Source organism: Seriola aureovittata, chromosome 15, assembly GCF_021018895.1.
Source record: "Seriola aureovittata isolate HTS-2021-v1 ecotype China chromosome 15, ASM2101889v1, whole genome shotgun sequence".
NCBI classification, from domain to species: domain Eukaryota; kingdom Metazoa; phylum Chordata; class Actinopteri; order Carangiformes; family Carangidae; genus Seriola; species Seriola aureovittata.
Window position 1 is genome coordinate 22,275,079 of NC_079378.1, and position 72,089 is coordinate 22,347,167.

Here is a 72,089-nt window from a genome sequence, read left to right on the forward strand (position 1 = left end):
TTGTACACATCTCCTTAAAAACAACAGCTGTTTCTTTCATATGTTAAATGCTTGTCTGTAGCAATCTGTAAATACTAAAAGGTGTCATGAATATGTAGCGATCTGTTGGAGTTTTGTGGGAGTGAGATGCACTTGCAATGTGTGGAAATGTTCAACCACTTAATTCCTGGTGCTTAAATTTGACAGCCACAATCCGGCTGGATAATAGGGGTGGTAATTAATTAAATTAGATCTTCAGACTGTAATCACAGATTTTTCGGCCACATTGCTTTGAGAATTGCGTTTTCACTCAATGTTTATCTAGCACTGTGCAATCATGATACAGGTAATCAGTGAGATAAAAGCTGTAAAGAGGGTTCAGTGCGCTCTAATGTGCATTGACTCAATGGTAAATACTTCTATTTGACTTATTATCATTAACAATAAAAAAACCTCCATCAAACAGGCCTATCTGACAATTATGACATATATGGCACATATGAATGCAGTTGGGGTGGGTGGCTGCTCATCTGAACAACATGATAGCCTTCTGCTTGGAGAATGGAGCCACTGCCACCAGTGAACCTTGAGTTTTAGAAACCATCTATTACATTATGCAGTTGGAAAAGATTAATTTTCCATTAAAGGCTCAACCCTGAAATTCCATGCAACCTGGCAACCATTTTTAACCTTTTCTTTTTTTTAAATATGGAAACAGATTAATTGAATTTGTAATGTTTTCATTTGCCAATGTATTGTTTTTTCTGTTTTGTCTTATTTATTACTTATCCTGTAGCTTTTTATATATTTTTTAAAAATATTTTATGTATTTAATTATACCAATGTTGCATGACAAGCTCATTTATCCTTATAGAAAATACTTAATCAGTCTAAAATACTATTTTGACTTTCTACAGGCCCTTTTTGCAATGAGGACACCAAAATTAAGAAATAGTCCTTAAGAACAGACTGCACATCGTAATGAGATTACAGAAAGTAGCTTCTTGTTTCATAATTCATCAACATGTTTAAGAAGTACTTTGAATGCAGCCTAGCTTAAGGGAACTTGGGAATTCAATGAGCCACAGGGGAGTTTGAGGCCCTGTATGTGCACAGCTTTAACTGGCCTTAGAGGCAAGATCTAAAGGTTGTTTCACATGAGCAATATCCCACATCACCCCCCCAACTCTTCAGGGATCAGCAGTTTTATTCATAACCATTTGTTTGTTTCAGCCCACAGAAACGGCGCAGCGATCGGCCTGTTGTCAGTTTTAATACAGTGAACATAACGTTTGTACAGAAGCTGTACGTGAAGGTTCAGAGATGAAATGACTGTAAAAACAAACAACTTCAGATGAGAGGATTGAAACAATAGTTAACTGAGAGCTTCACTGACATTCAGTGACATCAGTGTTATGTACATAGTGCAGCACATATCGTACATATAGTATTATTAAAACTGAGGAGCCCTCTGTTCATTTCCTGTTTCTGTACAATAACATGTAAAGATTCAGAAAAGCATGTGCCAAAGGATTCAGAACTGCAGTCAGCAGGAACAAAGCAGAAGTCAATGTACACTGCCTCAAGGAACAGAACACTATTATAACAACAGTCATTTCAACATGCAACTCCAGGACATTTCAGAAGCTATTGTATGGATGAAAGCAGTGCAGTTTTTTATATGAAAGCTTTTTTTGGACAAAAGCTGGAAGGAAGACACACAATTAGGTCGAAAATTAATATGTGATGAGTCTCCTAATGATGAACATACCCCATGCCTATTAAACTGAAAAGACTTAATTAGGTTTCATAAATTCTTCACAATCCACAGATGCTGGATATTTATATATTAGCCTAATCTTGTTCAGTGTGTGTGTTCAGCAACCAGTAGCTATCACAAAGAGGAAGGTTTGCTGGATCTAACAAATCCAAGAGCAAGAGCTTTCTAATGAAAGGCTTTTTGTTTTTCCTTCATTAGTTTTTATCTTTACATTCAAGAGAAAAGTCTTTCCTGGATGAGGTGATAGGGAGGAACTTCTGTTTCTCCACCTGCTGTCAAAATGTATCTATGATGACAGGAACCTGGCATCCAATGTATATCCACCTAAGTGATTTTGACAAGTGAATCAGGCAGATACCCAATAAAGATGACCCCAGCATTGAACCCATTCAAACGAGTACTGCAGCCTTGCAAAGCTCTGACACGTGCAGATTTCCATCTTGCAAAAAAGGACTAGCTTGCTCCCCTGAACCTTTTAACTTACTGCTGGCACATTGAGACTTCTGGTAATGTCAACTATTTGGCTTTGACCAACATTTTTGTTGCATTTGATTCTGAAGTGGCCTCACACACAAAGACAGAAGAATAAAGACAGAAAAAGAATGTATAAAAAAATTAGATGGAAGGTTTGACTCTGTTTAAATGTGACTTTTCCCATTCAGACAAAATCAATATGCCAATCTTGCCTACATAAGCTTTCAGCTTAAAGCAATATAAACTGTCACATAACCACTTAGCAGTCTTCCATTTGAGATGCATATCCTTCTGTCTGAGCCACCTGATTTGCACATCCACACCACACAGAACAAACAGCCTGGCTCTCATCCCATTTCCTGCATAGAGGCTATAATGAATCTTTTATGATTTTATAATACATCCAATTATTCCATCCCTGTTAAAATCACAGTGCACCACCTGGAACCACTTTGGCTTCCCTTTCTTCTAATTTCCCTGCCTCATTTGCTTGCATATTCTCGCCATATATGTAAATGAAAATAACCAATTTTACAGAGCCAATAGAGAAGAAAAGAATATTTAAAGCTACTTCTTCAGAAGACCGGGCTGATCGTGCCCAAACACTTGTAACACTCGGAATTCTCTATTTTATAATAATGGTCACGAATTCAGACCACCAGCATTGCCACATTAAATCAGATAGTCACCAGTCTGTGTTGTTTTTTGTGAATGACAGAGCAATGCACCCTGAAATGAGAAATCTTCACAGAGCAAAGCTTAAGAAACTGCAGAAAGAGGAGAGTCCAAGATGCTGCAGCAGACTCACATTTGGTAATGACAAATGAACCAATGGATTAAACCTGTCTGTCTGGGCAGCTGCTTTACATAACACATATAACAGCAGCTGGAGAAGGAAGCATGACAATAGACACTGTGAAAGTGTTATTCTTCCTGCTGCACAACAGCTCTGTAATATGTTGAAGTCTGATTTATTCTGAAGCATAGAAATAGCTTTTCAAGTTTCATTTCTCAGTGAGGTTTCTGCCTGTGTAACAGTTTCTCACCAAACACATCAACTGTCGAAAAATTATGTTATCAGAACATTATGGCTGTTTTCTGAACTTTTCCAATTGGTCCCATTCAAATGATGTCTTACTGTAAATTATGTATGCAATGACCCCACCACCAAAAACATACACGAGGGAATGGTTTACAGAATATATTGACCACCCAAAAAGACACTTTTATAGACTGATGAAACAAAAATCAACCTCTATCAAAATGATGGACAGTGTGGAGGAAAAAAAAGCAACAGTTTTGTCAAATATGGCGCTGATTCTGCTGTGGCTGCCAATGGAAATGGCACACCGGGGGTAGCTGTGGCTCAGGTGGTAGAGTGGGTCGTCCACTAACAGGAAAATTGGTGGTTTGATCCCTGGCTCCTCCACTCCACATGTTAAAGAGTCTTTGGGCAAGATATCGAACCCCAAATTGCGCCTTAGTGTAAAGCACTTTGAGTGATTGTAAAGACTAGAAAAGTGCTATATAACTGCTGTCCATTTACTGGCATTTATTGATGGTTTCACTGCTGATAGAAGCAACGGGATGAATGCAGAGATCTACAGGAGCATTCTGTGCTCAGATTCAGTCAAATGCATCAAAAAACAACATTTCATCATTCAGCAACATTTTGATCATAAACATATGGCCAAAGTAACCAAGGAGCTTTTCAGGGAGAAGGTGGAGTATTTCTGACTGGCTGAGTCAGTCACCTGATCTCAGTCTGAGCTGCGATCCACCTGTTGAAGACCAGTCTAAAGACAGAGAGATTCCACAAAAGCCAAGAGCTGAAGGAGGCTGCAGTGAAGGTCTGGGAGGGAATCACCAGGGACAAGGACAATACAAAGTGTCTGCTGATGTCTGTGGGTCAAAAGCTTCAGGCAGTATTCTTGAGGCTTCAGGTGTATCTGTCCAGTTACTTTTGAAACCCTAAACTTTGGTCACTATGTGTTAAACTGACAATATCTTCCGCACAGTTTTTTCTATGTAAACCTACGCAAATTAAAGCTGAGACTTGGCACTTTGATATAGTATCTAATGTTCTATGTCAAATTGAGTGTGCTGAAGTACAGAGCTGAGGCACAATAGGTATGTAACTGTATAAATACTTATGGTCTGGACTGTATATAAACACAATGCAAACACACTCTGACCAGTCAACATGACCACTACATATGTAACACAACCAGCTGACCAGAGTGCTGTCCCGGAGAACTGATGTAATTACTGGCAGCAAGGAGGTATGGGTGAATGTTTGTCAGACTGCCGTTAAACAAAGTGTGTACTCTTTCTACAGGTTTGGCAGACCATCCGTCCTGTACATTATGTTAAAAAAGTGGTCATACATGTGCTAAAATGCAAGCATAGGGTGAATACAATGGTGTCCGATGACTTGCTGAAACACATAGGGCCAATAGGCTGAATGCTTCTTTTCCAGGTGCTTTTATTGACTTGGTTGGTTTATATAAGAGAGTGTTATTGTACTGAGTAAATTGGGAGGATTTGGAAAATGAATTTAACTGTCTTTACTTCACATTTCAAAGAACTAAAATAACCAGATACATGAGGAACTGCAACCCTAACCCTAATCTAACTCAAGTCTATAGCTGCCTCTTGTTAGCATCAAACAGTGGCCATTCCATAAGGGTGAATGCGTGTTTATTATTGTTACCATGACAACAAAGGTCCAGTACATCGTCACCAGTGCACTCCCATTATTTATTAGGATAACCATGACGACAAAGGTCCAGTACGCCTTCTGTTGTAGGGTTGCTATTTCAGGAGTGTGGGTCCCAGAGACAGGTTGAATCACGGGGTAGGGACAAACTACCTGTTCTTCAGGTTGGAGGACTTAATATTCCTGACTGCTGAAAATGTGCATGAACTATGAATATGGTGAGTCCCTGGTTATTTATACTTTTGTGGAGGAGGAACGTAATACTCACAGTGTTAATCACGTCCACAACAGGTCATTTGTGCTTCAAGTCCATGCCCATTTTTATTTTAACAGTCTGCTTGGCATTGAAGCAATCACACATGAACTTCCACTAAAGTATCTATCTATCTATCTATCTATCTATCTATCTATCTATCTATCTATCTATCTATCTATCTATCTATCTATCTATCTATCTATCTATCACTCTACTTTTCAGTCCTGCAGCTTACACTTTCCTGCTCATACTTTTTGTGTTTTTCAACTGCAAAACGTTCACTGGATAATGTGTTCTGACTCGTGTATTTAACACAGTGAGACTGTGGACAAGCATACAGACTTTGGTTTGTATCAGTGTACGACAAACACTGACAAAAATAAGACTTTCCAGCTGTTCAGGTTTGTTGCTGGATTAGAAAACAACACCAGTGGTCTGCATATTAGAAAATAGTCTAACAACCAATCTAGATATTATTTGTTAATCAAAGTCTTGGCAAACCCTGGGGGTTGCAGGACAACCATGATATTTAGCAGTTTCTAAAGCCACCTCCAGCAATTTTTAACTAAAAATTGGAGGAGGTTTTTGTTGGTGAGCCACTTTATAATTGAGAGAATGACCTTGTGGTAGTGCCTGCCCCTTGGGTAATTTACTTTTGCAGAGTCAATTTAGAAATGTTGTTCCCTTGTTCAATTTGCTTTACATGAGATAGCTTCCCTTCCCCCCAAGGATTCCCACTGAGGCGATTCACAAGTACTCAGTCATACACTGTAAGGATATGTTGTTTGTTCTCTTAAGGTCTCAGCCATCAGTCACACAGCTAAGGTAGATCATTGCTTCGCAATAAACTATGAAAGGCAAAAGTAAAGCCTGTGAATCTAGCTGAAGTGACGGCATTAAAATGTACTCAAGGATAACACTGAGATAAACTCCAAAGTGTAACAGGCTCCTGTTGAGCTGCTCAGTTGATATGACAACTCTATTGCCTGTAAATATCCAATCAGAGATAACATCAAATGTCCCACAAGAATATTTTCCTTCCTTCTGTTTTCTCCCTCTCTCATAAAGACCAGAGCAATATAATCAAACATACATAATCATATTGGATCTACCTGCTTCTATTAATAAAGCTATTATCAGGAGGGGTATTTATCTACACAGTAAACAGGCCTTCAGAGGCTGTACAGTGCACATGTGCTGCCTAGTTACAACATCAAGTGTCTATTAGTTTTTTGTGCACCTGAAGGCTGATCTAGCCGTGTGACTGATTTAGTCTTGGCCTGAGAGCAGAGGAGGAGGGGTGGGGGTGTCACTGGGAGTCATTTGTCACTGTGTCTACCGGGCAGATTACCTGTCAGATTAGAAAACGCCCCTGTCAGCTGCTCAGACAGGTGGCCGGCCCAGATACATCATGATGGCACTCCAAATGGGTCTGCGGGATAAACTGTCTGCTGTTGTTACATGTACACTTGGCCACAACACGAGGTATGAACACAACCATACATAGGGTCTTTGTTATGGTAATTGCGCTGTACTACCTTGTGGAAAGAAGAGATCAATACAGAACGGTACCTCTTTAGCTAGTTTTCTTTTTGGGTACTCGTTATTCTGTTTGAAATAGCAGAACCCAAGCTGAGATAATATACAAGCAATCAATATCTCTTTCTCCATTTCTCTTACACTCTGTCAACATCCTGTTCACTACCAAAGCTTTATGAAAGACCATTCAGCCAATATCCTTCATTCATTGTTCTGTTATGAATTAAAAATGGCTCCCTCAGATATCAGTGGGTGGCAGTAAAATAGAAGTGAATGTCTTGGCTGGATCACTGAAAACAATGCTTTGAGTTTATCTCTGAAGATTCCTCTCAGTCTCACACCTTGTCATTCTCCTAGAGATTAAAACGTGTCTACTGATTTCAGAAGCTTTATTTTCTCTGTCAGTGGGACTCTGTGATAGCCACTTACTGTCTACAGATCTTTTTCTGCAATTGATTTTTATTAAGAGTTAAATTAGCCCCTCCACTTCTCTCCCATTTCTATGAAAACTCACCACTTAGATAACGGACAAAAAACACGCATTTATATCTAAACAACCCTCACAAGATCCCCACTGTCTACAGACATTTCAGCACCTCACATCTAAAGTCAACACACATACAAACACACACACACACACACACACACACTAGAACTCACTTTGGATGAGTACAAAGAACTGTTAAGGAGTTAGATGACCTTCAAAAGGGTTGGCTGCGTTGTGTGAAATCCTCTTAATATTTAATAGCCAAGCTGACAAAATAGTGCAGCCTGTGTTACAATATCTGCAGGGGATTCTTTCTTGTATTATATTTAAGGGGTAGAGACTATTTCCCTTTAAGCTAGGGCATTTTGATCTACAAAAGATAATCAATGTGGCTTATCTGAGACGATCTAAAACTTTTTCTCACTGTAATGTACGTTATTGTCCTACAGCAGGAGTTCTGCTTTAACCTCTGAGTCATTTCTGTACATATACGACACTTTGCTCTGCGGACACCTGTGACAGAGATCGCCCCTTGGTGCCGTGAACAGGCTGTTTCACCTTGTCCTGTTGAAATCAACACCTGGGAGAGCTGTGTGGAGGATTAATGAAGTCCTTCTTGCTCTGACTCAATCAGACAAAAAGAGGCTGGTCTGATGGAGCTTCAAAGAGAAACTGCATCCACGGGAGAGAATGATCAAACAGGTCTGCAACTCAGTCATCACAGACAGGACGGCTGCAGATTACAGGCCATCTGCAGTAGTAGTGGCTACTGGTATAGGCACAGACACAAAGACGTGATCCTTATTAACACACTGGAGTTCACCAGTGAGCGCGTAGCACTAAGGCTTAGTCCTAAACGCAGCAGCCCGGGTCCGATTCCGACCCGCGGCCCTTTGCTGCATGTCATCCCTTGTCTCCGTCCCTGACTTTCCATCTCTCTCACTGCAAATATCAAATTAGCAAAAAATGCCCAAAACATAACTTAAACACTGGGGTTAAGAGCCAATACTGTTTTCACAATATTGCACATGACGTACAGCATCTATTGTAACAATGATGCATTTGTTATATGAATGTGCAAATGCAAATTATGTTCCGTCATCTGTTCATTTCCTCATTTCTGCTGTACAAACAAGTTTTTCTGGTAATGTTAATATTATCTCTACCTCCACACAGCAAACAGCTAAACTACAACATGTTCAAACACGACTGAAAATGTAGCCACTCTGCCCTCGGGAGCAGAGGCAGGTGCAGCAGGTAGATCAAAATATTGTGTTTATCTGTCTGCAGAACAGATAAAGGGACACAACAAATGAAGAAGGACAACCAATAAGTAAATATATATGTGACCTATTTATTCTCTCTGAGCACGTTCAGAAAGTGCTTTTAGTCTGACAGCAGGTGGGTGGCTGCTCACCTCGATTTGGACAAAAGATCAATAAATTTGTTTGCATGTGCTACATCTCACTTAATCACATTTCAATTTAAAGTGTGCACACAACTTCAAAATTCTAATTTACTGCACTGCTCAGACCTTATGTCTAGATTGGATTTGTTGGACTCGATCTTGACTTGTTGTCAAGTCCAGTGGTGCTTTGGAGGACTCGGTGCTGATTCCAACTCAATGGTACTTGGACATGTTATTTCAGACTTGTTTTCAGAAAGCACTGATTTTGCACTGATCAGGGAGAAATTTTTAGTTTTCACACATGGTTATGGTGTAAGACAAACTAATTAGCCTGATGGGAGCAATATAATTCATCCTTTAGGTTTACACTGTCAGGCCTATCTGTTGCTAACCCCACAAGTGACACCTTAGACAACAACACTGCATTTTTAATAGACATTAGTATTTTGTTGTAATAAATGAAAACCCAATTTTTAATGAAAGCGGGACGAAAGAAACCATTTCCAATTTAAGGTTGCTCACTTGTGGATGACAACATATTTTATCCTTGAGCTTGAGCCATTGAACCAAACTCAAACTTTTGGATTCATTGCCATGAAATTTGGCACAGACCATTTATGGTCAACAGCATTGTAAAGATGCCAACATACTAAACTAAGATGGTAAACATGTTGAACCACTATATCTTATAGGCACCAGCATGTTAACATGGTCCTTGTGACTATATGAGCAGGATGACATGAGCCTTTAGTTTAAACCATCACTGTGCAGCCTCACGGAGCAGCTAGAATGGCCTAGACACTGAGTTGTATTAAGTCATGACTGAAGCATTCAGCTGATGGAAAATAAAAGCTCAATAGTCTACAATACTTTTGTATTTCATTTGCATAGACTAGCTCTGTGTCTGGGAACTATTACCTCTACATTCATCTAATATGATATACAGTAGTAATTTTACCAGCAGATATAGATACCCAACAGTATGTCATATATTTTTATATATTTGTTCTATAGCAAACTCACTGAACTCACAGAAACCACTCCTTGGCATTTTTAATGCTTGCTGTGTCTCATTACCACAGATCTGGTTGAGGTTAAGGTGGGACAAGTCTGGGTTCCTGTTGAAAAAGACACAGCTGTTTGAGATGCTTCTCTGTCTCTGCTGTTGGGAGCCAGCACTGTACTAGTCTATAATCTCACACATAAACACAGGATATATTTTATAACCCACAACAAAAGACAACAATGGTAGGATCTAATTATGTTGTGCCACAGACATTTCTCCGTGATAAATCTAAATGTTACTGCAAACTTCCACAGCATCATTTCCACTGTCGCTCTGCCAAGGAATGACTAAAGAGCTTTCTTTGCTTTTTTCCAACCTTAATACAAATCCAGTCTCATTTCCTTTGGGATTGTATATGTCTCACTGCACAGTTTTTTTTCTTTCTCTCTCTCTCTTTCCCACCATCTTCTTTTCTTGAGTTTCAGCTCATGCTTACATTATTTTTCCGTGAGGCTCATTCCAGTCCAGCATGGATCACTTTCCCTATAGGAGGTTTGGACAGAAGCACTAAGAGGTAGAAAACCAGTGGCAGGGAATGGAGTGGATACCAGCTTACAAGCAGTCTAATTGCCATTGAACTAACAGTCAGTAATTAATTGGTCGCTTCCTCCCTCTGGGGGCAGTGAGATGTGATGGGTGGTCTGATGCGTTGTTGTGGCTACCTTCGCCTCTGTCATCAATATTACCACCACATCTAGGCAGCAAATCATCTCCCTTGATGAATGGTTCATTAGCTCCTATTACAGTGTCATTGCACCGCACTTGTCTGCATGCCAAGAACTATGGCAGGGAAAGAAGTGTTTTCCCTGCCTTCAGCCTGCCACTGACACCAAGAAACTTTCTTTTTACTCCTTCAGTGACTCTGAGGATTATTCCTGTTATTATTTTGTTTTTGCACTGAGTCATCAGAGAGAGGTTTGTTTGGCACTGTTAGGGCAATCATTTATCAGAATTTGAAAAAAGAATTTTGAAAAGACAGGCCTGCAAATAGTAGGGAATCGAGAGCGAGCCTGATGGCAGCTCTACAGCATGAATAAGTTAATAGATGGAAGAAGTTCATCTGAATGCAGATGAATTTCTATGTTGAATTTAAGTGCTCAGGAGATGTTTGAGCCACTTCTTAACTTTAATTTCCTGTCTCGCTCTATGTTATTCTCTCTCCCTCCAACATTAATAAATTTAGCACATACAGTAGGTTGGCCAGCCGGACATTGTGCATGTGATGTTCCTCTCGCTTTTCGTGTTTGTATACAGTGGAGGATGTAACAGCTTTTATTGCCAAGCATGTAATATAGCTTCTTATCAGCCGAGGAGCCCCAGGCACACGCACACACACACACACACACACACACACACACACACACACACACACACTCTCACACACAAACACACACACACACACACACACACAACACACACACAAGCACACAAGCACACACACTAAGTGGCATACAAGGCCTGTGAAAGCCACTTATCTCAGTAATTCATTGGGGGGTTGTGGGGGTGTGAGACGGTCCACTGACTGTGGCAGACGGAGGAATTCATTGCAGGCTCTGCCATTCATACTTGACTGCACTCTCTGGCAGTCTGAGCAGCATCACTGTGACATCTGTATGACACGCTAAGTACATGATGTCGGCTACAGCTCAAGAGATCTGTCTTCTCAATGAGGACGGGCAGAGTCTTTGTGTGTGTGTATGCGTGTGTGTATGTGTGTGTGTGTGTGTGTGTGTGTGTGTGTGTGTGTGTGTATGGGTGTGTGTCCATGTGCGGTATGTTTCGGTGGTTGTTTTGAAGCAGGCTGTCAAAATGGCATGCATGAGAGTGCGTCACTGTGAAAGCGTGAAGCTGTGTAAGGATGTGTGAATACGTGTTTGTGCATGTGAACGAATGTGTGTGTGTGTGTTGGCTCCATTCCTCACTCTATATAGATTGTTGTCCTGAAGAAATAAATTGAGTGTGACACACTTTTAACTCCATCCTGGGATACAGATAGGTGCTCTATTAATTAGCTGTTATTGGAAAGCTGAAGTGCTGTTGTAGTGGGGGGGCTAAAGCAGCAGACTCCATAAATATTGACATGGTGATTAAAGGATTCCAACATTCACATCTCTTCCATTACACCCATAGACACACTCTCACATCGAGGTTGTTTCATCTAAGCAATAAAATCCATCATATTTGTATTAAAATTGATGCTGCTTTTTATCCTCTTTATCACAATCTGCAGCCAGTTAAAAAGTCTTTTATATTTACTCTTCTAAACACGCAATGTTTTTCCTGTGGACAACCTGTGGAAGTGATGCATCATACATTTGTTAGAGCAGCTACAGCAGCCCCTTTGCAAAGAACAGACACAAGAAAAACTGTGTTCTGGTTGCGTAGTGGTTCATATGCATACCATATAGTGTGATACTTTTCAGTTCTGGCTGAGGATATTAATATAATAAATAAAGCATACAGTAATATGGCTGCTCTATAAATCATAATCAATGTTGTAGGTAGGTAATCTACAGCAAGATTCATTAACCCATTGTGTCAAGCATAAATCCAGCTTTGGGTGCAGTAGAGCTTTGAGATATTTAGAGAGGCGCTAAGATTTTTTTTTTTTTTTTGGTGGTGGTGGTGGTGGTGGGGGGGCTTCCTTCAACAGCTGTCAGAGAGAGAGAGACACGAAAGAGGAAGAAAGAAAAGAAAAACTATTTTTGACTGCCTGAATGCCTGCCTGGATTTCAACTGACTGACTGCCAGAGAGGAAAGCAAATGGTAAATAGACTGCACTTATCTAGCACTTTTCTAGTCTTACTGACCACTCAAAGCGCCTTACAATACTTGCCACATTCACCCATTCAGTCACACATTCATACATCAAACCCATAAACACACTCATGCACTGATGGATCAGTATCTTGCCCAAGGACACTTCAACACAGGGCCTGGAGGAGCCAGAGTTCGAACCACTGATCTTCTGATGAATGGACGACCTCCTGAGCCACAGCCGCCCAGCAGCACTTAATCTAATCCAGTCCAAATACCAGTACAAAGTGGCTATCTTACTTATCATTTTCATTTACATGGACTGAAAAAATAAGGTATTTCTCAATGTCTTTTGCAATAAAAAGGAGGATCGATGATGTCATGGCTCACTGTAATATCCAATCAACCAGCAGGAGGAGAACCAGGGTGATGGATGAATGTGGGGCAGAGGAAAGGCTGACTTGATGCGCCGGTAGTCCTTGTCATCCCTATGAGATGAGGTCAGGGGTAAGGATGTGGAGACTGAACAGATGAGCTCTGAACAGGGATTAATGATAGTGAACTAATGTCCTGAGGAAATGTCATCACACCAGGAGGTTGAAATAGGATCAGTATGTGCATGGCCAAAAATGGCTTGCCTGTATGTGGGAGAGACTGGAAATTCAGAGAGATGTGGAGAAAATGTGTCATGGCAAAGAAATAATGAGGGAACAACTATAAAACAATCCAAAATTACTGTGACATCCTTATTTATAACCTGTATGTATCCTGACATTCACACTAATTGTAGCCGCGTCTCAGTCAGCTCTTCCACATTACAACATCCAAGCTGTCCAAAATGATTTATTACCTGCAAATTCTACACATTTGGGTTTCCTTCCTTCCCTCTCTGTCAGAATATCTGAAACATTACACATTTTTTAACCCCCCCCCCCCCAAAAAAAAAGACACAAGCACGCACACACACACAGGACGTTTCCCTCAAATCATCTTCCAACCATTTCAAATACAACCATATTGAAATGCAGCATTGTGTCATTCACAGACACCCACTTGGCGGATTAGTGGTAAAGAGTGGAAGCCATGTTTAAACAGTGGCTAATCCGTTAATTGAATGCAGATTTATTCAAGCCCTGCGCTTGGACTGGATTTAACACACTCTGCTGGGAGCAGGAAGGGGGAGGGGTGTTGCCTACCAGCGTGGGTCAGGCCAGGTTGCTGCATAGTGAAAATTGATTCTCTCCCCTTTTTAGGAAACCACTGTCATTTACATGTCACATTAATTCCTGCCCTACTGTCCCGGTGAGTGACGCTGGGATTAACCTTGCATGGTTCTGCTGTCAGTGCGCTAACACATCCACCTGACTGAACTGTGAAAATGACCTTCCATATCACTTTGGCTGTGTAAATGAATGTCACATTCAAGCAATCAAATGATCCTTCAGTCAATTATATAAGGTTTCTATCATGTTATAGTCAGAGATCACACTGATCTTTACAGCCTGAGGCAGAGTGAAGGATGTTGAGTATGTCGTTACAGTACGAGCCTTCATTAACATTCTGCTACTGCTCAGATATGTTTATGATGATGGCAGACATGCCTGAGGTGACACCACCTCAGTGGTGAGTGTGTTTTATGTGCTGGAACCTGACAGGAGAGCTATTTTTCCAGCGGATGTACAACCAGTGAGCAGTTATTTCTTGTTCAAGTGTGTAAAACACAGTGTGTCAGGTTTCATTGCATTTATGAATTGTATCCAGAGTGAAACAAAACACAAAGTGAGTTGTACCTTCAGCTGGATATCAGCTCTTAGATGTTGCAGCCTGAGTCACAAGAAGTGACAGGAAACATATGTAATTAATAATAATAATAAAAAGTAAATAAAATCTACAACATAATAACAAAACAAGAAAAAATAACAGTTCCATCAGCCATAGAATAAAAATGTATTTTAAGACGAAGATACTTTGCCTGCAGGCTGGGAGGGGCCAAGACAGCAAAGGCCCAGTAACCCTTAGTGACAGTGCAGATTCTGGAGCCAATAGCACGGCCCTGCCAGAAGATCTCAGCAGGAAGTTGGGAAATCACAGATCCAGGCAGGAGCCTGATCATTCAAACTAAAACTGACAGATAACCAGTGAAGAGTAAAAAGAATTGGTGTGATATGGTAGTTTCTCTCACAATGTATTAAAAGCATGGCAGCAGTGTCTGCTGATACTAGAATGAAATGCATTGCAAAGAAGTCTGGATGAGATCATCAGATCAACCTTCTCTAGATCTGTAAATGAAAGGAGTTACCTAATCTTAGTTATATGTTGGACAAAAGAAGACTGCACTACTTTAGTAACAGACAACTCAACATTAAAACTTACATCTAGGTTGTTTGTCTCCTTTTAAACAGTATTGTTGAATAATAAAAGACACAAGTGGTACCAGGTTTTATCGGTACACATAGTTGCATATGATCCGAAGAGAAATGAAAGTCCATATTATGGCTACGCACACTACTGGCCCCATTGTGTGGGTGGGGGAATTAATGGGGACCCAGAGTAGACCCCTGGGGGACCCCACAACAGAGAGAAGTAGGGGGTTGTGCGATCTTAACCCGCTGATGACCTATCACTAGGAATCACACTAGGATTAGCATAATGTTAGATTCCCACTGAGACCAGCCAGAGCTGATGGAGTGAAACATTCTGGATGTAAGTGAGCAAAATGGAGATTTTAAGTTTGCATACATCGCCTTCAATTGACAGTAATGCAGTAATAACAGTGATATATTACTCTAAGTATTGCAGTCAATGTGATTCTAATATATCAATATGTATAATCGTCATCAAGGCCTTCCTTTTTAAACTGGCGTTTAATTGAATCTTATTTGTTTTTATTTATTTATTTTCTATTTATTTATATATTTTAAGCTGTTTTACCAGTTTTTCCATTTATTCTATGATTATTTTCCTTTTAATATCCCACTTTTATTTCAGGTTATCATTTTATTTCAAATTTTATTTCTGGTTTCATTCACTTCCAAACATTCACTTTCTTTTAGCATTTTATTATTTTAACTTTACTATTTTGTCTTCAATTTTATTTGATTTTTAATATTTTACCTTTTATTTCTGGTTTTACTCAATTTAGTTTTACTATTTCATTATTTTATATTTTATCTTTATCACTCTATCGTTATCTTTGCTTTCCAGTCTTCAGTGTTTCCTCACTGCAAATGTATGAGATTCATGATCCCATTTCCACAGTTCCTGTTATTAATGTCTTATTGCTATTGGTTTTATTTATTACTTGGTCATTTATTGTTCTGTTTAAATGTGTGTGTATGGTTCTTTTTTTAACTTTTATTCTGTAAGGCACTTTCTGTTGCATTGTTTGTATGAAAGTCTGATTGATTGATTGATTGATTGATTGATTGATTGATTGATTGATTGATTGATTGATTGATTGATTGATTGATTGATTGATTGATTGATTGATTGATTGATTGATTGAGTCATTCATTCATTCATTCATTCAATCATGCTTGTAGAAGGGATCCAAACTCTCTACCTCACTGCTGATTCAGATAAAGAGACTCCTTCAGCTCGGGGGTGAAAAACACATTCACACCCATGAATTCACACAGTCTTCTCCCAGTCTCATCATATGACTCAGGGCCACCAAGGTGCGTTAATACCACACTAGAGAGAAAGTATTGAATTTCTGTAGTCACCACTTCATCCTTTCCCCGCCGAGATACTGTACAGTATACCCACAGTGAGAAAAAAACATTGATAAATAAAAGGGAAGAAAAGCCTTTTTTTCGCCTACTTTAATGCAAAGTTTCAGCTTGTTTCATTGACTCTTCTGCCATGTTGTCTTTTTATATTCTTGTGTATAATAAAAATTGTCAGACCATGGGAATTAGAAATGATATGTGCATCTACTGTCAGCATTTGTTATCTTATTTACCTTTGTAGGCGGGGTAATTTTCCCTGCCAGCAGTGTCAGAGGTCCAACCGAACAAACTCCCAGATCCTCTGAAGAACTGGCATATTAATCATGTATTTTAATTTGCCCGCATCCCCATGTTGCTCTTTTTCTGCTTATGAGGCCTGTTAACCTGTGTTTGTGTATAGTTTGCAGCACACTGCATTAATATGCTGCTGTGATTCTGGACCAAGTTAGCGCAGCACAATGATTAAAACCGTCCTCATCAGCAAGTAATACACGAGGGGATGCCAAAGTCATTAAAAGCTCTAATACTCTATCATTTCCTCCAGATAATCAAACTGAATAATAGAGTGGTGGTAAATGCCTTGGGCTGTGCTCTTATTAATCAGCTACTGAGGGCATGGATGTGTGTGTTTGTGTGTGTCTGCATACAAGCGCTCTTATGTGTAGCTCTGCCTGCTGTCCGTTAGAAGTGTATAGTGAATGAGTGTAGCACGGGGCCTGATGATATATATTTTCTCTGTTATGTCTGATTGAAGTTATGATTGACCACTGAAAAAAATCATTTATAAACAGAAGATGGCTGTGTAACGTTGCATTCACCAGACACCATTTATATAGAAAAACCAAACTTTTTTTGAAATCAAAGCCTTGCTTTATCAGTGTTTTTTTCTGTTTGCATTTCAGTCACTGTCTTTCCACTTGAGAGGCCAAATTTTTATGCATTGTTTGTTTGTCTCAGTCATTTGCCAAGCGAGGCAATACATTCCCTAGAGCTTTCTGCTTTATAGCTGCAATTCCTTTAGGTAGTTTTATTGTTTTGAAGTGGCTCTCTCGGTTTACTTTGGGTGCCATTTTTTTCAATAAAAGAATCCGGCTTGGCCTTAACCTTTGAGCACTGGGAAGTAGAGAGTGGATGATCCCACTGCTGAGAGAAAAGCTGCTCTTAAGTGACAGAATGCTTTTTACATGTATAGTAAGTTGTCAAGGAAACTGGGTTTTGGATTGATATACTGACATTATCACTTGGACACAGCAACAGTGAGGAGAGAGTGTCTTTAACATCAGTATGTTACATATTTTCGAGTGAAATGGGATACAGGAAACAGCAGGGTCTATTGATAAGATGAAGTTAAATCCTACAGGTTAGTGTCACAAAAAAGTGAGTGCATGCAGCAGGATACAGATCTACAGAGAGATATCTAACTGCAGAGGACTGTTGGCCTCTACACACACCTCCCTCACCCACATTGTAACATCGGGAGATGGAGGGTAAGGGTTAGATAAATAAATTGAACCTCAACCACATTCTTTGGGAATATAAACAAACCTTTTGCCAGCTGATTTCCAAACACACCTACTAAAATATTTCTCTGCTACACCGGTTACAGTCAAGTGCAGTTTGGTGTGAAGTGCTAGTCACCCCGAATCAAATGCATTTTTTATTTCTCTGTGTCTTTAAACCTAAACTATGACTCACTCTGATACTCTGAGGTCTTTGATATTTGGTTCCCACCATCTGCAGATGCACTTAGTCACAGGTGGAGGGGGTAACTGATGCCCACCTGCGGCTTTGCGTGCATTTCATATTACAAACTGCTAAAAGGGAATGTTTTCTTAACAGATTAATTAGGATTCCCCTTTGCAAGTTGTCAAGCATGCATATAAACATGATAGCCTGGAAGCCTAATGTTGTATATTGCTGTGTGACTTCAGCGTGACTCATACATTTGGATAGATCTGATGTTTTACACATTTTCTGCAGAACGTATATCTCTCTGCTTCTATCAGCCATCCAGACACACTTCTGTTCCTCACAGCTACTTCGGCTCCAGGCAAACAGTCTTCATCTTTGCAATCACATTTCATTCCTCAGCTAATCATTCACCTGCTTTGCTTCCCCTCAGACTTTCCAAGCCTGATTCCATTGTTTCTAGAAATAGTCAGAGGTGGTGTAAACCCTTTACTGCTCCATTGTTGGTGAGCTGCACATTCATATCCCAGGAGTGAATGCCATTAGCTGGTCTTTACACCTCTAAAACCATCCAATTTCACCTTAGAACAAGGCATCCTGAGCTTCTTGGACTTAATACACCAGATTCAGGAGAACAAAAACATCGAAAATTGATTTCACTAAACTAATTGGGTCAGAGCGAAGCTTAATTAAAGTAGCATGTTTTTTACTTTAACTTATTATTATGAAGTAAACATTGATTGCACAATGTAAAGGCTATACAATAAAGCCTTGCTCTCACTTCTGTCTGCCAATGGGCATGGAATCTCCCATGGAAATGAAAATTTGATTTATGGCACAATGGAAACACGTCTGCCACTGTGCAACCAAAAAAGAAAGAGGATAGTGCTTTTGTTTTCCCTGGTAGCTATCAGTTGCTTTCCCCACGTAGCGGAAATGACGGTCGGTGCAACAACCGGAGTAACTGTGGAAACTTTCATGACAAAAGAAAGAGCCCTGATGTCGGAGGAGGCAAGGAAGGCGAAGACAGAGAGTAACCGAGGTAAAACAAGAAAGAACCTTTCAGTCGATGCAAAGAGTCATACTCGGACTAAGACAGAGATTCAACTCTGGACTTATCCGCTGGGGCTGGATGGAGGGCCGGTAAAGAGACTGACTTAATTGATTTTTTTTTTTACGGTCCACCAGAATTTGTCCGATTGCCAGTTCAAGTAATGAGAGAGCTCCAAACCGACATTCAGTTGGCTTTATTTCTATTAGATCAGTAAGTAACAAAGCCTAGCTACTTATTAATACCTTTATCATAGCACTGAGATCAGAGTTTCTAGCTGAAATTGGACTTATTATTGTTATTTCTTGCTTTGGACATTAGCCAGGCTGATAGGGGTAGTAATGTTGCTCATGCTACTGCTAGCAACCAGAAGCAGAGATCTATGATTCATTGTCTGTTTGTTTCCGGTCTTTGCTACAGCAGCACAAACATTAATACCACTTGGAAATGCAATGGGGAAATGGTGCATTGTCACTGCTATGCACAACATTTGTAACCAAAATGCTATTTCTAAGGACATAATATGTTGTACAATATCATACAAGTATTAAATAGTCCTATGAAAGCAAGATATCACCAACCATAATAAGGTAACCACACATCGACATATTATACAGAATCTATGGATGCATATCATATCTATTATTGTACACTCTGCAGATTCTGGGGTTTGAGGAGCAGAAAAGACGATTTAGACAACAGCATGCCAACTGCTGCCTTTTATTTTCCACATAAAGCGATTCCCATGACTGACTCACGGGCAAAAAGTGTTTCTATTTACAGATTATGTGATGAGAAGGTGCTGAACACACCTGAAACGCAAGTTAACATAGCACACATGAAAATGTGAGCTTCATTCAGTTGCAGTAATTAGCTGATTGTATCTATTCAACATTACCAAAGGTCTTCCTGGAAATGTTTGCTTTAGTGTAGATGTGATGAATGTGTTTAAATAGGTCTCTAAAGTGGCCCTCCACCAATTTTACACATAGTTTGGTTTAATCAACATGTGCAGTACTATTCAACCTCTCTACAGTTGACTTCTGTGGCTCTGGGGGAGATTTCAAAATTTGAATGTCATCAGGGTAATCTCGTCTTGGATTTAAAACTGTTAATCGAAACCCTACAAAATGGAGGTGTGGGGTTTGACAAAACTGATCATTTAGGCAGTAGGGAGGGTGAAATGAAAGACACAACTGAGATGCATTATGGGAAATGTAGGATTGAGTCTGACCCTCATGGGGGCGTAAAAGTCAGGTCATCTCGGCCTCTGGTTCCTTGCTTTTTAATCTGTCTCTAATGAAAGTGTAATACTAAATTACTGTACCACTTCAAATCTCCCTTATTAGGTGCTTTCTGTGTGAATATGTATAATTGATTACTGAATGGTCATATTTAATTATCTCATTTGACTTGGTCATCATGTTGCCATTGGGTACTGATAACTGGATTAGGATGTATAATAAACCATGTTGGTGTAAACAAATCCTGTGATGTCACCAAGGCTGAGATGCTCTGTGGTTGTCTAATCCAAGCAAAGCTTCCTATGTGTGTCATCCAGGCTCACTCTGATAGGATTTCACCCTGTTGCACAGCACCAGCACAGACCTTTGGTGAAGTGCAGTGACAGTAGCAGTAACTCTTGTCAGAGGAGAGTACTGTGAAGTGGAAAGTGTCATTGTGGCTCTAAAAAGAATGAATCAATCAAAATCAAAATGGGGCTATACAGAGTAATCAGAGCTGCGTGTTTCACCTTTCTAGTCTTTTCAGTGCTTCTCTTAATGTAAAAGACAACGACTGTATCTCTCCAATCAGAGGTCTGTACAGACAATACCTCTTTTCAGCTCCACTCTCTCGCAGCTCAGGCAGATTTTGGCAGTGATACATTGGTACGAGAAAATACTGCAGCGAAACCTTTAATACCAGGAATCTCTCTGATGCTCTGGAGTATCAGAAAATGGAAGCCTATAGTCAACGCTGGCCTGGCTTGACCTATACCTCCAATGATAGGCCCAGTCAAACCTTTTTCTGGCATGCTTTAGCAGTGGTAAGATTTGCTGCGCCAACCCTGACATCACCTGCACGGAAGGTGAAACTCAGCGGGACTTATGCTTCAGCTGATAAGAAGTTAATCTAATTCTAGCAACAAATGTAATAGGATAGCATGCCAGCGTCTGTCGATGAAAAAAGAAGTTGATAGAGAACTGAGGAAAAGAGGCACAAGGAAATTCAGTTCCATTTTCCTCATCTTTTAGATTGTGTTTGTAGAGAGAGGAACACGCTTTGTGTATTTGGGATGCCTTGTCAATGCATAAGTGGAGGATTATGGCCCCTAAGTCATGGTGGTGCAGGATTTTTCCTAGTAGTGCTTTATCCTTGCTAATAGCCTCAGAAAAGAAGAGGAAATGGGCCTTAGGGAGAGAGAAAAAAAACAGCTTTTATATAACAAGTTTTAGCCTAGATGGAAGTAGAAAGCATTTATCTAGCCGTGTAGTTTAATAAAGAAAATAGAGAAGAGGATAAATGACAGGATAAAGGGATGACAAATTGTGCTGTGTCAGTGTGCCATAAAATACACGTAGTTCTGTAGCAGATGATTACAATTATGCCGTGAAATTTGATTTCTTGTCATATCATTGTTGAGGAAAGAGACAATAGCAACTTGTAACCTTTCCCGGGTGTTTGACAAGCGCCATCTCTCCTTCAGATATGAAGACAAAGGCTTGTGATAGCAAATCTGCCATCTGTTAGAGAGGGGAAAAGTACCTGGTGTGACAAGCTGCTTTTACTCTGCATCTGCTGTGTCGCAAAAGCTCCATCACTCTTCCCCACACTAGCACTACCCATCACATCTGTCTTAGGAGAGAGATGTTGCCCGGGGCAAAAGAACAGAGGATAGGAGGAAAGAGACGGGGGGCATCAAGCAACGACAGCAGGAGAGATGAGACATCAATGCAGGAAAAATGGGTGTTGACTAAAAGAGAATCCCAGGGTGACTCTCAACTATGAATACTGATCGGCAAAAACTAAGCCTCACCTGGCAGCTTAACCAGAGAAACATGCTGGGGTCCTTGTGAAGAAAACCCATATAACTTCCAAAAATAGCTCACCATCACTTCTGCAGCAAGTGGGAACAACACTGATAATGTTTTCATGCAGTCATAACCGTTACCTAACTAGCATAGTTTGCATCAAAGCATTTAAATGTCAGACGTGAAATTCGACAGCCACTTAAGTGAACATAATAAACAGGTGACTTGCCACAGAGACAACTCACTGCTTTGACATTTTGTTTAATGGCAAACTCAGATGTCTGCAGCATTCTCAAGTGTGTGGATTTAACTGGTTCTCTTTGTCATTATAATTTTACTATATTTGGATTTTAGCACCATTGCTTCTATAAAAAAAAAAAGAAAAAAAAAAGATGTCACCTTGACCTTGTGAAACTAATCATTAGTTGCAGCCTTATTTTAGTGGCAAACCAAGACTCGTGCACCATTATGGGAACATTTTGGTATCAACAGAAAACATAGCAATACTTAGACAGTGCCTATAAGAAAAAGACCATTTAATTAAAAAAAATCTCCACATAATGACAAAATATATAATATTATAATAAATATTGTCACTTTCCTGTGGAAATCATGATTCTCCATATTTGGGGAATTTTTGTCAAATACACTTCGGGACTCTTCCTTTACGGGTTGGAAGAATTCTCTGACTTTGAAGCTAAATAAACCATTTAAACCCAGTGAAGCTCTTAAAAATTCATTGTCGCTCGGATGATTTTTTTCTAGCTCATGAAAAGTTCACAATACATGATTTTCTCAGGACAGCGATGAAATACAAAATACATGTTTGCATAAGTATCACCTCCTTTAATGGGAAACACGTGTCATCACTGGTGCAACTGACTGGTTTTAGAAGTCACATAATCAGCTGAACGGAGATCAGCTTTGGTGAGTCAGTATTGTGGTAAAAACTTATAACATGCAGAGAAATTAGTGCTCAGTGAAGAGGTGATGGAACAGTATGAGTCAGGAGGTGGACACAAGAACATGTCAATGCCACTGCACATCCCTGAGAACAGTTAAATCTTGTTGTTTAGAAATAGAAAGAGAATTGTGCAGATGGAGGAGGCTGATTGAGCAAGAGACAAGAGAGTGAAGCAACAAAGAGAACGGTGACCACTGAGGTTACAAGCTTCAGTGACAGAAACTGAAGGGTTCATGCAACAGTTCAGGTGCTTCACATGTTGCCGTTTTATGGGAGAGTGGCAAGACAAAGCCGTTCTTAAAAAAAAAAAAAACTCATACGGCATCTTGGCTACAGTTTGCCATAAGACACATGGGAGACTCTGAGGTCAGCTCGAAGAGGTTCTACAGTCTGATGAGACCAACACTGGTGTTTCCTTCCTTCAGACTAAAGGTCATGTTTTGGGTCAAACATGACACAGGGGTCAGGACACATGAGTAGACAACATATCATATTCTGTTTATTCACATAAACGAGAGGTCAGGGGTCAGACATTCATGTACCGAGCTTGACCCATGTAACTTAACAGGCAAGTCAGTCTGTACATGTACATGTATCCATTTATGACTAAAATAAACATGAATCAGTCATGGGTGTCAAATCCAGACACATGTGGCACACATGACTGCACACAGACACACTATAAGCTACAACACTGACACTCCAGTGTAGTCTAGTGCTGCTACTGTTTCTGTGGCCAGAGGAAGTTCACAGCTGGCTGGTCTGCTCCAGCTCCCAGCAGAGTGCCGTGTGTTCAGCTGAAAGCTACTGGAGGATGAATAAGCCCAGAGCTCCCTGCAGGCTGTTGCTTATTAAATGGTAAGTGTTATGGGTCGGCCCGCTGGGCTACAAATATAGGCATTACCCTCGAATGCTGCATGTTGTTTAGAACTCATCGCACTGTCACTTTCTTTTAGCCGCAACCCAAGTCAATAATCAGCAGGTTTGTACACAGCTGGTTCAAAGCAGCAGATACAAGAGAAGGAATGAGAAGGGAGTTCACACCACCGCCAAACAACCAGGCCAGGAGCAAGGAATAAGTTATACTGGTGGAGTGTCTGTCTGGTTACTATATGTGTCAAGGCTGCGGCAAACTGTGATAATGCAGACAACAACATGGTTCCTCTTCTATAAAAAATATCCTCAAGCTAAGTGTGTTTTTTTCTATACAATTGAGATTGTGAACCCAGATAGTCATTTAATTGCTTAGGACATTTTAAATTGAAAATGTTAAACATTTGGTGGTTCCAGACTCTTAAATGTGCAGACTTGAGAGTTGAATATCTTTGAGTTTTGGACTGTTGGTCAAATAAAACAAGTGAATTTGTTCATTATTTGTTCATTTGTTTTGTTGGGCTCTAGGAAACAATGAGGGACGTTTTTCACTGTTTTCTGATGTTTAACAGATCAAATGAATTACTGATATGGAAATAATTTTTTTGCACTTGCAGCCCTCATCATTTGCATTTGTTGATTTCAACATGTATGAAGAGTGGAGGATGAGATAAATCAATAAAACAGCAGCTTGTTAAGAATACATAGAAAAATCTGTAATAAGATGGTTTTAGTACCCCATATTAATTATATAACATAAATGCAACCTCTTGACCCCCCCCCCCCCCCCTTCTTAATAGATTTAACAGAGTCATGAATAGCCTGCTATGGTTGGGTAATAAGCCACTTTATAATAAAAAGAAAATTATATGCGCCGGTGGAGGAGGGTGGACTAGGATGCCCAAGGACAGATTGGTACCACTATGCCTTCTCACTCAGTCAGTTAGCTAAATCAAACCTTCCAGATACCTCTGCCCCTGCCTGGGTGGCAACGGAGAAAAGACTGGTGGAACCCTTCTCAATACAGGTTTTTGTTACTCAGACACTGTTAAGCTAAAGGATCATCAATATGGTACGATAAGTCATTGAAAATTAATTAAAAATCTATTTAATGGGAAAACTGGGTAAGAGCAGGAATAATGCTGTTGGAAGATCTGTTTGACGGGAATCATTTGCCGACTTTTGAACAAATATAATGAAAATATAATATACCCAGGAAAGACCTTTGGAAGTTTATTTAATTGAGGAGTTGTATTATGACTGTAGATAGAAAAGAAAAAGCTTACCCCTGTTGCTTGCATCCAGGTGTTATGCCGGTTAAATTGGAAACTTTGAGAGGGGACATCTAGGTTTTATAGTCTCATTTGAAAACACCAATCCCCAAAGTACGAGAGTTTCAAGAACACTTGGGAAAAAGATCTTGGAATATCCATTTACAGGGAGGCTTGGAGCAAAGTGATAAAATCTTGGTTCTCCACAGCCTGGGACATGCAGACACACCTTATCTTTTTTACAATACTGAATAAGAATTATTGGACCCCATCAAAAATGTCAAGGTTGGGGCTTAGAAATGATGATACATGTTGGAGATGCAACAAAGGCAGGGGCACACTGTCTCACATGATATATGAATGTGAAATGGTGCATAACTTATGGTTAGAAATAGTCAACTGTATTAACATATTAGCGACAAATCTCAGTGTGAATGCAGCATTATGAATATTGGGTATTTTACCAATGGAAGTTAAATTGTTATCAAAGTTGTGCTCCTGGGTGAAACTGGTCTTGATAACAGGGAGCAGAATAGTGTTAAGGCTTTGGAAATCAAGAGTATATCAGTTTTAATGAATGGAGAGACGAACTGGCTAAGATGGATTCCTATGAGCAGCTTATCCACAGGGCTAATAACCTGTATCATACAGTGAAGAATTAGCATGTTATGTTCTAATCTTATGTTGTTTATTTAATTATTTTATTTTTATTAATTGTTACCTTATATCCTATATGTGCGATTTCTTTTTTGTCTTTAATGTATGTCTGTAAACTGAAAAAAGCAATAAAGAGGTTTAATCACAAAAAAAAAGAAAAATCTGTAATATAACAAAAATGTGCAGAAGGTGTCTTTATTGTTGCAAAACAGTACTAAAGCAAGAGCTGCTTATCATAGACCAAGAAACCCAAGACTACTGCACATTATCTCTGAGTAAGCAAGCACAGCAAAGCTCGAAAACGTGTTCGTCAAACAGCATGAAGTACTGATGGAACGATATGATGCTATACTCTGTCAACCATCAGGGTTACACAGTAAGTGCATTATACTGGTCTGCATGCATTCTGCAGTCGTGCATGCATGTGTGTGGAGGAGGGTGTAGTCACACTGAAGCTTGTAATCTCTTAAATCACTAAGGTCTAAAATATGTTTCTCTCTACTCAGCTCTCCGATATTCTAATCCAGACAGGATAGAAAAGCAAGGCCTAATCGTATTAGTGTAATCACGCTGACCACATGAGGGCTAGCTGCTTAGCTGTGAGTGGATCTCTGGACACAGGTGCTCTGCAATGTGGCATTACAGCCCCTAAGCCTTGTAGGGTGAGCCTGAACAAAAATCTGTTTCCATTACAGAGTCGCTTTGACCCCAAGACCCGTCAAATCTCTACACCACAGGACGCAGAGCGGAAAACAGTTGGTGCAAATGAGCTATGAAAGATAATATTTTGACATGTTGGATAATAGCTGTGTGCTGTGGTGATGTTATTAATTGATGTGATGGCTTGTTTGCAGGCCACTGTTCAGTCTATGTTGACCCTCATGGCAGCTGTGTTTTGTCTGGTTTCAAACTGACAACGTGAGGGTGGACATCCAGTATTATATCGCTTTTTTTTTTTTTTTTTTTTTCACATTTTGATTACAAAAGACAAAGAGACCATTTCAACACAACTACAAAACACGAAGACAGTATGCCAGAGGATACAGACAAAGCACAAAAATATGTAAATATTATATTCTTGTTTAGGAAATCATTGCACCAGCAATCCCTCTTGTCAGGACTTCGATGTTCGATGCAATATAATACACATAGATGCTGTTTGCAGATATAGTTTAACTGACACAACATTCTGTGGATAAATGTAGTTTAGATCAAGTCCCATCAAGAGTAATGGTACAACACTGAAGTCTGATTGGTTAACAACATCCGAGTCAGAGTAGGTCAACTAACTGTAGGTTAGGTAGGTAAGAGCTTCGGTATTTGCTTAATATTTGAACTTCAATGACCTGTTCAAATTCAAAATTGACCATCTATACCCTATGAAAGCATTTGAAGTAGTTTGCCTTGTGGTCCAGCAGAAAAGAGAAAAAAAAACCCCTGCTGAGGCGCAAGAGAGGAGTGTTGACGTATTTTGGGGTTGTCACTGTAGATGGCAACATTGCCAATGACGATAAGTCTGTTTGTTGACTTTGTAAAAAGCAGTGCTTCACTTCACATCGATAACAAATCTGATCGCCCATTAGCTTGCCAACCAAGTGAAGCAGCAGAGGCACCAGAAACGAGTGGAGCAACATCAACTGTACAACCTCGTCAGACTGCCTAGACTTTTCGCCACACTTCTCCCTGGGGCTCTTGACAAAACCTTGTAAAAAGGGATATTTGGCCAAATTGTATGACACCGCAGATATATAGATTATACTGTGAGGGATGTGGGTCCAAACTGATGAAAAGATTAAAAGCTATGATAAGTTATTAAGGCTGAACCTCGATGAAAGTATGAGTATCAAACATAAAACCATTTACAGACAACAACCACCTGCATGACTTGTTATAAAGAAGAAAACATCTAATCTAATCTAATGATTATTATTCAAGATGCGAAGTTATATACCATTAAAAATTGTTGTTTGATGTTGTTTTTTGTTCTGTTCCGAGTGTGTTAACTATGCATATCCAAATAATCGTATTTGTTTACACCCACACTGTCTGTGCAAATAAAATTAAACATGGCCTGATGAATATGGAAACATTTCCACATGTGGACAGCTAAAAACACCTATGCATCTGTACACACACACCTCTGCAAAAAAACATTGGCAAACACTTCTCTTTTCATTTAAAATCCTCACAGATACATATATTTGAAATATCTATAGTGATTACTGTCCAGCTTTGGCTGCCGTAAGAATACTGGTTTGGAGGATGGTGGGAATAAGAATGAAAGTGGTTGTGTAAGCTGTAAGTAAGTGTTAAATCATGTGTTTCGGAAACGGCTATTCAGTCGTTATGAATGTGTCAGCAAGAAGCATACTTTTCACATTTACAATTTCCCTCTGTACAAGGTGAAGGACTGGGGTTGACTGCTGTAAAATGGACTAATGCCACAAGTCATTGTGAGTAAAATCTCTATGTAAGCACCGGCACAGCAGAAATGTACATTTGCCTGAGAGACAGCATGAGCCCCTCCACTGAGAGAGTCGCAGGGGAATAAAGGCTTTTCTGACAAATAACACAAATAAAAAGAATCTACCAGTCAACACGGCGTGTTAGCTCACAATGTGTACATGTAGCTCTCATGTCAAGCACAACCCAACTCAGTTATTGAGTTGTACAGAGCCCAGAGTTAAAACCAAAAAGTTAAAAAGATGTAGCTGTTAATTTTTCCCTTGATTCCGACAACAGCATAATAACTCTAAACGCCTCATGTTCAATTATTTTTCACTGCATCAGTTCTGTTCTTTATCACTACACATGTTTACATCATCAACAAACAAGATACTCTGAGAACAAGAAAACCTAGATTATTTAATGATGCAGTGTTTTTTTCCCCTTCACGTCTCATTTCCACAGGAATTCATTAAAATCTGTTTACAGGAGAAACAGTGTTTTACTTTCTTCTCACTCTCTTTAATTGGTGTCAGTCTCAAGGTTGTTATATCTTTAGAAGAAACACAAGCATAGGTAAGCAAGTAAAAAGAATTCAGGGGTTTGCAAAATAAGAACGCTGCCTTGCAACAAAACAGGCAGGGGTTATGGTAAAAAATGGCTGATTGAACGTACAGCATTGTCCGAGAGAGAAGTGCGGAATTAGCAGAGCTACTTGTCAACTACTCCTCCTTTTCTTTTAACTCAATGTTCCCTCACAGGCTGAATTTCTCCTCCTGCTCCCTTCGCCCTTCGTTTATTTCACACAAAGTAAATCCCTGGCACTTTCAAACTAATTACCATTCTGACTGCAACTAATTAATTTAGAAGTGGTTTACTTTTTATGCTGTGCAGCCCAGTAACATATCGTACATGGTGGGTGCAGAAAGTGTTGCCTCATGTCTCACACCAGCTGTGCCTGTTTTCTCTACTCTGCTGGCTCACCAGTCTGCATGCATGAAGGGAGGGCAGGGGGGGCACTTCATCATGGCAAGGTGGAAAGCTATCGGAGATGACAGCGGCGGGGAGGGGAGGGGTGGGAATGGAGGAGGGCGTCTTGGCAGGGTTGTTTCATGCAGACTCACTGCAGAGACCACTGTGTGCTGGGGGAACTGGAACAGAGCTGCTCAGATAACCGTAACCACCGATGTGAGGAGAAGGATGTTCCAACACTAGTCTGAGTAGTTCACCACTCCTATCTAATTATGCAAACACTGATGCTAATACATCCTACATGCAAACGCACATGCAAATGTTGACAGTGTTAATTAAGAGTGTCGGCTTGTGACAACGTGGCTTCTTAGCATTTGATTTTATCAGCGTTTCATTTTCAGTTCATCAACTGGTCTGTTAGATCAAACATAAAACAAAGGTGTCATGTCTTCATTAAAGATTGTTATAGGAATTGAACATTTAATTTTATATTAACTTTAGTAAATATTAGTGATTGATTAATTAAAAACAACAATTTTAGTACCTGGTTAATCATGTAAAGAACATATACTCTGCTTATTTCACATTAGAAACTTCTCTAGTCATGTTTATGTCTCACTGGCTTGAAGTCTGTGATGCAGTTAGAATTGAGAGACAGTGAGAAACTAAGCCAAGATGTTATTAGTTTTTGTTTACTTGACTATGACTATAAATGTAATACCTTTAGGTTTTTGACAGTCTTTGTCAGTCTGAAAACAAAAGAGTTGTCAGGCACGGTAGCAGCTCTGTGGAGCTGTACTTAGAGCAAAATGGTAATGACAGCATGCTAACATGCTCAAAATGGCCACTCTAACATGCTGATGTGTAGCAGATATAATGTTTACCATGCTAACGTTTGGTAATTAGAACTAGACACAAAGTGCAGCTGAGACTGATGGGAATGGCATTAGTTTTGCAGGCATTTGGTCATAAACCAAAGTACTGGATTAATACTAAGTCGGATTTGAAGATGGCCGTCATGGCAACCCAACGATGACTTGAAGGTCTGTACCAAGTTTCATGACAACAATGTTGAGATATTCCAGTCTGGTCCCAAGTGGTGGACCGTCTCACAGACATTATCGCTGTCCCTATAACCACACCTACAGCGTGGAGGAAGCAATTCGAAAAATATACTTGAACATGGACTGAGACTTTTGTTCCATGGCTCTGGGAAACTATGATGAGTATTTTTCACTATTTTCTTACAGAAGATAAAGGATTTATTGATTACATAATAATAATTAATGACTCATTGCAGTTTTGCTAAAAATAGTGGTTGCAATGCAAATATTAATCCAACCCTGCCCCAGCGAGCTATCTGGAATCTCTGCTTAAGTCCTTTCTTGCATGAAAAATGAAATTTGTCCATAGACAGATAGACAAGGACAGAGAGCGAGAGAGAGAGAGAGAGAGAGAGAGAGAGTGGGGGGGGGGTGTATATATTTGCATATATTTGAAGCACCTTTATTAAGGCAGCCATTCTGGAGGGTAAAACTCCTTTCCCACTGATAAACACTGCTGGGCTTTAATAAACACGCCTAAAAGACTGTTTAAATTCACCAGCTGTAGCAGTGATCGCAAATCTCTGCTGACCAAAATTACTTTTCAGTGTACAAAGCGACGAACATTCTCAGATAAATGTAATTGCAAAAATCCCCACTGTCTGTTCAAATGTTCTGTCTTTGAGTGAAAATAAATGGATCCAATCTGCATTCAAACAAAAGAACGTATCTGGCACAACTAGCATGTGGCTAAACTTTTCTGTAATGGAAAATAAGCAAGGTTAAATAAGGGAATAGCAAAAGGGAAATGTTCTGCAGTTTGGACTCCACAGAGCAGCCTTGCAGTGCCGCAGTAGATGTGTTATTCTGCTTGATGATCTAGTTCCTCTTTAGGCAAAGTCAAATATTTCTAACAATGACTTTGTTTTAAAATAGAGCCCTGAGTCCATGATCTAATCGGAGAGAGCCTACGGCAGCAATAACAAAGAAATGACACGATCAAAAGAGATAATCTTGGAGGTGCATCAGTCCAAACATTAATCAGAGAAGAACAGGCTCAGGCTTCCTGAAGGCTTCTACGGATGGGGGGGGCGCACGCTATGATGGATGACGAGCTCAGCGCAGGAGATTCATCACTTGCTTTCCGATGGCCTAGGCATGCTCACATTTCATTAGCATCATAAATTATGTCCCCAGAGGGAAGCCAGGTGGCCTCAGACAGAGACCTCGCCCCTGTGACAGCGAGAACGACCACTGAGGAGTTGTCACTGTGCTCATGTCCCTGCCATGCACACAAACATCACTGCATGCTGTTTTGCAGGCAGCTGATCATGCAGTGGACAAACAACAAAGGCTGGGGGTGAAGTGAGTCGACAGCCTAGGAGGAAACTACTTAGCTGGTACAACTGGGGCAGAGCACGGGCAACAGGAGCCTAAAAACAAGAGCTGTAGAACTTTATTTGAGCAAAGCAGAGGGGTCTCCAGATGATCTGTGGATATGTCAGGAAAATTAGAGGCAACTACAACAGATATTGAAGGTTGAATATTGATTTTTTTTTTCAGTTCTTCAACATACTGTGCAGTTTAGCATGTTTTTGACAATGATATTCAGCTGCCCTTTTCACATGGAGGTTACCAACTAAAAAGGAGACATATTTTGTAAGTTTAAAACAATTCAGAGCCACTGGAAATGCAGAATGATCTGATTTCCTGAAAAGCTGCCTCTCTGGAAGGTTTCTAAGGGACATTGATGACGCGGTGCTTTGTGAGGGACAACCAGAAGGCGATTTAAAAAGGGTGGGGGGAGTAAAACAGGTTTATGTAAGAAGGGATGAGATGAAACTTTAATGATCCCCGCAGGGAAATTGCATCGTTGCAGCGGCAGAAGTGCAGAAAACAGAACATCAAATAAATCAAAGACTGGGTATAGATAGTGATGGCAGGAAGCAGAGAGAGTGCGATGCAGATAGCAACACAATAAATAAAGTTGAATCAATAAATACAACCATTTATGCCTGTACCAGGAATTTTTACAGGTGGAGGGATATTTATTGTTCAATCAGTAGTGTGTGCAAATGTAAATATGCAAATGTGCATCAAGAATGATCTACATTTCCAGCGTACAGATGGGAGCACATATGAGCAGAACGTGATAATATTCAAAGCAACTTCCACAGAAGGTAAAGATGAGCAACATCACTGTATGAACAGGTCAGGTCACACAGAAATAAGCTGGTGCAATTAGAATAACTGTAACTGTGCAGCAGATGTCTACAATACAGCATATGTGCAGAAATATATAGATGTGTTCTCTTACAAATATGTCATGTGCAGTCATTCGGCTTCATGGAGGAACAGAGTCATTCTGAAGTGGTATTTACAAGTAATTTAAGAAAATTTGTGGCTTCAAATTTTTCATACTTCAATTTTTTCTTATGTATGAAAATATTTTTCTCCTGGACAATTGCACAACTCACGGAGCTACATTGTCCGTCTTTCCCCCACAAGGAAAAACACATTGACTGCCTTAATATGAATGAGCATGGCGTTTACATAGCCTATGTATACAGAAATCAACTAAAATAAAAATAAAAAGGCCAAACTGAAAGAAACTTCATGCCAATTTTTCTTTCTGTTTTTTCTTTTAGGACTGTATTGGCATATGTTGGCAACTTATAGGCCATAGTTCAGGTGTTAGGGAAAATTCTCCTGGGCCTAAAGCTGCCTCATGGTCTTTATGCAGGTCACTGTCAGGGTAACATCCCCTCTTCTACTGTATATTTATGACTGGCACATCCTCTCAGCCGTCTCACTTCTGAGTCATGGAACACCTTTCTCTAATTCTCTACTTGTTCTAGGTCGCCTCATACGACTACTGACACTGTTATAATTTCATCTGCTGATTTCCAACAGCAGAACTCGAAGCTTCTTTTACTCTTTGAGGACATGTTTGTGAATGAAACTAGTCCACACACACAGAGCTAAGCAGGTAGCTTTTACACTACATTCTATTATAACTGTGGCCGTCAACTATGCTGATGATGAAATCATACAAAAGCGCGCCTCTTCGTGAACAGGTGGCATTCATCAGGCTGAAACAAGTGAGTTATGATGAGTTTGTGCAGTTAAGAGAGTTTGGTGAATCTGACTCATACAAACAAAAAAATGTAAGAGTGGTTTAGAATTAAAATGAGAAAGTGTTTCTTGCATTAGGCCCAGCGATCTAGAGGAGTAGTACTCAAGAACTGAGTAAAAGGAGCTGACAATGACGATGAATACAACAGCATCCTGTCTGACACAAGCAACACTCTGAACAGCCTCTTCAGACAGCATCAGAAAACCTCCTTCCATATTAGGGAAAGATGACAGAAAACAAGCCCTCTCTACGTTCTCTGTTTAATAAGCCTAACACGGCTAACTGTGAGCATAACCATCACCATTAGCATGACTTTATGGGCAGAAGCATTTTGTAGGTATTAAATCATTTGTATAGTTGTTTTAGAGATGACTAGATAAGTCAGCAAAGTCAATAAAGCCCACACTGATATGGGTCATAAAGTGCAGGTGTTTACTTGCACGTCAACAATGATCCAAAGTGTGTTTACTGTTGTACAGTTAGGGCAAGAAGTACACCTGACAAGAAGAAGTGTCATGTAATCCAAAACAAGCTGTGTGTATCTCCACTGGCACTCAATGACACTTTATGAATAATGAAAGCATAAAGAGGTGGAAGTGGAACCAATGGAAATAAATGGTACATTATCATCCTGAGGAACAGGATCAATATGTAATGAGGTTTAATGGGCCAGAAAAGTGTCTAATAGAAATGATGGCTGCACCAGCCTCGCCATGCAAACATAATGAAGCCAAATAAATCTCTTTCCTTGAGAGCACTTTGCCCTGAGCACAAATGACTCAGGAGGGCTGGTTTTATGACCCCTGTTTGTGTAAATATGTAGCCTGCAGTCTGTTTGCCTTATTATGCAACTCTGGCTCAGTATTTTCAGATTTTTCTTGCTGAGGGAAATGGCTGTGTTTATAATGCAATCCTTTTAAGGAGGCTTTCCAGTCATGCATTTTGTCTTTTTTTTTTTTCTCTCTGGGAAACATCGGAGTTTTTATTCTGTGTCACTTGCCGTATTTCATATTTTGTAGACTCTGTGGATGACTGGCATCCTCCAGTGTGCACATGAGAAAGTTCAGACGGAGGCCAGGCATTATTTTCATCAATCATTACATTACCACAGGGAGCAAGTGGCGGAGTTTGTGTTTGCAACAATAATGACACACTAGCAGACAAATCAAAATGCATCTGTTACAATATACGCGTTTGCCTTACAGTTCCACAAAGTTAAGAAATGGATACAGGCGAGAATGACAACTCTTTGAATTTACTTTTACACAAATTATACTAATATTTCAACTAATTAAACTAAGAATCTAGAACATTATCTAAACATATCCTTATCTCTGGTATCAAAGCTTTACATATGCTGTTTGAAGCAGCCAGTGATCCCTGAAAAAAACGCTCTGGTGCACAGATGAGAAGAGCTTTGTGTTTCCAGCAGGTCTGGGTGAAATGGCTAAAGTTAATAGTATAATATTAATAAGAATATTTTTCAAATATCACATATAATGTGGCAAATATCTGCAAAATGATTTACAGAAAGGTAAAAATACTGTGTTCCACTGTTGCATGTAAGAGATGTATAAAACAAAATGATTCATTTTGTTTGTTATTAATTAAATTTGCTCAGTTTGCTTGGACTCATTTACTTTGGACAGAAGTATTATCGACTTTCACATTATTGTTTTGTATAATTCTACATTATAACCCAGCCCTAATTCCAAGCAAAAACATAAAAGTTATGAAGGTGATTATTTTCAATAAACGTTCATCTACAGGAAATCTAACTCAAGTTGAGAAAATACGCTGTTTATTTATAGGGTGAACATTGGTTAGTGTGGTTCAACACCACATATGTTCCCACAGATGAGAAAATAAGGATCACAAGGATTATTATTATTATTATTATTATTAATGCACTTTATGATCAGACACTGTGTGCATGTAGCAGCAAAGTGAAACCACTGCACTGAATTTACTGTGCTTTAATTTCTACATGAGCGATCACAGAACCAACCAAGGTAGACATGAACTTTGAGATGGGACTGATGGAGAATGAAATCTCTGCCAGCCCCAGCACCCAATATAACACACACACACACACACGCACACACACACACACACACACACACACACACACACACACACACACACACACACACACACACACGCACGCACGCATACTTCACATTCCCCAAGCACTCCAGGATGTAATATGGTGGTGTTCCAGCTCTTGCTTCCATTAATCACTCTTCCCTCTTGGTAGCTGCCATGCAGGGCAGTTTAAAGGGAACATTCACCATAAAAAATAAAAAAAAAATTGCTATATTTCCATGATTTTTGACAATAACATCAATGACATAAACAAATATCTCCCTAAGTTTGTCAAGACTTGACTTAATGACACCATGGAGTGGGTGCATTCAAAATGTATTAGTGATTTTCTCTGTGTGAGTTTCTGTTGCATCCAAATGAGTCTTATTTTATTGCAAGGCATACAGCTGTGAATGAGAAGTCGTGGTTTTATTCCAGGAAATTCTCCACGGTGCTGTAATAGTGACTCGGGAGATTTTCATTATTTAGTGTCTGTGGAGCAGCTGCAGGATTTGTCTGTCTACTGTCCATCTGCTGTTCAGCTTTAGCAGAGACTGGGTCACATTTACTGATTGAAACTGTACAATATCATAAAAATAGCATATGGTAATTGTATTTCAAGGCATATTTTCCCATCTATATGCCTATATAGTATATCCTCCACCAGGGGGCAGGACCCGAGGCCGAAAAGGGTTGACCAATCAGCATCTCATTTAGAACAGGCAGCTGAAGACCAGTTCATAAAATACCATTGTGAGCATGAATTAAACACTTTTACTGTCCTAAATGCCTCCGACCCACAATCTGCTGACCCCCTTCACTCTGTTTGTATTTGTTGCCAGACTTGTGGTTTCTCTGTGTGGTTGAAGTCTGGCTGAGATCCTCGCTTCAACTCCACCACTCCGACTTTTTTGTTTTTGTCTTCGAGGGAGCAGTGCAAAAAGTCAGGCACTGTGGGAACAAGCTAGGGTTCAGTCCGCATAGACAGAGCAGTGCGTTTTCACTGTAGAATCACTCAGGGACGAAGTGGGAATAAAAATCAGCCACGGACCTTTGACTCAGATTGGCCCTCCAAAAGCCACGAATATATACAGGCCACACACAGGGGTTAAATCAAATATGAGCTATACATGAAAGAGAAACACCTTAACATAAATTGTATTTCTATGATTTTGTCATGTTATTGTCTATTTGTTATTTACACATTTCAGTTACAGATTCAGCGATGACTTTATTATTGTAATTCATGAAGAAAACTGCATGAGAAACAGTCAACAACTACAACGACCAAGTTGTAAACTAACCAACTTAAATCAGTTTATTATAATTTCTAATGAAACTAGAAAGCAGAAAACTAGAATTACCTGTTTTCAGATTACGTCCCTGTTCATCATATAAATCATATAACATACAAATCATATGAATATCAGTTCATCCTTGAGTCCAGGTGAATGTTTTTACCAAATTCTAAGAAATTCCCTCAAGGCGTTATGGAGATAGGATGGAGAAGGCTAAAACCGTGTTTTGTGAGGTCACTGTGACCTTGACCTTTGACCTTTGATGACCAAAATCTAATCAGTTCATCCCTTTAGGCCTAGTAAATGTTTGTGCCAAAGTTATGTGAAGGCAAAACTGAGATATCACATCCACGAGAATGGATCGGACTGACGTGCACACGGATGGACAGACAGACAGACAGACAGACAGACAGACAGACAACCCGAAAACAATCTGCCTCGGGCTCTGGCCGTCACCGGTGCGGAGGCATAACAAAGCCATACAACATTATCCTGCTAAATAAACTCAGACAAGCTTCCTGTTCTCTTCTGCCTACTGCTTATCCTGTAAAACCTGACTGGTGTTTATACTGGACTTAGTGGGAACTGTACTGGGAGCTGTGGTCCTAAACCCACTCTGCTGCTCTGCTCCTCCTGTCTGTCCTGCTGGATTCACAACTATTTGAAGCAATTTGGATTTTTCTGGATTCTGGATCTTTTCTCTGAGCTTTTCAGCCAGACCTTTATGTTTTATCTTAACTTTATTATTCATGTAAAGTGAGTCAGCAATAGTCCACTGCTGCTTCAGTGTTTAGAACGTAGTTAGCTGAAGAGGGAGATGACGGACACATAGAACCAGAGAGAGCTATGCAGGTTGCTCCACTGGGCCAATCATCACAACACAGCCACATCTATCTCTATCTCTAGCTCCCCTTTTTCTTCACATTCAGCCACCGGCTCAATTTGTGTAGCAGCCTATCGGGAAAAGTCTCCATTCTCCCAGTGGCCAGTCAAGCAATGGTATAACAGAGCTCTGTCCAATTTCATCCACTTGTTCCTATCGACATCTCTAAGACACTAAAAAAAACATGGTATGTGACACTTATATTAAAGCTGTTCATGGAGATTTAGGTCTTCTGAGACTGGGAGAAACACAATCATAAAAATGAACACCACAAGTTTTTCCATTCCATAGTTTCTTCCTTAAAGTACAGGTCAGTGAGTCGATCCACACTTTATAAACACCTGAGGTCTTCATATTGATTTCTCCTCCACTTTCTCACCGAGGTCATTACAACAGGGCCAAACAGAGAAACACACAAAGGGCTAAAGTGTTGTCTCTATGGCTCTGACAACCACTACAGACTGCTGGGTGTGCACTGCACTGCATTCAGCTTATTCCCTTTCATTCGACTGCTCATCGCACATGGAGGTCACACAGAATGCTAGTTTACTCAAATGTAAACTTGATAGCAAATCTTAATTCCTTTGGATGAAATACTACTTTTATGACTGACTCTACCTCCCTCATTCAAACTGTTTAGGGGAGTTTTTGTTTGCTGAATCTGCTAGTGTGTTTTGTCCTGGTTGATGATAGTGTTGTTTGTGGTAGCATAGGCAAGATAAAGGAGAAAATAGTTGTGGTGTGAGGAGCATTGATAGCTGGCATTAGGGGAGTGACTCTGGGACGCCAGTGATCACTGTCTAGCCTCCTGGAGGTGTCGTGGGACCAACTAGACGAAACACTGGTGAAAGGAGGTTCCTACCTGATGACCCCAAAGACGTGTTAGTTATTGCTGCTCATTAGTCTGTATAGCTAAATTAATAGTTATCATAGGACTTAGGATGTTAAGCTTAGGGAGCTATTCACTGAGTCTGGTCCATTTTCTGTAGCACAAGTTTCTTGTGTTTACCTTAAAATAAAGGGCACGACTCAGATTTAGCACATGGAGATGTAACACATGGATATCGTTTTACTCGTTACAAGCAGTGTTATACAACTGTAAAAACAGTTTTCTCTGGCTCTGGAGTTCGCTTTCTAACGTCTAAGAAAATATCAGTGGGATTGACACTTCTTAATGGATTGCATTGTTTTTGGAACTTGACTCATATTAGAGACTAGCCTGGCTCCAAACCCCTGAACTGCTCACATTCAAGGATTTTTTTTGTGAGTCAAATATGGCTGCTGTTGGCGACTGAGGCACAGGCAATAAAGAACATAATTAAAGACAATGGTTTAACTATAATGAACATATGTGTGGAGTACACTAGCATAGTTCGTTGATGTACTGCAAAACCCCATCTCTGTCTGAATAAGATGGTAATTATCTGTGCATTAATTAAAACTGACATTTTGCATTCCTATTTATATTGAGCCAATTAGAGTGTGTTGCTACACTCTCAGTGGATAGTACTTTCTAACCAACACCAGATGCTGGCTTTCATTTGGAGAGAATACATTTATGCTTATTACAATAACAAATTATTTCATCATTTATTTGTGACTTTTACAATTCAGTCTTATTTATACATAAGTCTATGACTTGCTTTTTCTCACACTCAAACACAGACACACTTCACCTCACTCGACTTACTACCAAGTAAATTTCTCATGCCTTTCTGCCAAGTGCTGCCAGTATGTTCGAGAGGCAAACATGATGAGAACGCTTCACTTGGTTGTTCACTGCACTGATGGCCAATCAAAGCCAGTTGATCCTTTTACTGCTTATCTCTACACCAGCTTGAATAAAAGATCAGATTCAGCGTGCCAGATCAGTAACTCATCATTCAAATCACTTCAAATAGTTTGTGGGCAAGAAAGAGATGAAAAACATCGAGAGGTTCAAGGCAGAAACCTATGAGCAGTCTGTCTCTTAGCATCATGAAAAAAATACAAATGAATAAATTGTGTTAGTAGGTTGGTACATGTAATATTTTCTTGGCCTGAAACATCAGGCTCTGCTGCTTCTCACTGGCTACAGAGAGATTTAAACCCCTGACTGTATCCATCATGACCTATTCATCCCGCTGACACTTGCAACCCGTGAGGAGCTGGTATAGGGTTTTCTGTGTCATGAGGAGCAGGGTCAGTTCAAACGGGGCTCCACAGCACAGTTTTAAGATATATCTGTGGCTGTGGCAACATGTTGGACGTCTTTAATCACAGCTGCTGTCATGACATTTATTGTAGTGTGTCAGCAGAGCTTTTGGAGAGAAATATGTTCTCAGTGGCAGATCGTATCTCTTATGAAGCACTTTCACCATTTGTTTGAAACCACTCTCTTACATTTAAGGCAGGCCATTCTTTTCTTTGAGTTTCTATTGCAGCATTGTATTTACGTCAGGCATCAAATTTCCTTTCTTCTTCTAAGAAATTGCCATACAATTCTTTGATATGTACAACAGCGCCATTAACATGCTCTGTGCACCAGAAATGCCTGAAATCACACTGGAGGGATTTCAACCCGTGGAACAAGTGTGATTTTTTTTTTTATAGATCACACTTTTCACATTTGAATTTAGGTTTTGTAACATGCCCCCTGTCTTTACTGTCCACAGTTTTATTAACCACGAAAACCATGAACGTGAACACTAAAAATTAGGCGGTAATGTTCATTTAAATGCTGACATCACAGGACAATGGACGGGCATTATTCATCAAACGTCCCTAGTCTTTCAAATTGGCCTATTTGCAATTAAATTTTGGATGACTGCTGAACTGTGCCTATCATATTTTTAGTCATTATGTCATTTAGCTGCCAGATTAATTTGCACATACAAATCAGGATTTAGATCAGATTTAGATTTACCATAGATCATGGATAATGACAAATAATAGCGGCCTATCTGTCCAATGTACAAGTGTGCTGTGTAATCACAGCATATGGTACTAAAACCTATCAGAATAACTTCATTGTGTACAGCTGGCATCACGACACATGCCTGAGAGAGAAATCTTCATCTTCTCTGACAGAAACATCCATATCAGCTGCAGCCTGAAGATATTCTTTACAGGCAGTAACACTGAAGCACTTCGCAAAAAAAAAAAAAAAAAAAAAGCAAATGTCAAGAATCATTCTGTTCCTGCTTACAATAAAATGTGCCAGGCAATGATGGAATCATTCATCTGTGCCTGGATATGTCAAGTTTTTGCCAGTAATTTCAGCTGTGAGCCTCGACCATATCTTTCCTCTATCTGTGTCAGCACAGCGGCCGGGTCACAGCCAGCAGGGTTAATGATGAGCAGAGGGACAGATGGTTTTTGTTGTCATCTGGAGTGATGGCTTCCAGCCAGTGTCTGTCACTGAACCAAAGCAGACAGACAGACAGACAGACAGACAGACAGACAGACAGACAGACAGGATGGCAGACCTTTACATAGTTGTAGCCTGACGATAACCTTTGCAAAATGACACATTGTTTTTGGGTATGTACCAATTTATTTCCCCTGTGTTGTGTTTACCCAGTTTGTAGCCATAACTACATCAATAACATCAATCTGTTTTCTCTTAACTGAAACAGGTGCAGGGGTGTACCTCTTGCAATTTTTTTTTTTTTTTGAGAAAATCACTGTTTGACATGAAAAGTTTAATGGATTGCTGATTAGCACACAACAGTGTCAGTGTATCACTTTATCTGTCAGTGTTAGACAGAGTGTGCTCTTGTACCTTGACAAATGAATACAGCTGAATGAACAAAGAGTGTGCTTGTCTGTGTGTAACAGAGAGAAAGAGAGAGCACCAAGGCTTGATAATTTAATGTCACAGAAGCTTTTCCTCACAGAGAAAATTGCCTGGCTTTTAATTGACTTAATCATTGTATTACTCTACAAAGACAAAAGATAAATGCCCTCTTATCTGTTGGTAACAAAATGGACAAGGCTGCCAAAGAAGAGGGAGTAGACATGAAGCACCCGAATGAAAAGATGATTCTGTTTCTACAGTCTGCGGGTCCTGAGGGAAGCTTCATCTTCAAACAAATTTGGTCTCAGTACTGTTAGAGCTCTTTCTTCTCCTTGATGTCAGAGAAAGCTTTTATTATTTCAGGGCATCCTCAGCAGAGAGATGACAAGAGACCTGCTATTTAAGTCAAGGTTTACTGTCACATTAAACCACAAGGTCCTTGTTAGAGGCTGTGGTATTTAACAGTGTTGCTACAGAACTGTTGCTGTTGGGGCTGCACACTGTGGCAACATGGTCTTGACAAAAACAGTAATACTTTATACTTTCAAGGCTCATTTATGGACACTTGTATTGCACATTTAAGACTGCATAGACTACAATAACAGATTTTACAGTGACATATAAACATGAAAGTTGAGATTGGTGTTTTGAAGGTCTGCCATGTGCACACAGGGACACAACACACAGAAATGCAAAGCACAAGCACAAACACAAATACTGACTGAGAGTTTGGTTTTGAAGTTGAGATGTGAGAGATTTTAAAAGATAAAATTGTTGACCATCGAATATTCAATGAGTTTGTTTTTTATTTACAGTTTGTAGCCATGTGAGTTTCCTGGCTCTAGAGATGCCAGTGTCAGTCTGTCGGGGCGTCCGCCACTTTGGTCCACACTCTCAACAACCTTAGGATGGACAGTACAGATATCCGTGGCCCCCACAGTTGGGAAAAGATTGCCTTCTTGCTGGCAGAGACTTTCTGGCTTCAGTTTCCAGTCACAGTTTAATTAAGCTTAGGCAACAAAACTACTTGTTTAAATTTAGGAGAACGTCATGGTTTGGGTTAAAATAGACCCTTTCACAACATTTAGAGGTATTTTTGGGGGGGCATTGCCTTATTCTGATAGGACAGTGAGAAACAGAGAGGAAAGTGAGGGCGAGAGAAAGGGAATGACATGCAGCAAAGGGCTGTGAGTCGGATTTGAACCCATGGCCGCTGCAGCTAGGACTGACCCTATGTGTTATGCGCCCTACCAGGTGAGCCGCTAAGGTGCCCAACCCTTGCACAACTTTATAACAACAAAGGCCATGGTCCCCAGAGGATGAATACTAATAACTATAACTATCTTTAACTAGCACCAACATCTGGCCCATTTCATTTTTTCCGAATACTTTGGTTTATGGTCAAATACCCACAAAATGAAGGACATTCCCATCAGCCTCTGCTGTACTTAAGGCTAAATAGCAAATGTTTTCATTGTTAACACACCAAACCAGCATGGTAAACATGGTAAACATGTCTACAGATTATCAACATGCAAGCATCATAATTGTATAATAACGCAATACTTAATAATTGCACGCTGATGTACGCAGTTAGCTCAAGTTAAACTGCAAGTAGACTTCCAGTAAAATCACAAAAAAACTTTGTGGTGTGATTCTAGATATCACCACAGTATAAATCATAGTGAGTGCAAAACACTAGTATAAATAGTTAATACTCCATTATACTATCATCTCAGCATTCAGCCATTACTGACCAGGTGATCAAACAAAATCAGGAATGAGTTCCCAAAAACTAGACTGATACATCCCTCACTCTTTGAAGCTACTTATTTCACGTTTAATTATATCACATTAAAAACGAAATCAAGGTGGGGCGTCGTGTAGCGTAGTGGTTTAAGCAGGCGCCCCATGTGTAGAGGCTACAGTCCTCGCTGCAGTTGGCCCCGGTTCGAATCCCGCATCGGACGGCCTTTCGCCGCATGTCATTCCCCCTCTCTCTGCCTCCCTGTTTCCTGTCACTCTCCACTGTGCTGTCCATTAAAGGCATAAAAGCCCAAAAAAATATACTTTAAAAAAAAAAAAAAAAAAAAAAAAAACTAAATCAAGGTAATTTATTTGCACATCTCATCTCATCAGCTCCAGAATTTATAACTGAGGAAGCCTGAGAAACAGACGTTCTAATCCACAGTTGATTAAATGGGAAAAAAAAAATTGGATCGAGCTTTTGGAAGATATAAAAGTGCAATTGGGTGAATCTGCTCTCTGTTACATTCGGTATCAATCTACTGTGCAAGTCAGTGACTTATTTCTCAGCTATCACTCTCAGTTATACTGACCCCTTTGTTTTGCGGGTGGATAAAAACGGGGACTCTTACAATTCCTCACATGTCGGCTGAAGAGCTAATCCCCATCCGTCAGACTCTGCGAGACTGACAGGCATCTGCCATTACAGCTACAGCTCAATCAGCTCATCACTGGAGCTGAGTGATTGGAGATAGACTGGCAGTTCTGAGTGCAGGGCAGACGGTGACTGAGGCTCAGACTTGCAGCATAATAACATTATACCTGCAAGCAGAGAACGGAAGGCAAGTCGATGGTAATGAACAATTTCCTCCCAGGCTTAACGGCCCTTTGCTCTTTGGCATGTCATTCCCAGTCTTTGCCTGGATGTATTGTGTGATAACTGGTTTGAACTGACTCCAGGGATGAGTGGGAGGACAAGGGAAGAATGCTGGGATTCAAGGACATGGCAGCCTGACTCCATTAAGCCTCACATTTTTCCAGGGAGTGACCTGCATTGCTCCCATATTTGATGTCTCACCAGTTTCCCCATGCAGACAGGCAGTTTTTCCTACACAGGGGCTGAGATACAGCATCACACACAGATACATGCTCACACACGCAGCTGCACAGACAGGTAGTGCATAAACAAACACAACCAGGCATGGCCTGTGGGTAGATTGTGTGAACCAATGATCTGAATGAGTACTTTTGATGTGCAGCTTGCTCATACGCAATGAATACAAAACCTCTTTTGTACGACGCACAATTGAGTTATGAGCTCTCTTCTATGATTCAGTCTATTCTGTGTTGCTGGTTGCTACGCATCAACATAACCAGAGAGATTGATAGAGATAGAGAGATACACAGAGAAAGGATGAAAGCCATTCCTCCAGAGGGCTTTCTCTCTTTTTTGCTCCACTGATCATCAAAGATCTTTGGCCCCTCTGTGCTTACTCCACTGCCAGTTGGTGTGCAAACATGGCAGCACACCAACTCCTCTGGAGCCAGGCAGGGCCACCCACAATCAGCAGGCATTAGAAACAGCAAGACACACAGTAGATGTATGTCTGAGTGGAACTGTAATAGGACACTTTTTTTGATTCACAGCTCTGGTGAGTTTTCATCTTTAGTGGATGAACGATACCATAGATTCCAGAGGAAGAAATAGAGAGCCTTGGCTGTGAGAGAGACCCAGTCTTGTATTTGGGCCCCTCCACTCTGCAGCCCATCAATATTTGTGGGCATTAAAACCAAATCAATGTCTCCTGAACGGGAACTAATCCCTATGGCCTTGTGCTTTGTCTGGGCACCACCGCCTTTCATTATTCACCATCAATCTGCCATGGAGAGAATGAAAGGACCACAATCAGATTAGTGACAGGTACACTCCTTGAGATAACAGCATTAGCTCCTTAAAGACGTAGCCAACTGCTGGTCCTGGACATGCTCTCCCTCCACATCCATCCTCCATCAATCCCCTTGCCATGACCTTATTCATGTGACAAAAACACGACAGGTTTTTAATGAAATGTTGCCTTAGTGTTATGAATTTTCAAAATCACTTTCATAGCCACCCACACACAGCAAGTGTGGATAACCTTTTTTTCCAGCTAGCAGTGTTCATGATAGTTTGAATTGAGCCCAAAAGGTTCACCCGCGCCTCCAGCTCTGATAATCCTTCTGTCCTTTCAGTAGTGGAGAAATCTGAACAGGATTGACCTGTAGATTGGAGCCATCCCTCTCCCAATCCCTCCTATTAGATCTGCACCTCAAGGCCTTTCCTCATCAAAGGACTGGTGGATTTCATCTGGCATTGGGCTGACACCCCATAGATTAGACCCTCTATCTCCTCCTCTCTTTCCTGCCTTCACCCTCTATCTCTCTGTCTCTCTCTCTCTCATTTCTCTTCAGAGCTTCAATTATTCTTCTCTGGCTAAGTGTCAATAAACCCACCCAACACACACACGCACACACACACACACACACACACACGAACGAACACACACACACACACACACAGGATCTCATAGCAGCTCGAGCTCCTTCAGCACAACAGAGAAAATTACACAGTATAAACCATTCTATTTCAATTTAATGATACATTAACTTACACAAGAATTTTATTAGGGACTATTAAAATGCTATATACCTTGACTGATATTTGGAAAATAGAGAGGAAGATACTGAGTTTATGAAATAAAAGCTCATATAATTCAAACAGCTTCTCTGTGCCCTCTAAACCCATTTAAAATAATAAAAAAAAGCCAAGATATTTCCCTTAAGAGCTGTTCTGCCATCTTCAAGTCTAATAAAATAGTGCCACTTTATCAATAAGAAGGTAAGGGAGGTGCAGAGCTGAAATGGATTATTGTGGACAGGCCATCAGGGCTATAGATAAGTCTCCAAGAAGTGTTTAAAAGCCCTGAGAAATGCTTTCTGTCGTTATCTGGAAGGGGTGGGGGGAGCCGGAGCCTATTGAAAGTGATGGGCTCTGGTAGAAAATCAGTGGTCACTGAACCACTAAAGCAAGCCCCCCGATAATGGAATACAATACAAAACAAAAGCTGCTCTATAAAATCTGATTTGGACCAATTTTGTTCCCCCGTCTCGGCTTTTGCTGCGCCTGTCTACAGGTATCTTGTGCACGGAGCTATGTAGCCTGTACAAGCGAGGAAATGAACCACTCAGTAACAATATTGAAATTCACTGCCGTGGCTGTTTAAGCCATAAATGAACACGAGCAAAGTGGCTAAACCCATTCTCAGAGCGCTGCACAATACACACTGCCAAATAGTAGGTCTATATTGGATACCATCATTTTGATATATCGCATTAATAACAAACTCACCCCTCTGAAACCTCTACAACTGCTCTTCAGCGTTATATCACTGCACAGTTTAAGTGATTCAGCGTTCTGCCATCTGTCAGAAGCATCAGCTGGCTTGGGTCAATGCTGGAAATGCGGAGGGGAAGAGAAGAAAAGGCCGCCTGTTAAACTGCCCTGCTGCATCTGCACTCACAAGTCTTGCCTCCATTCGAACAGTAACCTGAAAAAACCACAAACCTCCCATGTCAGTCGGTCTCACAGGTGTCTCGCAACTAATGAACCTGATTAAGTGTCGCCCCCTCTGAGATTGTAGCTGCAATTTGATCTGCCGCACTAAGCTGACTGAGAGTCGATATGTGAAAACACTGTTTCCTCCACGGGAACAGCAGGTGAAGCCCCAAAGAGATTCCAGGTGGAGAGGCTGCACCCAAGGGGCAACACCAGCTGCCTCACCAATCTGCATCTTACAGCAGTGCACTCCCACCTATTACCTGTTAACACAGATTTTCTACATGTGATTTAACCTGTAATACCTCACTACCTCTGTAATACTTAATAATTAAAATTCTATTACATTTTAATTTATCATCTTAAAACTCCAATAAATCCATATAAACTTAGAAAAAACTTGAACTTGAACCTACTTGTTCCATGTGGTAGACTCCAGCTGATTAATTTGTCTCCTTTTCCAGTTATTCTGTGTCAAACACTTTAGTGGAAACATGCTCAGTGCAACCTGGCTGCATTTTACACCTGGATTTAACAGCTGGATTTGTGCAGATAAACCAGGGAGTATCATATTGACCGGTGTAAAAGAGATCACAGACGTGCAGCCTCGCTAGCAGTGAAATGTTTGGCCAGGCAGCGACTCTGATGTATTGTCAGAACATTACTGCACTGCAGGAAGAAAAAGTGTATATTGCCGTCAGAATGGTGAGAAAAAGGCAAGGAACAAAGGAAGACAGACTGGTTGGTTCGGGGTTCATTGTACAGCAACATAATGAGCCAAAACATTAAAGGAAAAAAAAATGGACAGTGGCTTAACATGATGGAGGAGCAGCACAGCCTCCAGACTTAAACCCATGGATCTGGTGTGGGAAGAACTGGACAGATATACACATACTATTATATACTATTGCTGGGACACATGCAGGAAACAGAAGGGTAAAGAGGTGAAAAAAAACTGTTAATTAAATTGTTGTGGAGTAAAGTAACTTTGTTATGCCTCATATAGTTTATGTTGTCAGCTTCACTAGTCACTCAACCTTTGTGAATCTGATAAAACTGCTGTAGATTTTACACCTATTTTTCCCAGAAGTTCCCACAGTGATAAGTCTTAAAATGATAAATCTGGTGCAGAAGTTACTTGTACGAATTTCCATTCTCCCATCTTTTGCAGCTGTCAAGAGGAACGCATTAAAATACCAGTTGCATGAGACGAAATGTGCAGTTTTTACCATTTCACTGGTGCAAAACCTCTTTGTGTTCCTTTAGTAAATGAGTGAAAACACAATTTGACTGTTTTGCAGCTAATCTCTCTTTGTGTGTTGTGTTTAAAGGTTTTGACAGTAGAGAGCAAGTGACAGAAAATGTGGTTGGAGAATGGGATGAGGTGCAACTAAAGTCCCTCGCCAAATTTAAACCAGGGGTGTTACATGGGTGTTGGGCTGCCAGGACACCTTTACTTATCTTAATGAACTTATTGTCAGTGTGTAGAGAAACAGATTGTGTTCTCTGATCACACCACTGGATGGATACAACTTCAGGACATGTAAACAAAAAAGTAATAAAGGTATTCTACACCACACGTACATTTCAAAAAGCTACACAGATGAAAACGGCTGTGATGAATCATGAAAGAGAATGAAGACATTCAGTACAGATGAACAGCTGACAGGTTCAGGTTCTTAGCACCGTGCCCTGAGGCCATTACCATCCATTTCAGACATGAATGTCTTATTAGGAGCCAGCGTGAGAGATTCCATGCGATTAAGACAGCTATCAAGATGGAGTGTTAATAATTGAACACACTTTTGCCCATACACACTCCCCTCATGATTTGCATTGCAATGTAAATGGTAAATGGACTTGGCACTTATAGTCTTACTCACCACTCAAAGCTTTACAATACTTGCCTCATACATACACACATACATACATACATACATAAATACATACTTGTTGTACGTGGGCCTCAGTATCTTACCCAAGGACACTTCGACATGTGGCATGGAGGAGCTGGGGATTGAACCACCGACCTCCCAATTAGTAGACAACCTGCTCTCCCTAATGAGTCACAGCCGCCCCAGAAATGCGAACCTCCAATAACTTTCAGATTCATCACAAGCAAACCTCCGTTTTGTGACAGCAGCTCCTCTGGCAGGCTGTCGCCATTTTCAGACTCTTTTTCCAACGTTTGATACTACCAACCAAAACTATTTTGGACACAGGAGTGATGCCAAAATATTACTGTTATGGCATCACTGCTGTTCATTCAGTGCATGCTCTGACAGAGCGGCAGTGACTCAAAGAAATGAAAGCGTTGCTGGGGAAAAAAAAACTTAATAGCAGCACATACTGTATGCTATAAAAAAAATCTTCTCCGTAAGTGAATTATCACTTAAAGATTACTGTACCGGGAACTACAGGATATGAAGAGCTTGTTACATGCAGGCAAAACTAATGTGACAGCAAAGACCTTAAGCACTATCTCCATTAAGTCTTAACAACATCTGTGGGTGAGCATATGTCCTCCAACTTTCCCAGTTGATCTCAATAATGTATATAGAGCTGCAGAGGCATTTACATAAAACCCATGTAGGATCAGGTAAAATAGCTGGTAGGCAGGCAGAGGTTCTTCCTTGCCTCCCTCCTTATGAATATTAATCACCACATGATCACCAGAGCTGCAATATCCCTAATAAGGAAGGCCATACTTGTTGGAGGAGTGTGGGATCAAAAATAGCACAAGCTACTGACTCTCTATGACCTTGGCAAATTAACATGGAGAGAGCAGGGGGCACCATGTTATGCACAGGAAAATCTTTCTCGTGTTTTCAGCCAGTGCGAGACTGAGCAGCCCAGCTGGATGGTGAAAGGCAGAGAGTGCATTTTATTCAGAAGATATTCCTGCGAGATGAAGGCAAATTCTTACTGATGAATATTCAATGTGCAGTTTATGGGGAGATCTTTGGGCAGCAACACATCGGAGAAGCTGCAAGAGACTACAAGGCATGCATTCTCTATGTCTGACAGATGAATTGTTATGAAACAAGAGTCAATTAAGTTGACTCTGAAAGGCAGGAAGCCACAGGGAAATTTTATGACTCGCAATTTTAGATAAACGGTAGAAAACTCTCCAAGCACAGTTGCTCCCTGTGCTGCTCACTTGTTTACCTCATCTAGCGTGTTCCACGTCATTGACCACATCTAACCACTTTACAGCACTGCTAAACGAAGGCTTTGCTGCAAGGTTTTCAACCTGCATCTACAAACATCATATATTTTTGTATTTAGTGTCGTCTTGTAATTTGTATTTTTATAAAACATTAAATAATTTGCAATCACACGTGTTTAAATTTACAATAACTTCAGCTTTTTCAAGGGACAGCGCCTACTCTCTGCTGAGTCACATGACCTTTGGCCTTTTATCACAGAGCTTTCCAGTCTACAAACATTTAAAACTTTCTCAAAACTCTTGGCTCCATCAAGCCAAATAGAAATATTTGTTCATGCTAGTTCATTTTAAAGATACAAAATGAAAATAGAAAAAAATGAATGTAGGACTTAAAAATGACTCTATGAAAAGTCATGGGTTAAAAAGACATAAATGAAATGATGAAAATTCCTCAGCTTTAAAACACATCAAAATGCAAATCCAGGATCTGAGCGGTCCATTTTGTGAAGTACTCGTAGTGAAATTGCGGAAATTGCGAGACACAAGCATTTGTGAGAAGTTTGAAGCTTCCTCACTTTGATTTCAAAGGTGAAACTATGTGTAGGTGGACAGACACATGTCAAACACAAGAATGATAAAGACACGAGTAAATCCTAAGATTAATTACCAGCAGCTATTTCTTAGTTTCACCGCATTAATTAGACTAAGTTGTATTTTCCCACACATACCAAACAAGTAAGTGATGGAAGATTCACTGATTCAATTAAAGTTATAAATGCTTTGTTATTGAGAGAATTACTTTCATCAATACCACACACTAAAAACATCTCATCACATTCCATATTTTAAAATACAGGCAGTAAACTGTGTATCTGAACTAAAAGTAGTCATTATACAGAGTGGCAGTGTGTTAAATTATTGATTAAAGTTAAAAGGTAAACGGCAATTTAATGTTGAGGCCAGTCCAGGTGCTTCCAGAGGTAATTAGATTACATGCTATTTAATAGCTTGATCTGCAGCAATTCCTCGTATGTAACAGGTTTATTATATGGTTTATAGGAACAATCTTTATCTGCAAAGTAGCTGTTAACTCCAGCCATTAGATTAATGTCAAGAAACTCACAGTAATGAGCTATATATAATTGATGTCGACATTATCAGGGTTTTTCTTCTCACTTAGTTGATAGCAACTGGCAACTCTTTCCTCTGTGCTGATGTGATGTGTGTTAATTATAGCCATCCCTTCGAATGACAACATTTACAGTCATTAGTGTGAAGTTTTCTCTCTGTCTTATATGGCTGTAATATATGGCTGTGACAAATTTACAGAAAATTGTGATATCTGTTGGATTTTTTTCTAGGTGAAGAGAGACAATGTTTCAAGTTTTCATTATAAATGAGTCTATTTTCCAATACAACAGGCAGCAGTGCACATGGTTTAGGTGTATATAGCAAATATTGCTAGTAATACAAACAGCACCTGCTAAACATAACTTATTTCTCTTGGTACTATCAAATATCTAATTGACCCGGGAATAAGGCAACATTGCTACAGTTTAGCCCGCCACTTTATTATGTTGTTGTTGTATGTTTGCCTTTAGAGAACACAGCTCTACATAATAAAATTAATGATGGCTGAATTCCATTTAGGTTTCAGGGTCCCGGGGAATGCTGTCACACTGTCATGACTTCCGCATGACTGCTGCTTTGGACAAGCTCTCATTCTAATTCAGTGCTAAACAACAAACAACACTAGGTGATGAACTGCTTTACTGTGCAGCACTGCATTAGACTCAAAGCTTGTCAGCAAGCTGGATCCTTAAATTCTAATGATTAACACTTCTAAATATTATTATAAATGTAAAAATGTATCTGGTCACACCTGCTCTAAAAAGGCGCTGTGTATCTTGCTATGTATTTACACCTGTAATGCTCTTCTGAATGAGGGACTGTAGGCAGTGGCAGTAATTAAAAAGCTGAAAAAGATGAACAAACAAACAGCTGTGATGGGATCATAAATATTTTCAGACCCATTTTAGCATGCTAATTTCCGCTGGGATCACATTTCAATTTTATCGCTCTATTTCATTTCCTACCTTCACCCCCTCCCCCCGGCAGAACGTAATGTCATTTCTATGGAGTGTTTCTTTACCTGTGGCAATCTGTTTCACGGTACTAAGATTACAAGCAGGCCTAATTAAAGCTGTTGTTATATTTATAGAATTAGCAGGGTATTAATTGGAGCAGAACAAGTCAAAAGACTATAGCAGGGTAGACAGATGTGGCAGAGTATCTTTCATCAGACTGCACTTTTATCTGTGGACTCAGGAGTGACAACTGCATTCACAATGCATGTTAATTCATCACACTTCAAAGTCCCTCGTGGGACGTCTAAACAAATACAGTGAGATGGAAACTACTAGCAGTGTTTCATTTCAGGGGACGCCTCCTTCTGCGTCTGAATTTCACTACTGAATACATCTCCTGGGGTTGATCCTCATATTAAATTTGAAATAAATGAACTTAGCATTGTACTATTTGTAAACTACAGTTATTTGCCAGTCAAAGAGTCATGTTGTCAGATAAAAAAACAACAGTCCAACCTCAACATCTTCCTCAGGATCTGAAAACAGACCAAAAGAAAATATTCTGTCAAAGTCGAGGGTCGGCCAACCAAACTCAACCAAGTGATCCACTCTGGAGAAACGACTAAAGCTCTTTCTTACGGTGAATAAAAGGTGAGAATGGGGCCATATTCATTTGAATTTCCAGCACAGCTACTGTGTGAAAGGTGGGTGTGAACTGGTGTGGAAGACCCGCTAGGTGTGTGGTTGTGAACTAGAACAGGGTGCTTAAAGGTGTGGCACGCACTCCAAGTTTATGATGTGAGTATGCAGCTCATATACTGTATACGCTGTCATTTTTACTGTGTTTAGCTTTAATTCTTAGGTTTGTGCACCATTAACCCAAAGATCAGATCAGCAGCTTCTCCTTAACACTTACTGTGAAGCCAATGAAGACAGATTGGATTGTGTTTTCCAAAAAGGCAGTCGAGTGAAAAAACAGCAATGCTCTCAGAATGTAGCGGCTGCATCAATTCTGCACTGGGGTCACTTCTGTCTTGCTATCAGCCAACGCGCAGCAGATGATCTCAGGCAGACAATGGACCAATACTGGGCCTGATTTTTACTGACAACAGCCTCTATTGAATTTCTTATCGATATCTGTATCAAGCAAAATCATTGTCCTGCCTCAGTCAAGCACCCATTCTTTATTAATACCTACTTTGGATCAGCGCTCCCATCGACAGAGAGGATGGACGCACTTATTACATGTGTTATCTGGTTATCTGTCCTCTAAATAAGACACCACAGGGGGAGAGTTAGGAAGAGGAGTGGAGTTTATTGGCTTAAGCAAGGTCAGAGTGGGAGAGAGGGGAGAAAAAGTGCTAGGCCAGCACATTGGGCTTTTATTTTGTTGGTTCAGGCAGTACAGGCGATTAAGCTGTCAGCCGAGAGGGGACACTATTGATTTGGTCATAGGGGGGCTACACCCCCTGTTGTTTTAATTTATTAGCCAGCAGGAATTTGATTTGATAGTGAGGAGGTATAGCAATGTGAGCGCTACACAGAGCAGTGATCACCACAGTCTATACAAAGAACATCTCATTATGGTCCTCAGAGGGTTTCTGTCCTCCCTTCCCTTTGGACTCACTCACAATGACAGCCTTTGGGCACAGTCTACATTTTATTGGCATGCTATATGAGCTGTTTCCTTGCAGGTAATTTGATATGACAGTCGTTGAATATAATATATCATTTTGATTGCCACAATGGGGCCATCTGTACAAGATCTCAATTCATATTGACAGACAGAGGAAATTGAGAAGAATTGAGCCAAACAACGGAGTCTGGAACAGTCTGTAAAAGTGTAATTGGGTGGCCTGCTGCAAGAGCGAGAGGGGGGAATTACAGGGTCATGGACTCTAACAGCCCTCAACCCAAACAGTCGGAGGAAATGACTGTGTATTTTACACAGCGCTTTCATAAAGCATCGCTGAGCAGAGCTGCTCCTGTGCATTCACGGGAACTGAAGCTTTCTGATGAGGAGCATTGCAGGCCATGGATTTAACTTTAAATTATTTATATGCTACAAGGCCTCAGCTGTGTCTCTCTAGCTGCTGAGATACGAAAACAACATTTCTCAGAAAACGTAAACATACAATATAGTTCTTTATCCGAGGGTTTCAAGTGTAAGAGGTCATGGAACTGTACTACTGTACTTTTATAAACTTTCTGGTCAGACTCCTTTTGCATCATAAAAAGAAGGATTTTTCTGTCATGGTGTGTTTTATATGCCGAGATAAAGGCAGCTACACGTTGATGAGCATGTTCTTACTCAAAGTTAAAACCCTCCTTTGCCCTATCATCAGATTAAAGGTATTTTGTACAGATTCTCTGATAACAATTCCATGAACCTTTTGACTATAAATTATCACTTTTAAGGTGAAATTCAAGAAAAAAGTTTATGCAGGCACTATGAATAAGAGTTTGATATTTATCCACAATAAGCAGAAAGAGTGAAATGGCTATTGGACCGCAGGACTTTACCATCCTGAAGTCTCTGTGTTGGTGTGTAATGTCATCTGTGAAATTATCGCTTTCACGATCATCGTAATCGCTGTCCTTGATTTGCTCACTTGGCTGTAGTACATCCTTTCAGGGATGACATATGGGCAGCGATAGCCTGCAGACAGACAGCGTTATATCACTTTGGTCATTAAGGCAGTAAATCCTCTCTTACCCCCTGCCCTTTTATCTCAGAGAGAGGGGCAATTAATCTGCATACTTTTATGAGCAGGATCACATATGAATATGCCATTTAATATCAGTTTATTGCCCTTTTATGATGCCATTGGAATTACATTTTTTCTGACTTTTTGAGTTGACAAATTAAACAGGACAGAGTTAAGTCAAGTCTTGAGCAGGGTTAACTATCAGGAATGAATTGTTGCTCCATGTCTGCCCTGGCTATATTACATTAAAGCCCCATGAACTTCACAGATTCCCCATCTCAACAAAGGAGATGTTTAAATCATGTACCTTACTTAAAACAGAACTGTCAATGTAAATTGTTCTCCACTGTTGAGGGGCAGAATCTCTTGCTATTCCTTTCATTAAAAAATAGGTAGTGAATGTGACCAATTTGCCCCGACTTGGCTCTCAGATGTTCATTTAGCGGGCTCAGTATTTTTCACACAGAGGTGCCCTGTTGGCTTTGTCCTGACAGAGTGGGAGGAGAGGAGCCACCGAAAGGCCACAGCTCCAATTACACGCAGCCCCTGCTCCTTAAATGTCAAGCTACTTTGCATTACCCAAAGTGCAATGGCATTCAGCGGGTATTAGCCCCACTCCAGCAACATCTGTCACATTGTTTCATCTGGCTCCTCGAGCAAAAAGCAAATGATCGCGCCGCCCTGTCCCTCTATCTATAACCAGTCTTCTCTGAATTTTCCACTTCACATTTCAATGAGGTCTGGACGGCTGTGAAACACAAAGTCAAATTAAATAACAATTAGGTGCTCAGCGTTGCTTTTATGAGGAAGAATGGTTAGAGAAAGTCCATTCGGCAGCTTTTGTAATTGCTTCAGAGAGAAGATTCATGATCCTTCTTTCAATGGTGTCGGTTCATTGGCTGCATTGCCACATAGGGCTCCTCAACTTTTCCCATTAGAGACTCCACAGGCTTGACAATTTAGCTGTTTTGTTGATCATTAAGAGGGGAGATGGCGAGCTTTCCCCCTCTAATTAAACCTTGATTAGAAAATTGCTCTACCACAGACAACACAAGAAAAAAGTGTCAGGCAGGGGACAGAGGAGTGGCTGCAGTTACCCTGGAGTGAGCAGGTGGTGTTTCCATAATACGCTTTGACCATAAAAATACACCAACACAGCTGCACTGAACTTCTCTACTGTCAGCCAGCTCATTCAGGACAAAAATGCTCCAAAGATCCATGTCTTCTTAATTAAGGCATTAGCACCCCTCAATAAGTAATTAACTGCCAAAATCCCATATCCAACAGTGGCTCTTCCACTCTTCCACAGCACATACAGTAGTTAAGAGGCACTTCACAGGGTATAAACCTCTGCAAATTCACAAACTTTCAAAGCTGCAGCCTCAATAATATTTTTCGATATTGTAAGATTTGATTGCTCTAATGTTTTTACAATGACTTAGACATTCTCAGATCAGCATTCTCACCTGCAAAAACACATGCTTCACAGTTATGGGAAAGTTCAGTTCAAATAGGTTCACACACGGCTTGTCAAACAAACATATCTCCGCTTGGCTGCATGTCTGTGTGTGACCACCAAGGGTCAGTTCAATCTCCTCACTGTAAGCAAAACCTTCATAAAACAAACCTAAAGGAGCATTGAGTGGCGCAGTGGGTTGAGCAGGCACCCCATATGTAAGGGCTACAGTCCTCGCTGCAGTCAGCCCCGGTTCGAATCCCGCATCGGACGGCCCTTTACTGCATGTTATTCTCTGTCTCTCTCTACTGTGCTATCAAATAAAGGCATAAAAAGCCCATAAAAAATATACTTAAAAAAGTTTTTAAAGAAAAAAAGTTTTAGAGAAAAAACATTTTTTTAAGAGAGCCAGTGACTCTTGATCGATTGACTCTAAAGTTGAGAGAAGATGTTCGATTCACAGCTTTCATGATAAAACTTTACACTGAGGGAACATGGATGCTTGTACACTGAATGGACCTTTGCACATTAACGGTATATTCACACATCTCTGGATTTTACCACTTTTCCTTTGACTCCTAAATGCGATCGTTGACCTTCAGGCATGCTGCACTTCTGAAGCAGCACTCAAATGTAAGAGCTTTGAGGGTTCGGACTACACACTGTGCAGTAAAAGCCTTTTGTGTAAAGTCTCCACAAGCCTGAACCTTACTAGTGGTGTTTCCTGGGCATCTAAAAAACTGGGGGTTGGTGGGTGAAGAGAGAGAAGTCAGGTGTCTACATGCATTACAACCAAACACGTTTCCAGCTGTTTCAACAGGCACACCTCTATGCTGAGGTCAAAACCACTTTAATCCTTCATACTCTCACTAAACGCTTGAAGTGATATTCAACTTAAGTAGATTCTTTCCTTTAAAACGTTGGGTATCTGTAGTTATGTCACTGTCTGGGTTGCAAAATGAAGCAATAACCTATAAACATATTGGGTGTGACAGTAAAATTTCAATACAGGTTTATATCAACAGACTAAATAAAGTGCAATAAAAATAACCAACTGTGCTTGTTTTGAAACTCGGGGAGGTGCACCCCTGATCTGTGAGTGGCCAACCTCTGACTATTCTTTATGTTTGAGTATTCTGAAAGAGTCCACTCTTTACTCTCAACCCCCACTGAGATGCTGAATAAAGAAGACACCTGAGCTCAGAACAGTTCCTCTGACTCTGCGGTGAAGAAAGCCAGCTTCTCTCATTGGCATTCCTGCAACACACTGTATTCAGCTTCAATGATCTCCAAACACCAAGCTCTCCAAGAGGTGCAGCGGGGTGGAGACATGTTGAGAGGAAGGGTTCCCTCTTCTGTGACAGCCAGCATCCACCCTGCTGCTGTGTCCTTGAGGAGGAGGATGGTATGCAAAAAAAAAAAAAAAAAAAAAAACACATGGAAAAAAAGAAAAAACATCATGGTGCCATTCCCTATTTTCCACATCTCCTTTACTGTTATTCAGAGTTCACTAGGGAACTCCCAGAGGAGTCACGTCACCCACATCACTGACAGCAGCTGACCTCTTCAAACATCCTCTTCATCACACACAGACAGCAGGATCTGATGCCCGGCTTCGTCTTTAATCAAACATCTGTTCCTACTCTCGGCTGTCCTGCCTTCCTGCTTTGTGAAGAGCTCCATCTTTCACATAAAATATTTTGTTCTACACCCACATCCAACCAACTCTCCGAGAAATGATGTTTATATTATACTACTTTCCAACAGCTAATACATTATACAAATAGAATAGCAGCACCTGAATTATTTTCTTTTCAACATGATGACAAAATGTTTTTAATGAATGTAAATGCCAAGCCCCAAAATGTTCAACTGCAAAACACTCACTGGCACAACTACATTTGTTTTTCCACCAATTTCAGCTCTTGCAATAAACCATGGACTCTGGTAACAAGAGCTGGTACTTTGTTCACCACCCATTAACCCTGTCCACCTTGTGCAACCTCTGTGTAGTACAGAAAGGTACCACATCTATCCCCAGAAAAAACATTATCACTGAACACAATCTAGCCTGCAATTTTCCATAAAAAAAAACTTATTTAGCAAAAAGAAATTAGTACATAAAACCTAAGAGGACATGTTCGTTCATTTACTTTTTAACCAGGCAAAGATACACATGTATAAAATCTGACAATTTATGCATAATCAGCCATTGACTAAATAAAAATAGTGGAAAAACCATTAAGTCGCTACCATTAAATGCACACGTTAGCATTTGCTTTCATACGGGCGAGGGTTAACTGACAGCCAGTGGACCGTGCAGCCAAACCATTACCATAGTTTTGCATTCTCTAATGTCATTTTCTACAAGGTTAGGCTTCATGTAATCATTGCCCCGGGACAGCAGTAGGCTAGGAGAGATAAAGAGAGTGCACTGAGCAGAGGAGCAGTGGGCCGCTTGTTCGACTTAATGAGACTGATCTGAACAGATGGAGGAGAGACTCCCAGGATGCTCTGACACCAAGTCTCCCAGCCTGCTTCAGTTGGCCACTCATCTATTTAGACTCTCTCAGCTCGGGTCTCCAACATGAAACTTTGTGTATGTATTTGTATCTGTGTGAATGACACCGCTGCTGCCATGACTCTTGTGACAGGCAATTACGTTGAGCTGAGTTTATCCTTACTTATAATACTGTACTACACTATTTATTCACTTTCTTTACAATCACTGATGAGTCTTGCCCTAAATTGAGGTTTTGCCTCACATCGTCTTGTCTTTGGGTTTACCACCGTACCAAATCCCTGAACATTTCACACTCCTCTCAGTTGGAGCCGAGATTGCTTCCTCATCGGTGTAAAATCTCTTATCAGACACACTGTGTTTCTGCTTTGACAGGTGACATTTCCGTACATGCATGACTTTTCCTGAAGTGCATGGCTTTTACCTTCATCAGTTTTTTTTTGAGGCAAGCAGTTGTTTTTGTGATAGCTACTTTTGCAGTTTTCAGTCTGTACTTCTTATTCCATCCATTTACAACCAAATGTAAAGTGACAAAAAGTGAAGCTCACCCTGCAGCATTTCTCCACTCAACGTTTACATTTTGTAATCTCTATATGCTCTCTACATCCTGCAAAAAATTGTTGTAAACTGTTGTGTTTCAAATAGTATTTTTTGGAAGAAGGCAAGGATGATAATATCTAGCTGTCTAAATAAATAAAAAAGCTCAACAATAAAAATGTTCAATGAACATGTGGTTTGAAATCAGACTTATGTAAGGAATCACAGAAATCCACTATACCTGCCTTTAGCTACAGTATTCACATCCTTTTAGTTGTTTGTTGTCCTCTGCTACCACATGAGGCAAAATCATTTTTCTCTTATTGAATCATAATCCTTCCTGCTCTTTGTGATTTTATAGATACCAGGCTATCTTAAATTCATGGCCTCTTTCTGCTGTCTGAAAGCTTTTCTTTGTGTCTCTTTGTATCTCATCTCTGTGTTTGACCTTATTGCTTTGCTTCCTTTCACACTTTGATCCTAAGTCCTATCTAACCTTTCCAGCATATCCCTTTATAAACATGATATGTCTACCTTTTGTTAAGTTTATCCTCAATTGACAAGAGTAAAATGCTGATAACACCTGCTTTAATTTGTTGATACTGTGTATTCCAGTTTCAGTAGCACATGTCTTCCATTCAGTTTCAACCCTGGTATTCTTACTTTTGATGCACTTGCTGAACCTCTTCTCTCCTACTCTTAAACCTTTTCTTGTCTAGTTTTACATTTGTTTTCTGTCAAGCAGTTATGATAAAGTTACCTGCACGCTCCCTGCAGGGTCTATGGCCTGGCCAGCACCTCTTCACCAGGTGTATTTTTAAACCCTTTAGAGTGAATAGTTTCTCTCATCCCCAGAAGAGGACCTGAGCTTCTTCCCTCCACTATCTGCTAGCTTCCTGGTCTGTGCTCATCCCATTTATTATCATGACCATGCTGTTGTCTGGTTCAACATGTTCTCACGGTGAGTCATCTTTCCCCACTGCTGTTGCAGCCTTGAAGGCTATTCTTCTTCCTTGTGTATTTGTATTAGTAAGGGTGTAGCAAATCTGCTTTTTATATTGCTGCCTTGAGTTGTCAGCCCATGACGTCCCAGTGGGGTTAATTTCTCCGTGTTTGCTGTCTTTCCAAGCTGTCAGACGGTCTATCCCTAGTCGTCGGCTACCCTTTTCAAATAGAAAAAAATCACAAGACAAATTTGGATGATACATTTACCAGCATATCTGGTATCTGATGAAACTCTCTCTTGAGCTATTGCATAAGGTAGGGAAACATAAGACCGGAGAGACATTGAACAACATTTTTATAAAAGCGTGTACAGGATGTTTCTGTGATATTCTGTCATTGCTGCTGTAAAACCCACCAACAAACACTCTAACAAATGCTCAGGAAGTCCCCAGGCGTTCTCCACTAATAGAAAGTACATCACAGTTGGGACTCTCTTAGCTGCACCGGTATAATGCACAGAAACTAGCTCTTCAGTTAAGTGCTTCACAACAATTTTTGATAAGACTAATATCACTGAACTGTGGTCAGTGGACATTGAGAACAGCATTAAGCTAGAAACTGTTTCCTCCACATATGGCAGGCAATCAACTCCTTCAAACTCCAAACCACCACAGTCTCAAATGTTAACAGCGACTGTTTATACGCTGAACTTCTGAGATTTCCCCCCATCATCGGCCCCTGGGAGGATAGGATTCTCCCTCGGCTAGCTAGAGAAAGGCAAACAGAGGAAAAAGAGAGCAAAAATGAGACGGAGAAAGAGAGCGAGTGAAGGCAGAAGAAAAAGTGCACAAAGAAACGGATTTCTTTCCCCCGGGGAGAGTCTCTCTGGTGGCTTTACCACTTCTTATCTGATGAGCCTTTGGAGGATAAGACTGAGGCTCTCTCTCCACAGTGCCTGGCACAGGGAGAGATCCTCTCAACTTGGTGGTCAGAATCAACCCTGTGTGACAGGCAAATAGGCAGACACTAGCGCTGACAGGCATTACTGTCAAAATGAGGCAAGAACAAGTTGCGATGGCTCTCTTCAGTGGAGCTGAAAGTCTTAAAGTCTGCAAGGAATCACGCTACCAAAATCTTGTGGGATACAGATGCACGCTCACCATAATTGAGTTGAAAGCATTACTGAATATTTCATTTGTGCTGTGGGAATTCGATTCTTGAGAACTCAGCAAAAGCTAAGTGGGAATGGTACATTTTTATTACGGCTAATGATACTACACCTCATCTGGCCCTATTTCACAAATAAAGTTAGTTTCAAAACCAAGACAACATTAACTAAGCTTAATTTGTAAAATTCTGTAAACAAACTTCATATTCAGTCGATTTCAAAAGGCAAATTTATGAATCAAGTCCTATTTTGCACACAAGCACTTCAGAGTCAGCCAATTACCATCAGCTTTGCTCTTGGGTCAGAGCATTACAAGGGGCAGCAGGACTGCTCATTAGCTAGAACAGTTAAAGGGAGCTTCAGGACCCGGCAGTGAGCTCAGGGCCAGCCATCTGTAAGTACAAGTTCAATGGGCCGACAGCCTCCCCTGCATACCGAGCACACACTGGAACCCTGAGAGAGTAAGCTCTATTCCCTGCTAATCAGAAACATTTCTCCAGACCCAAAGATGAGAGGAGGTCTGGTCTACAGTGACTCAGAAAACTCTACTTCTTATTCTTCATTCCCTTGCACTCACTCACTCTCCCTCCCATCCCCTCCCATTGGAACAAACCCAATGGGACCGGAGGATCCAGCCAGGAGAGAGAGCTAACTGGCTTCGCTATTACACCGCCTGTCACAGGGGAGCTGGTGGGCTGCTTAGCCCAGCTGGAGCTCTCTGATCCCTTGGCTCTCAATAGATGAATCCCTACCAATGATCCTTAGGGGGGTACTTGTCAAAGAGGAAAACTCAGTGATGCCGTCTCCCAGTCTTACAATGCAGCATTGTAGACTAATGCTTTATTTTGCCTGTAATAAAAGAAGGATCAAACCAAAGGTGGTGTTTACTCAGTGATGATCACTAGAGAGAAGTCGTGAATCAGGGAGGGAAGAAATGAAGACTGAGATAGTAAATAAGGAGTCCCATCAGAAAATCCAAACCAGAAACTTATAGGTATGTGGACGCAAACCCCAAGTGTTTTAAATTGTGACTGAATATTTTAATTAATTCTGGTATTGACCTTATATGGCCTGTCCATTTTTTTCGTTAGTTCAGTTGCTAGTTTTTTCTTTTAACTCTGGGTTCTTTTGCCAGCTGTATTAACAAAAGTAAAAAAGTTACAGTTTCAGTCCACCACAGATATCGGATTAAAAAAAGACCAATCTTTGGCACAAAGATATCAACCGTGTTAGCTAGCTTCCAACTAACTCGCTCAACTCGCTTACTGCGCTTTACAGCAGTACATAAGTTTGATGGTGAAAACTGATGCTTAACATAACAGCACGATGATGCAGGTTATTGTTAATTACTTAGGTTGTTAACATTATTTGCAGTTGCCATGAAAGATCTCTAAACCAGATGAGATTTGCCTTGTTGGTCTGGAAGCTGTTTTATAAATATGAATTAAAGCTTTTCACCAAACAAAAAAATGCAAAATGTAAAATCTATTATATTGATATAATTATAAATAATCAGCCTGTTACACAACAATAAGCCCATTTCATGGAAAACTGGACTGTGCATAATTTGAAGCACTTCCTTGTTGATGAAATGCAAAAGGACAACAGTCTGAAATGACGAAGGACCCTATTTTAATTGTGCAAGTACAATGACAAATGAAAAAGTGGTAGGACTGTCTAAACACAATCATTATTCTGGTTCATGTAGGTGCAGAAGTGCAAAGTGCACAAAGGCTGGGTAAAGCTGACCATAGATCAGAAGTGATTGAAAAATATAGCATATATCACATCACTACTTTCATCGCTCTGAAACAGCTTAACAAGTGAAAAATCGGTTACTCCAGGAAATCATGTTGTTTGTCTGGATGGTGCAGAGCAGTACGATGTGAACACACAGCCAGGGGCAGATGGTGCGGGTGTTTTAAACAGTTAATGTTTACAATGTTCACCTTCACTAACTCACTTTGCAAGTAAAATGAAAGATAGTAATGTGCATATTTAAACTTTTCCAGTAATAGGCAGCTTGTTGGTGGAGCTTGAGTCAAGCTGTGGGCTACAGTTGGAAGGTAATGGCACATAATTATAGCCACACCTGTTTTATGTTGCATTAAAGTATTAAATCACCATTAACAAAATTTTCTTGTTGAATGTATTCTTTGCTGGATACAGAATTAGAGTATTTAGGGTAAAGGTTGTAAGTAGTCAAAATGAGATGTCAGTGAGGTCTCATGTTGTTGTAAGTCCATGTCAAAAAATCCTGGTAAAAATTATTCATTTTTCTCAGACAGAGAAATCCAAATCGAGTGGCATGATTACCTCAGGAGTGAAACTTCAATTAAAAACTCTTGCAAGGACGTGATTTTCAAAAGGGTGTGAAGAACGTCTATGGTCAAAGTGAATTTTTACAAACTTTTCATTGTCTGTGGGAATCCTGAGTATTTGTCTGTTGTATTCAGCTAAAATACAAAGCACGGTATTAAATAAATCACTCTTATTTTGTGATTAATATCTCTCCTTTTCATGCTGAGTCTACAGTATTTTGGATTCATATCTTCCTAAATCAAGCTCGCTAATTATGCAAGAAAAAAACAAGGATTATAGCACTCCTGTGAGTTCTTAATGGTATTTAAAGATTTAATAAAAACAGATTAGGTTTGATTACCCCAATGAAAAAAGATCAGAATAATTAAAAGACATGTTCTTAAGTAGAATCGCAGTCCACTGTCTCTTTATATGTATTATGTCAATCAGAAAAAATATTTTCTCATTTATTTCAGTCACAATCTACATTATATTCAAAGAGATTATGTCATGCTATCAGTATTATACTGGTTATAGTATACTGTGCCTGATGTATAACTGATTCACAAACAAAGCTGATAACATATCTGATAGTTAAAAGCTTGACCTTTGTCTTTAAATTGACTATTCTCTCTGGTATCATCTCAAGGACATGGAGGCCATCCAACAGCATATATAGTCCTTCTTTATGAAGAGGTAGGGGGTGGAGAATCCTAGTGACCTAAATAACTGTTCGTGCTGTGATCTGAGAGGCCTGATTTCACTCAGCCAACAATGTGGAGCAGATTTTCCATGTGAAAACAGAAACTGAACACAGTCGATATTTGGTGTCTGATCTCATCATTCCACATAAGCCTTCCCCTGATGCAGATCTGTGCATATGGAGAAGCCACTAGTCCCAAACAAAGCAGCTTCTACCACAGTGGAGAGTATATCATCTGGAGACTGAGAATGATAACCTAGATTGTGAAAAATCTGGTGTAAAAGTCCCAAAAGTTCCAGCTGTTATTTCAGCACGTCACAACAATCAACATTAATTAATAATCACCAATTGATATCTTCTGCTGCTCATCTCATTTTCTGTTTAGACCCACAGGTTATTCTTCTTGCTATTAATTAGGCTAGCTTCATTGTGTTGATTAATATAGGAGCTTCGTCTAAACAGCAGTGTTTCTGGCTTCCTGTCCAACCCGGACATCAATCACAGATCTAAACTGAACTTTGAGTCATTGTTATTTATAACTTTAGTTACTAATGATGAAAGCTAAACTTAATGAGATTCAATAAGGGATTCAAATATACTGTAGGTGCAGTCAGGCGCAGCCAAGATAGCAACGGTGGCGCAGCTCACTCTGAGCTTCAAAACTGCCCTTCAGAAACCTATGGGGTGACGTCACAGTGGCTATGTCCATCTTTATTTACAGTCTATGACACACTGAATTGCAGAGCGCTAGCTTAAACATTTTCATAAACCAATGAAAATCATGTAAACAATTTAACCTTATTATTTTATGGCTGGGACGTTCGTATTTCCCAATCTTTCTCCTTGTTCCTCTAGGAATGGGCAATATTGCCATCAATACGGTGGACATGCTGAGAACTACGTTGAATAATCCAATGCGAAACAGTATGCATCATGAGCTACTAGCTTGCCGGCACTAGACAACAAATTTCTTTTTTCAGCTTTTTGTCTTCTCTGTATCAGATAAAAGCAGCATTGTTTCAATATGGTTTTGTACTTTATCAGACAACCTGATGACAGTTGAACAGACAGTTGATACAGCCCCGATATCCACCAACAATGTGACAAAGGAGAACCGGTTTCAGAGGGGGCAAGGCAAAAACAGGCCTCCCCAAAGAATCTCCTTCAGGTCTTCATCATTGTAGAAAATGGAATAGATCAAGGAGCTCTTCTTAAAGAGTTCCTTAGTGGTAAACTGTATGTTCCCTGAATCGCAAACTTAAGAAATTACCAGTGTGAATAATAGTATTTCACTCTGAGTCAATACAGTATTATTTCTTAGGGCCATCGCTTTGCATGCACTGGTGAGGCTGATCCAGGCATTGAACAAGCTACGTGAGGGATTGAGGCTCGACGGATTAGATGAGGTAAAGGAAGTAAGTAATGTGAATTAATATTTTTTTAATTAAAAGGGTCCACACTCTGATGATTTCCTCTTACAGCTTATTACGCATTTTTGATTTCTGGCTGCCTCCTATTTGGTATTTGTGTTCAAAGAACTAAAGAATGCCACAAAAACATACAATGAACCATAAATGAATGTGCAAACCTTACTGCACCTGGGAGTGGAATGTGTTTAATTCTTCCCTTTTTGATTAATCATGTTGTTTCATTATTTAATTTGCTTCCCTATTTAGGTGAATGTACTTCCTTCTGTTTGCTCTATCTCCTCATTCCAGTGAGGAAGGGTCTGTCAGATGGCAGCGAGAGGTGTCATCAACTTTCTGCAGGATTTCTTGCAAAAACTGGAAGACATGTAACACACTGCATGGCACCATTTTTTCTTTATATCTTTTGTCTATACCTCTCTTACCTTACCTTCATACACTTTTGTTTGGGGGTCTGGGGTCGGGAACACGCTCTACTGATTGAATCCGAAGGAGATAACAGGCAATTTTGACCATGACTGTGACTCCCACTAGGAGGCATATACCCTCTGCTACCCCAATGTCAATACTTGCATTCCCTACACGCCACTTAGTCACCTACCACAGTTTGGAAACAATCAAGGCCGGGGTGGTCTTGAGTTCAGCAGGCACTAAGGTAACGGACTAATAGTTTCAGTTAAGCTTAAAAATGTATCTTGGTCTTTATCTGTAAGTGTTAAATGTAAAATTTGTTTTGTTGGTTGTAACCAATACATACATATATATATATACATACATATATATATATATATATATATATATATATATATATATATATATATATATATATATATATATATATATATATATATATATATATATATATATATATATATATATAATATATATATATATATATAACATATGAAACATATAACTGAGAATAAATATTACCAATACACCATATACAATAACCTGTTTTTCCATGTCAACAGGTCGACAGAGAAAGCATTTTTGAAAGATCTGACTCTGACTGAAAGAACTGTCTTGAAAGAACTGACTCTAATTTTGTCATCAGCCTGGAAATAATCTCATGTCTGAAAATGCCCTGGTGACATGGAAAACAACTTTAGACTTCTTAAGATTATACAGGAGACATATTTATGATGAATTTTTAAAAAGGCACAGGGTTTGCATTCTAGCTGAAACATGGACAGAACATTTATTCTGTCTGCTTTTTTTTAAAAAGATGTGCGGTCCAACAGTATGAGACTACTTGACTAGTCAGCCTATCAGATTTGTCAGGACACTTCTCAATACATTAAACATACCTATCCAGGGCAAGTGTACTACACACCTGGATTCACACTAAAAAAATGTACCTTCCTGTCAGTGAGCAGAGGAGGAAAGGCACTGTTAAATACATGACTTCTCTACGAGAGAATTTGTAGCATTGCCTTCCTGATTGTCTTGACTATAGTGGTTTGAATCTCAATTCAGAGGTGCTTATTCAGGGCTAACGCTGCCTCATAGGGACTTTAGTGACACTTCATGCTAGTACTGTGAGCAAGATGCTTTTCAACACCTGTACAGTCACACAAATCTGGGGGTTCCACTGGCAGTAGGCCGAGTTCTCCATCTTCTGGGGTTCTGATTCAATTAGATATTGCACACCTTTGTGAGTAAGGTTCTGGCGCACCTGAAGGAAGAACTGAAATGGTCAAGGCAATTGTAAATGCTGGGCATGACCTGAAAATAGGATTCAACAAAATAATACAAAATGACTACACTGCAAGGACACAGCCCTTAATGTTTTTACCTCTGCAGAGTTCATAAAGTAATAATTACTGCATTGATTCGCAGATACAAATGTTTGACCTCTTGCTCACAGGATGAATGTAATTTTTAGATTCTGAAAAGTTTAACAACCTAAGCTTCAGATGCTTATTTTCAGGTTTTAGGTCTTGTAAATTTTGAATTTTAGTCGTGTGTCACTTGAAAACTGTTACGAAAAGGACGGGATGGACGGGATATAGTTCAGTTTTCGCAGAATGGAAATTTAAAAAAAGACTTAAGACTCACAAAAAATATTTTCTGCTTGGCATTTATGACCTCATATAGGTTTAAAGAATACCATACCACATAAATGTATTAAAGGACTACTTTACGTTACATTTTGTGCTTTAACAACACTACGTTGCTCAGAGCTCTCACACTGTCTGTGGATTGATAAAAAGGGAAATTAGACCCGACAGCAGGTATTAACGCGCAACTTGCATCATGTAGCCAATCGGGGCGATGCAAATTGGACCTTCAGCCCCACGGGAATGATGCAAGTCTCAGGTTAAGAGCAGCAAAGAAACTGGAAAACAAAGGTTGTAATGTTTCTGAGGGGTATTGCAGTGGGGTAATATTACTCCACCTCAACCTTTATCTGCTTTTTATTTTTGTTTGTGAGTGTTACTGTTCAGAATATTCCAAATGGCAAATAAAGTGTTGGATTAGTTTGGGCAGACAGATATAAAATATATTATCTACATTGGTAAGTTGACTGAAAACGAAACGTAGTCTTTACATTATGTAATGTGATGGTCTGTGATGGTTGTAATAAATTCACGTGTTGTGGATATTTCAATCTAGTAAATTGGGTCAGTGTTAAAAAATAGGCTCTTAGTGTCCTTTACGTAATAAATCCATCCTGCAAAATACCCTGCATTCATGCTTTAAATTACTCATTCCATTTATTTAATTCTTTTGTAGTTTGAGAGAGTAACTTGGAAATTTCATGAATCTGCAAGTTTTGTATTAATCAAAGCGACTTATGAGCCTCAGTGGGGCAAATTACACGCCCAAGTTTTGTGTTTATTGGGCTGACGTTGCGAGTATATGACATCACTTCTTATACTCTTCTCACTTCTCAAGATAATCCCTTACAACTTTTGCATTTTGTGGATGATCAAAATTCTTTTAATAACTTTGAATCATGAGGGTCCTTAGAAGTCACGTGCAACAATTTATGCAGATTGGATGAGTTTGAAAAAGTATGTCACACATTTTTCAACTTTGTGTAAAAGCACCACATTGTGGCAAATATGCAAAAACTTATATACAGAACCTCGGTGTGGCACTGGAAACTTCTGCCCCAAGTTTCATCTTAATAGGACACATCAATGTAAAGATATGACATCACTTCCTTCGTATGAGTTCAATTTTACTATAAATTTTGCATTTTGTATCAAAGCTCTTTTAATAACCTATAATCATGAGAGTACATAGATGATACGTACAAATTTTAGAAGAATAGAAGAGCCTGTTCCACGACGTGCAACAGGCTGCTTTGCATGCGTGGCCCCCAAGAAAACCTTCAATAAAGGACAATTCTCTCCACTTTAATAGATGTTGTTTTTTTTCTTTTTTCTCTGCAGGCAACTGGCATACTGAGCAGCAATGCTTTTACATTTCAGCTGCCTCAGTTTTTTGTTTAATCTCTGTGTCATTCTTCATACAGTTCAGTGAATATACCCCCCCCCCCCATAGCTTAACATGTAATAAGAAACTTACAAAGCATTTTCTACTCTCTTCAGCCAGCTGTAATACATATAGTCAACTACCTTGTTCTACATGAATAGGGAGATAATAACATGCCTGCAGGCGAACATCAGCGTGGTGGTGATACAGTACTCAGTAACACCATATGGCGGCTGTGCCTGTGGGCCCAGATGAGGTATGGAGGGCAGAGTAATTGTTTTCTTAATGACATAAGACAGGAGAGGAATGCTCAACATGCTGGCGTGGAGAAAATGCAGAAGTACCACGACCTATGAGCTTAGGTGTCGTACAGAGAAAATGAGAGCTGATTTTCTGGTTGGGTACCAGTGTAACCAGGAACTAACTGCATTCGCACCTATGCTGCCTCAACCTATGAAGACATTTTATTTCCTGACAATGCTATTACAGAGAAATATGTACAAATTCACTGTGATAGATGTGTAACTAAATCTGTACACATAGTGGAGGGCAGGTAAATGAATTCATTCTCCTTACCAAATTTATTCAATCTTTGCTCTCTACAGAGCTCAATAGTCTCACAGTTCCAAGGTTCAATAAGTCATGTCTCACATGGCCACCCATCCAACTTCATCCTTCACCTGATCTGTAAACTATAAGTTAATAACATCTTTAAAGGGTGCAGTGAGGTTTCACTGTTTGTGAATGCTCCAACCTGTACAGTCTTAAGCTCATGAGGAAAGTCCGCATTTCCATTACTTGACACTCCATGACATCTAAGATCGTTCTAAGCTGTGGTTGTCACAGGATAGTTGGCCATTTTTAAGGTGCTTAGTGATATATATAGTCTAATACCAAGGTTTTACTTGGGAAATATAAATAACTGTGATCACAGGAGCAGCAATTACATCATGCTTTCTCTGTCTCCGAATATAAAATTGTCCTTGTTAGAATATTCACTTTTTTTTTATTCAGTGTTATTGAAATTCTCCAAATATACACAAATGTAAAAAGAGTTTATAGTAACTCTAGAGGAATGGCTCTAGTGATAACAAAGACAGTCCGTCAACCGGTCCACACTGAAATGTCTCTACAACCATGGAAGGAATTGCTATGAAATTTCCTACAGGCATCTGTACACCTGAGCCCGATGCAGTTAATGTAAGCTGAAGCACTAAGTTTGTGTTACCATGTAATGCACTTGTTATTACCAAGGTCACAGCCTGCCTGTTTACACATGTGGGCACCTTGTTAATGACTAATGTCCAAACCCGACCCTCTAATTCAAAGTCCCCAGGGGATGAAGCCTACTGACTTTGTTGATCCATTGACTTTTCCTCTGGCGCCTCCATGAGATTGAAATTTTAAGGTTGGAAGTTTTAGCTGAAATATCTCCACATCTTTTGGATGGATTACCATGAAAACTGGTACAGATGGCCATGGTACCCAGAAGATGCATTGTAATAACTTTTGTGATCCCCTGACTTTTCCTCAAGCACCATCATGAGGTCGGTTTATGACCAAATACTCGCAAAACTAATGACAACCCCAGCTGTACTTTGTATTAACTCTAGTTCTAATCAGCAAATGTTAGCATGCTGACGCACTAAAATAAGATGGTGACCATATTGAACATTATCTGCTCATTTCCGTTCCTTGAGAGATATATTATTTGTGCACAACCAGTTATCTAGTGCACCTGCTGGACTGGCCGTGAATTTTATAGATTTCAATGCAACACCTCCTGTCCCCTTATCCCTGCTGTTTTTTTGGTTTTTTTTTTTTGCTGCATCTCCACCATCCACCCTGCCAGATACCTGCTCCACAGAGAGTGATGTAGGTGACCAGACTATCAGCATCCATTGGTTCCACAATGAGTCAGCCCAGATAACCAGATGACCATCACGCTGAAGCCCCGGACCCCCCTGACCCGACTCCCATTAACCCAGACACAGGCTCAGCAAGACAGAGAGAAAGAGAGATCACAATCATTACCCTCTATCAGCGCTATCTTCATCTCCTATCACTCATGTCTGGGCAGGCTGGGAAATATCACTTGCTCTTTCTCTCTCTCGCTTTCTCTCTCACCTCCACATGACTCTGTAAAATCAGGCCAGGTGGTCGGGTGAAGCCCATTACGCTGGGCCAACTCCTCAAACTGCCCTCCCTCCCTCGTTCCTCTTTATCAGCAGTAAATCCTCATCTTTTCCCATTTTAAAGCTACTCTGTGTGTTGTTGTTGTTACTGTGTGTGTGTGTTTGTGTGTGTGCGCTCTGACTTGTGGGTATTAGAGAATTGATACTAGGTAGGTATACTTACGCATTATCACTGCAAAAGAGCTCTGTTTTCTCTGTGTGCATGTGTGTGAATGTGCAGAACTACATATATGTTGTTAGTAGCCAGTGATATGCCTACTGGCCTCCCATACCCTCATTATACATAGAAACTGTACTTACACACATGCAGGCCTTACTGTGAACAGAACAGTACACCCCGTATTGTGTCCCTTCATCTTTACATAGAATAACCTATGCCATCAGAATAATTTGAATTAATCACATAAAATGTCTCCACACTGTAAATGTTATGACTGAACTGAAAAACAGTGACAGAATGCCGAATGCTGTGTTCTTTGTTATAAGCTCATCCAGCCCACACAACTGAGGGCAGACCATTATGTGTCTATTTACTGTGAACGGACACTGCTCTTCTTCTGCTCTTCGGTGACCCCACTTAACTAACGAAAGGTCAGTACTAATGAACAGGCAGATGGCAGCACTTGTTGACTTAGCATATAAGCTGTTTGACCTCTGACCACACTCAGCAAGTGAGAGAGGGAGTGCAAATGAAGGTCTCTGACTGTCCTC